Source organism: Arachis hypogaea, chromosome 18 (genome assembly GCF_003086295.3).
Source record: "Arachis hypogaea cultivar Tifrunner chromosome 18, arahy.Tifrunner.gnm2.J5K5, whole genome shotgun sequence".
NCBI classification, from domain to species: Eukaryota; Viridiplantae; Streptophyta; class Magnoliopsida; order Fabales; family Fabaceae; genus Arachis; species Arachis hypogaea.
In genome coordinates, this window is record NC_092053.1 from 69,821,122 (window position 1) to 69,893,210 (window position 72,089).

A 72,089-nucleotide genomic window follows, 5' to 3' on the forward strand; every position below is an offset into this window, starting at 1 on the left:
TGAATGGAGAAGTGAATAGTGCTTTTCTCTCTTCTCTTCTCCTCCTTGCAGCTGTTGTGTGCGTTTTATGGTTGAAGAGTTCATTAATGAACCCTTATATATGTTGGACTTGGGCCCAACTTGGGTCCGGCCCAACTCGTTAGCGTTTTTAGCCCGTTCGGCCCAACTTTGGGCCAAACCTTTAACACTAACGCCCGGTTTTTCATTTCTAATATTTTTCTAAGGTTTTCGACTGCTTTCACTGCTTTTCGCGCAGCACCAAGCAGACTTGAATCGGTTTAACCGGTTCGATAGCCGGTTCATAGTTTTTCACGATTTTTCGCAGAAAATACATTTTCTGACTCGGAAAGACCTACTAAGCCCAAAAATCATATTCAAATCCCCAAATTCTCATCCTAACTTTTCGAAATCTAATTTGGACATTTAAATGATTTTATTCGTAAAAAACCCGATTCTTACAGAGGTGAATGAAGAAGAAGGAAGAACCGTGGTGGTGAAGCAGGGGAGGCTCGCTGGCGGTGATCTCTGGTTCGAGGAGGTCCGAGACAGTGAAGGAGAGAATGAGGGGAGAGGGTCGCGGTTGCTCTGGGGTTAGCACGAAGGGGAGAGGAGCAACGATGGCGGCGAGGAGCAGCGGTAGTGGCCCTTCCCCTTCCCCTTCCCTTCCCCCTTTTCTTCTCTGAACCAACTCCTCCCCCCTCCCTAGCATGATTCCCTTCCCCTTTTCCCCCTTATTCAACGTTTTCTTTTTTTTCCCTTTTTTTCTGTTTATTTTTTTTAGTTAGGAATATTTTTGGAACAAAAATTAAAATTTAGTAAAAAGGACGATTTTAAAACTAAGTTGAACCTCAGGGTCAATTTTGTAAGCAAAAAAAGGTTTGGGACGAAAACAATTTTCAGCCCCTACTTTATTAATTGTATGGTAAAAAATAAATATGCATTTATTTATTTATTTTAAAGGGTAAAATACTATTTTTGTCCCAACGTTTGGATCAAATCCTGAAAAGTTTCAATCAGATTCAATATTGTCCTACCATTAAATTTGATTCGAATTAACGGAAAAACTTTTACATTATTGATCATTGATAGGTTGATTTTACTTATATACTGAAATTGAACGTTATATTGACTTTTAAATATGCTAATTATTCATGTCAAATTTAAATGCGGATAACATTGAATCCATTTGGAACTTTTTCGGAGTGAAATAGGATGTTCGAAATATTAAAGACTTAATTAGAATTTTCCCCAAACATTGTGGACCAAAATAATAATTTATCCTATTTTAAATTATTCAATTTTTTTTAAAAAGTAGTTTTGAAAATAATAGAAAAGTTTTCTATATATAAATAATCAAATTTAAGATAAATAGACCGAAAATTTTAGAAATTAAAATTTATTAATTTAGAATTAATTATATATAAATAATTCAAAGGATTGTTTTAGAGTTTTAAAAATTTTTAGAGGCTATTTTAAAAATTTTTAAACTTTTCAGGGACTATTTTGTACTTTATTCTAGAAATTGATTTGTCTAGCTCACACACCTGGATACTTGACGGTCACGTATACGAGTTAACGTTTTACGTCAGTAATTACCGTTAGTGACTAACAGAGGGATTGTATTATCTAACGGAAATAAGTTTTGAGAATTATTTTGCGTATTTTAAATTCTAGAGGACTAAAATATCTAATTTTAAAAAATTTCAAGGATTAGTTTGGATAATTACTCAATTTTTATTTTTAAATTCCATGTTATTTCATTTTCTTTTTCAACATTGAGAAATACACATGGACTAGTAGAATTCATTGCTTTTGGCCAGTAGTTAGCTATCAATATTTAAAAGAGTATTTATCCAAATTGGTCCCCAAAAAATTTCATAGTGAATGTTTTGGTCCCCAACAAAAATTAATTATTCAATTAGTCCCTAACGTTTTCTAACGTCAAACAAATTGGTTCTTCTGTTAGATTGTTTTGTTAAACCTTAACGACGGAATGCAATGTGACACATCAAACTGATGACAGAGATGTTACGTTACACGTGGAAAAGAAAACAGAGTGGTCCCTGCTTGGATTGCACAAAAACAACAATGAAAAATTACTAATAGTCATGAAATGATGTTGGAAATCAACTTCTTCTTTGACACAACACCAATGACCAAGTCCTCAAAATCTCTTATTTGCTTGACTCTTCCCTGCGAGCATACTTCACTGCCAATGAAATTTACATCATTCCTACCTCTAGTTCAGGCTTTAGTCACATCTCTACTAGCAAATTTTCAAATTTTCAATCGAAAAAAAAATCAAACAAGGCTAGAGGAATACAACAGAGTAGAAAGGAAGCTGGTTGAGTGAAAAAAAAACAAGTAGAAAAGAAAAAAGGAATATAGAACTTAGGAGGATGAAGAAGAAACTCACACGCTTGCGTCTTGAGGACCTAAGAGCTTAATTGGAGTAGCTGATCTGGGAGAAACCAATCAAGTCCGAGATAATTCCGAAGATCCATTATCCAGTCGGGCCACCACGACCCTTTTCGGCGCCAAACCCACACCAACGCCCATTCCGACGCATCGTTTCTATTCGTATTGGTATTGGCCTCCACTTCTGAGCAACATCCTATTCCCACCTCAAAACCAAGTTATAAACTTTCCAATCCCTAATTATAAAGCTCCCAATTATTTTTAATAATTGAAATCAGTTGTGCCACCTTCTAAGCCTACTAAGAACAAAAAAACATAAATAAGAATAAAAATCAAAGGGGTTTGTTTGGAATAAAAAAGAGCTGAAAAAAATCAACCATAGGGAAAGAAGAAGAGAACCAGAACATGCAGAAAGAAAAGTGGTTGAGAAGGGATATACTAACCTCGACTAGTGGCAGTAGCAATCAATAGACTCACAAAATCTTTTTCTACAATAACTTTGTCTCCTACAAAGCCTTACGTCAACAATGTCAGCGGAAATGGTCAGAAGACTAGTGGTTAACATAATGGTAGCTTTCTTCGTAAAACCTAGGAGAAGAGAGGAGGTAGGAAGTAATTTTAATTTGGTGGAAGAAAGGCAAGGAGAGCCTCCGTATTACAAACCCTCCCCTATCACGAAATGATATTGTTCCCTACTCTTGAATGCAGCATTTTACATCAATCAGGCAAGGGATCAATTTGTTCTAATTAACCACGTGGAACTTAACGATTTAGTTATCACTTTCACGTGACACATTAGATCGTTCTATTAGTGATTATTGGAGCTGAATCTAAAAGGATCAATTTGTCTAACATCAGAAAATATTAGAGATTAATTTTTGGAGAAGATCAAAACGTCCACTTTAAAATTTTTTGGAGACTAATTTAGATAAATACTCTATTTAAAATTATAAATTGAAAATATGTTATTAAATTATTAAACTAAAAAAATCAATTAATAACTAAAATAAAAAAAATTAAATTAATAACTAAAAATGATAAAAAATAATTCTTCTCCCAGAGAAATTAAAATATTGAGTTGCCAATAATTTTTTTTAGATTATAAATTATTAAAATATTCATCCCAAAAGTGATACCATTTAGTAAAAAAATCGGACTCTTTAATTTATAAGAAATACAAAAATCAAATAATTTAATTTTAAAATATAAAAATTAAACTTTGTCACTTCTAAAATTGGATTGTCTAATTCTAATTCAAAAAAAAAAAAAACTAAAACTCTGAAATTAGGGCCGTCAAAATGGGCTAAACCCATCGGGGCAGCCCGTTTACCCATTTAAATGGGCGGGTTTTACCTCTAAAGTTAAGCCCGTTTAAATTTCGGGCTAAACGGGTTGAGTCCAATTAACCCAAAAAAATAACGGGTTAAGCGGGTTAAATGGGTGGCCCGTTTATTTTTTTTTACATTTTTTTAAAAAATAGCACTTTTAGCTTCTCTCGACCCGACTCAAAAATTCGACCCATCAACTAAAAAAAAAAAATCTTTTAAGATTTTTGACATAAAAATAATATTTTTTGTCAAAATATTTTTTAAAAAATAAAACAAAAGGATAAACGAGATCACTTGTTTAACTCATCGGATTGACCATAAACGATCCGAACTGAAAAATTATGGCCCACAAGTAAAATAAAACGATCTAACCCATTTAACTCACGAATTTAATGAACCGGATCTAAATAGGTTTAGCCGGGTTGACACCCCATCTAAAATACGTATAAATTAGACTCTCCTGTTTATATTCCTTTCACAATTTTAAAAATACTAAAAATTACAATATCTGAGTATATCCATGTCTCAATGAGACATGGACACGGTGACACATATCTGCTGTTTAGTTTGGTGAGACACAAATTTTTGATGGACACGGGAGGACACGGATGGACACGGAGACACTAAATTTGTGTACCTCCAATTTGATGAGACACTGAGACACAACTTGTGAGACACTAATTTTTTACTCTTTTACCCTTATTCAATTTTTAAATTTTTAAAATTTATCCTCTTATCTCTTCAAATATTTCTTTTTTTACTTTCTCTTTTAGATTTTACAACCAAATTTGTTCTCCCATTTTTTTCAAAAAAAATTATACATTTAACTTTTTATTTATTTAAATTTTAATTAATCTTTGATAAATTTTAGGCTTTGGTTTTCTATTTTTTTAAAAAAAAACTGTATATTTAATATTTGAATGATAATTTGAGATGATATTAGAAGGAAAAAAATACGAAAAGAAATAAAAATTTAATTGTAATGACATATGTAGCATTTGAAGTAATAGGTGTGTAGTGATGTTGATAAAATTGTGGTTAAATGAAGGATAATTCAGTTTTTTTCAAATATTTGTGTCTTGTTTATTATTTTTACCAAACACAATACATAGACACAAATATTTTATGTCTATATCTTTAATATCTGTGTCTTTATGTCTATGTCTCATCCTATACATTAACCAAACGGAGCCTCAATCCTCTCATCTTCGGATACCAAAAAAGATTAGCCGCTTAGACATTGCCCGTTAAATACACTCATTTTAGAGAGGCGAAGGCATGACCGCAACCCTAAACCTTGGCCGCCGCTCTCTCTTGTGTACTTCTCCCATTTTGCTTTCGCTCTTTCAGGTTCGTTCTTCCGTACACGATTACTCCATTTTTCCTTTTTCTTTTCACTCAAACAGATCGGTATATGGTTTTTTCACTTCAGTTTGCTACAGATCTTTGCTTCTTTTCAGCTCAATGTACTGATTCTTTTTTATTTTATTTGCTTTAATTTCTCTTCCGAATGTTTTCATTTGTTTCGCTTGTTTTGATTCGTTTCTTATGGTTAAATTGATTTGTCTCTGTTGATTCAGTTCTTACATGTGTGCTTTTCCGATGTGACTTTCTTAAAAGCTCTCTGTAGTTTCAAACTGGGATAGCTCCTTTATCTGTTTTCTAAGCGTATAACTTGTAAAATGTTTTCTTTTAATTTTTTTTTGTTTCTTTCTGGATAAGTTTATGCATTCTTTTCGATTAGCTAATGATATGGTGCTTTTGGTATTTTAGCTTTGAACGAATTTCTCTGGGAAATAAAGGCTAGTCAAGATGGTAAGTTGGTGAAAACCGTGGTCTTTTACGTTCGAATTATTCATTATTTGGATGAGTTTATTTAAATCGTAACTCGTAACGGTGATTTCTTTTATGTATTTGCAGGTAAAGTTCACAGCTGAAGAGCTCCGTCGTATTATGGACTACAAACACAACATTCGTAACATGTCTGTGATTGCTCACGTCGATCACGGTATGGATTCTTTTGATTGCTTTTGTTTTGTTATGCTTACTTTCTCTGTGCTGCACTTTCAGGGTTTCCAAGATGTACTCCTTGTATTTGTATGTAACATGTATTGATAGCTTGGGTTTTGATTTTATTTAAAAATTTGTTTTCATGACATACGAAATTTGTCGAGGTTTTTTTTGGGTCGAAGTTACATTCTACTTGAGGAAATCTCTAAGACAGTTTATTCTTTTAGCTTTTTTTTTACCAAAAATATTATTTTTTAAAATAAATCAGGATGCCTTGTTTATTTATTTCAGAGTATTAATACTACGTGCGTATGTTTTATGCTCATACAATGTCAAGAACTGCTTTTGTTATCATCTGTTGCTACTGTTTTTCCTGTTTATCAGTGTTGCATTGTGATGTTCTGGTTTACCTAAATTAATTAACAACACTTTTATCTGGCCTTCCAAACTAAATGCAGGAAAATCAACTCTCACTGATTCTCTGGTTGCTGCTGCTGGAATTATTGCCCAAGAAGTGGCAGGGGATGTCCGTATGACTGATACCCGAGCAGATGAAGCTGAGCGTGGTATTACAATAAAGTCTACTGGTATCTCTCTCTACTATGAAATGAGTGATGAGGCCCTCAAGAATTACAAGGGAGAACGCCAAGGAAATGAGTATCTCATCAATCTCATCGATTCACCCGGGCACGTTGATTTCTCATCGGAGGTTACTGCTGCCCTCCGTATTACTGACGGAGCACTAGTGGTGGTGGATTGTATTGAAGGTGTCTGTGTGCAAACTGAAACTGTGCTACGACAGGCTCTTGGAGAAAGGATCAGACCTGTTTTGACTGTAAACAAGATGGACAGATGCTTCCTGGAGCTCCAGGTTGACGGAGAGGAGGCTTACCAAACATTCTCAAGAGTTATTGAGAATGCCAATGTGATCATGGCTACATATGAGGATCCGTTGCTTGGTGATTGCCAGGTGTACCCAGAGAAAGGAACGGTTGCTTTCTCTGCTGGTTTGCACGGTTGGGCTTTTACCTTGACGAACTTCGCAAAAATGTATGCCTCAAAATTCGGTGTTGATGAATCAAAGATGATGGAAAGGCTCTGGGGTGAAAACTTCTTTGATCCTGCGACAAAGAAATGGACCAGCAAGAACACCGGTACTGCCACATGCAAGCGTGGGTTTGTACAGTTCTGTTATGAGCCCATCAAGCAGATCATCAACACTTGTATGAATGATCAGAAGGATAAGCTCTGGCCTATGTTGCAGAAGTTAGCAGTCACCATGAAATCTGATGAAAAGGACTTGATGGGTAAAGCATTGATGAAACGTGTCATGCAAACATGGCTTCCAGCAAGTACTGCACTCTTGGAAATGATGATATTTCATCTTCCATCTCCAGCTAAGGCCCAAAAGTATCGTGTTGAGAATTTGTATGAGGGTCCCCTCGATGATCAATATGCTGCTGCTATTAGAGCCTGTGATCCTGAGGGTCCACTTATGCTTTATGTCTCTAAGATGATTCCTGCTTCTGACAAGGGTCGGTTCTTTGCTTTTGGTCGTGTTTTCTCTGGGAGAGTGTCAACTGGTCTGAAGGTCAGAATTATGGGACCAAATTATGTTCCTGGTGAGAAGAAAGACCTGTATGTTAAAAGTGTGCAAAGGACCGTCATTTGGATGGGAAAGAGGCAAGAAACAGTGGAGGATGTTCCTTGTGGTAACACAGTTGCCATGGTTGGTTTGGATCAATTTATCACCAAGAATGCCACATTGACAAATGAGAAGGAAGTTGATGCCCACCCCATTCGAGCCATGAAGTTTTCTGTCTCACCTGTTGTGCGTGTTGCTGTTCAGTGTAAGGTTGCATCTGATCTTCCTAAGCTTGTTGAGGGTCTCAAGAGGTTGGCCAAATCTGATCCTATGGTTCTCTGTACTATTGAGGAATCTGGAGAGCACATTGTTGCTGGTGCTGGGGAGCTTCACTTGGAAATTTGCTTGAAGGACTTGCAAGATGATTTCATGGGAGGAGCTGAGATTATCAAATCTGACCCTGTTGTGTCTTTCCGTGAGACTGTTCTTGAGAGGTCATGCCGCACTGTGATGAGCAAGTCACCCAACAAGCACAACCGTCTCTACATGGAAGCTAGGCCAATGGAGGATGGTCTTGCAGAGGCCATTGATGATGGCAAGATTGGACCGAGGGATGACCCCAAAGTTCGTTCCAAGATCTTGTCTGAAGAGTACGGTTGGGACAAGGATCTTGCCAAGAAAATCTGGTGTTTTGGCCCTGAGACCACTGGACCCAACATGGTTGTTGATATGTGTAAGGGAGTCCAGTACTTGAATGAAATCAAGGACTCTGTGGTTGCTGGTTTCCAATGGGCATCAAAGGAAGGTGCTCTTGCTGAAGAAAACATGAGAGCTATCTGCTTCGAAGTCTGCGATGTAGTCCTCCACGCTGATGCTATCCACAGAGGTGGTGGTCAGATTATCCCCACTGCCAGGAGAGTCTTCTATGCTTCCCAGTTGACTGCCAAGCCCAGGCTTCTTGAGCCTGTCTATTTGGTTGAAATCCAAGCTCCTGAGCAGGCTCTTGGTGGTATTTACAGTGTTCTGAACCAGAAGCGTGGACACGTGTTTGAGGAAATGCAGAGGCCCGGGACTCCACTCTACAACATCAAGGCTTACCTCCCTGTCATTGAGTCCTTTGGATTCTCCAGCACCTTGAGAGCCGCAACTTCCGGTCAAGCTTTCCCGCAATGTGTATTTGATCACTGGGACATGATGTCTTCAGATCCATTGGAGTCTGGGTCACAGGCTGCACAGCTTGTTATGGATATCCGTAAGAGGAAAGGTTTGAAGGAGCAAATGACGCCTCTCTCCGAGTACGAGGACAAGCTTTAAATTGTTTCCTGCTGTTCTATTTTATGGTGTTAGGTAAGTTTTTGATAATGTAAAATTGTTATCTGAATAGTTTACAAGTTCCATTATCTTGAATTTTGTTAGTCTGGTTTTGCTCCTTGGGTTGGGTTGTTGTACTTGGAATTATTTGGCTCTGCATTGTTGTACTTGGAATTATTTGGCTCTGCATTGTTGTACTTGGAATTATTTGGCTCTGCATTGATGTATATCTGATATATAAGATTGCATCGATGTTTGTCATATTATTTCTTGAGAATTTTGCTTAAAACATTGGCTTCCAATAATCTTGTTATTTTTTTGCTTGTAACTGAATTATAGCTGATAGAGCTCTGGATATTTGAACAGGGAAACAAATATTTGAGACAGTTGATAAGGGATAACAAAGCCTAACGGAACAAATATCGAGTTTTAGAGATAAAATTAAAAAAGTCAATTTCAGATCTCTATAAAGCGCAGAATATATTTAGAGGGGGAAGTGTAAGCATTCTTATCCACTAAGAATCATGGTATATATAAATTATCATGCTTAAATTTATAAACACCAAATTCTTTAAGCAACTTGAGCGGTTGAAACTTGAAACTACTTTTTCTTTTAATAAAAAGAAGATTGCATTTTGGTGAGTGGGACGTGAAGGTTTACACAACTTGGGCGATGCTATTTCTCTTGATTTGATTAATTCCAAGGTGAGTTCTATGGTGTCTTTTACTATGGTGTCTAAATTGTTTAATTTGCTTTTAAAAGTAAAATAAAATGTTTAAAGCAAAAAATAAAATATTTAAAATTTAATAAATATTATTTATTTATCTTTTTTGATAAGTTAGACACAATTTTAAAGGCATCATAGGTGTTGAAAAGAATAATAAATAACCATTTTGACAGAAAATATAGCAGGTTTGACATACCGACTTTCAAAAGTATAACCAACAAATTTCTAAAAGACTTTATAAATACAAAAATGACCCAGGTATTAGTTCAACCTTTAACTTATTTTGTCGAAACATTAACTTCTTAATGAAATAACAAATCTGTAAGTAATGATGGAAAAGTGTAATTGTAAATGTGTTTTTATCTTGATGCAATTTCAAAGTAGAAGATATAACATATACATAATAACGATGACGTCAAAAAAATAAAAGAAAAGAAAAAAAATAAAAAAAGAAAAGATGAGAGCCGCTACTATTGTGACTTGTGAATGTATCTAAAATAGTTATGCATATGTATTTATAAATGTTTTCCAGCAGCAAAATCATACTATTAACTTATGTGGTAATTTATCAGACAAATAGTGTTTATTTTTATCAGTTATACATATAACCAAGCAAATTTTCAACTAAAAAACATACCTCTATTGGAATACATGGGGCGCGTAAATCTGTAGTCCAATTATTTGATGTGGTAGCATTGTTTTTGTTTTCTGAATGTATGAATAAACAATGCTTATTTGATGTTGGAGTTAAGAATGTTGGCTCTTGAAATAATGAGGATAAAAGTAAAGTATTATTGGTGATCTAAAAAATCTAAAAATTGATTCTTGAAGCAAGAAAAAGCAGCAAAAAGCAATTAAAGAAAAAATAATATGAAAAAAAAAGGGCAAGCAGAAAAAGAAATAAAAAGCAGAAAAAACCAATAGCTCTTTAAACTAAAAGGCAAGAGCAAAAAGCCAATAGCTTTTTAAACCAAAAGGCAAGAGCAAGGATCCAAGGCTTTGAGCATCAATGGTTAGGAGGGCCTAAAAGAAAGATCTTAGCCTAAACAGTTCAAATAAGCTGCTTCCCTAACTATATACTTGTGGTGTGAAGGTGTCAAGTGAAAAGCTTGAGACTGAGCAGTTAAAGTCGTGATCTAAAGAAAAGATTGTGCTTAAGAACTCTGGACACCACTGGCTGAGGATTCTAGCAAAGCTGAATCACAATCCTAAGGGGTTCACTCAGTTAAGTGTCTGTGGCGTTTATGTATCCAGTGGTAATACTGGAAAACAAATTGCTTAGGGTCACGGCCAAGACTCTAAAGCAGCTGTGTTCAAGAATAAAAAAGAACTAAACTAGGAAAGTCAATAATATCATCTTGATTCTAAGTTCTTAAAGATGCCAATTATTCAGAGCTTCAATGAAAAGTGAGATGCCAAAACTATTCAGAAGCAAAAAGTTACTAGTCCCGCTCATCTAATTGAAAACTCTGAGATTTATTGTATCATTATCTTCTTTTTATCCTACTGTGTTTTTGATTGCTTGGGGACAAGCGATAGTTTAAGTTTGGTGTTTTGATGAACGGATATTTTATACGCTTTTTGGCATCATTTTCATATAGTTTTCATTATGTTTTGTTTGAGTTTTATTATGTTTTCATAGTTTTTAGTGTAAAATTTACATTTTTGAATTCTACTTTGAGTTTGTGTATTTTATGGTGATTTCAGGTATTTTCTGGCTGAAATTGAGGAGCTTGAACCAAAGTCTGATTCAGAAGCAGAGAAAGGACTGTAGATGCTGTCAGGATCTGACCTCAGTGCACTCGAAGGAGCTTTTCTGGAGCTACAGAACTCCAAATGGCGTGCCCTGAATGGTTATGGAAAGCTAACATCCAGGGATTTTCATAAATATATAATAGTCCATTATTTGCTTTGGAAATGAAGGCCCAAAACTGGCATTCAATGCCAGCCACCAGCCCCATTTCTGGCGTCCAGCGCGCACAGGGGAGCAGCTGGAGTCCAACGCCCAGGATGGAGTCTGATGATAAGACTTTTGTGTGGTCTAGAATTCACAATTGAAATCTCGTTGCAAGTATAGTTTCTAAACCAACAATAGTCCTTTCATACAAAAGATTGTTTGTCACAAGTAACAAACCCCTAAATTTATAAACCGAAGTATTGAAACCTCGGGTCGTTCTCCCTAGGAATTGCAAACAAATGTTCTTGTTATTGGTTATGAGGTATTGTTTGGGGTTTTTGGAATAATAGGCAAGAAATATAAATGGCAAAGGAAATAAACTAACAACTAACAAAGCTATTGGCAATGTATGAGAACTAGAAGTCCTATCCTAGTTATCCTCCTCAATTGTGACCACAAATTATCCATTGCTACCACTTAGTTAACCTCTAACCATGGAGGAAAGTCAAATGGATGAATTAACTTGATTTCACAAGTCCTAGCCAACTCCCAAGGAAAAGACTAGCTTTAGTGGTATCCAAATCAATTAGCGACTTCTAATTATCAATCAACAAGGGAATTAGATAACTCAAGCGTCACTAATTACTCTACCATAGCCAAGAGGAAAAAAATCTACACTAAAATCCAACCAAGCATTTCATCAAACACTTGGAAGGCATAAAAGGAAAGCAAAGTAAATTGATAACAACAATGAAATCTAACAACTACTTATTGCAAGGAATTAATAACAACAATCAAAAGAAACACAATTATTATGAATTACCTCAAATTGAATTGGAAGAAAATAGAAGAAACAAGAGTAGATCTATAATAAAGCATAGAAACAAAATAAAGGAAATTACAACAAAAGAATAGAGGAATCATAAATGCAACAACAAAGAATTGAGAAGAAGAAGAAGAAGAAGAAAACATGAATTGAAACCTAGATCTAGATTATTGAACTAAACCTAATCCTAATCCTAATTCTAGCGAGAAGTTAGAGCTTCTCTCTCTAAAACTAACCTAAACTAAACTAATGATCAAAAGTATGTAAAAGTATGTTAATTCCCCTTCAATCCTTGGCTTAAATAGTATCAGAAATGAGTTGGATTGGGCCCACAAGGCTTCTAAAATCGCTGGCCATGTGTTTGACTAAGTGAATCATATGCACCCACCGGCGCGTACGCGTACCGTGCGCGTTCACGCCACTATGCGAAATACAACCATGGGAAGTCTTATATCATTTCGAAGCCCCAGATGTTAGCTTTCCAATGCAACTGGAACCGCATTATTTGGACCTCTGTAGCTCAAGTTATGGCCAATTAAGTGCGAAGAGGTCGGCTTGACAGCTTTTGCGATTCCTTCATTTCTTCATGAGTTCTCCATTTATACATGCTTTTTCTTCATTCCCTTGATCTAATCTTTGCCTCCTAAATCTGAAATCACTTAACAAACATATCAAGGCATCTAATGGAATTAAGGTGAATTGAATTTAGCTATTTTAGGACCTAAAAGCATGTTTTCACTCTTAAGCACAATTAAAGGAGAAGTTATAAAACCATGCTATTTCATTGGATAAATGTGGGTGAAAGGTTATAAAATCCCCTAAATCAAGCACAAGATAAACCCTACAAATGGGGTTTATCAACCTCCCCACACTTAAACCAAGCATGTCCTCATGCTTAAACCAAGAGAAAGCAAAGGGTATCAACATTTATTCAATGTGAGCTAATCTAAATGCAACCTAAACTATATGCATCTATCTATATGAATGCAACTAAATGCAAAATGATTCTACCTACTTAAAAATAATTCAATCTCCAAGACATACATGCACAAGTAGGGCTAAGGTCCTATGACGACTCATGAATCCTACCAATTCAAGTATAAAAATGAAGTTCAAATAGACTTGCAAGAAGAACGCTCATGAAAGTCAGGAATCACGGGATTGAGCATCGAACCCTTACCGGAAGTGTTTGCACTCTAGTCGCTCAAGTGTATAGGGTCGATTCTCTCAATTCTCCCCTAATAATGCTTTCTAAGATTTGTTTTTCTTCTAACAATCAACATATATTTCATGCATGCATACAAGTATCATGAGGTCTTTTCATAGGTTGTAATGGGGCTATGGTCAAGGTAAGGATGCATATTTAGTCAAGTGAGCTTGAAATTTGAATCTTTGATAAGCTTAAACTTCCCACCTAACCTATGACATCCTATACAATTAAGTTCTAACCTAGCTACCCATCTTTCACCTTTTATTCTCATACTCATGCATTTTTTTTCCTTGATCACAACACATATGCATTGATTTTATTGAGCTTCACTTGAGGCATTTTGTCCCCTTTTTATTACTTTTCTTTTCTTTTTCTTTTCTTTCTATTTTTTTTCTTTTTTTCTTTTGATATCTACATATATATATTTTTTTCTTTCTTTTTATTTTCTCATTTTTTTTCTTTTCACAATAAAGTATATACAAAAGTATCAATGCATATGGTTTTACATTTGATTAACACATGAGCATGTACCCAATTCCCAATATTACCAACAACAATACAATAAACTCTTTTATCCCAACCAATGTTCCCAAATCTCCCCAAACTTGAATAATAAGCACTCTCACTAGCCTAAGCTAATCAAAGATCCAAACAAGGGACTTTTATTATTTTTCGCTTTAGGCTTGTAATGTGCTAAAATAAAGAACAATTGGGTTAAGCGTAGGCTCAAAATTAGTTAACAATGGAGAGTAAAAGGTAGGATATTTGGGAAAGTGAGCTAATAAAATAATGGCCTCAATCATATAAATGCATGAATACACAAAATAATGGACATAAAGAATCAAACAAATCAAAGATTACATTCATAGAAGGAGAATAATGCACACAAGAAGGAAAAATAAGTGGTTATAAGATGTAACCACACCATTAGGCTCAAATCTCACAAGCTTGTGTTCTTAGCTCAAAAACCATGTTCCAAAATAAATTCTTTCAAGCAAGTTCAACCAAAAATTTTTTTCAAATTGGTAGGGTGCCCTTAAAACAATTTTCTTGGAAAAGAAATCATCACCCTAACCAAGTAGTCCTAGCATAAAAAGAAGTGATAAAATATATAAAAATTCTAACTAACATGAAACCTATCATGCAATGCAACATCTAGCTAACTTTGGTGTTGAAAAAAGAAAAGAGCATAGTGAGCATCAAGTTCAAATAAGAAAAAGTGGGTAATGAAAGACATGTAAGCTCACATCAATGCACAAAGGATACAAGGATCATCAAAGGTTAAGCATTGAATTAGAAATTTCATTACCCATCAATATCAAACAAGTCTAGAGGCACCAAGATTAACCAAGAAATCCTCAACAATTGAGTAAGAAAATGCAACGCCATTATTGAAAGAAGAGACTTAGAAAAAAATGAAAACAGGCTATAGAAACAAAATTGAAACGCAAAGAATAGAAGTATACGAATGCGATATACAAAAGAAAATGGAAGAGGAAAAAAAATTCTTTTTTTACCGGCGCGGACGCGTGGGTGAGGTTGGGCCAAACGCTTAATGCTGGCCCAGAGCTGGCACAACTCTCGGGTCATTGGCCTGGGAACCACTTTAGCGAATCGGCGCGCACGAGGCATGTGCGCGGGCGCGCGCATATGCAAAATAAGGACATCGATGCGTAAGCGCGCAGTGCGCGCACGCGTACACGCAGTTGTGCAATTGGCTCAGCTTTTGCACGAGATTGGCCCAACTCTCTGGAAAAAGTATGGGCTTGAATATGCGTATGGATGCGCACGCGCACAACATGCGTATGCTTCCTTGATTTATTTTTCAAAAATACTATAAACAGCTAAAAATCTCCCTAACACTACCTACAACTCAAGATCAACTAAATTGCAAAATTAACAAAAAAATTTCAAGTGCAAACAAACATAAGTTGTACTTTAAGCAACTAACAATCAAGATATTAAGATAAAACTACATGAAGGGGAAAAACTACTTACAATGGTAACTCAAATCACTTATTAATCAAATCTACAAGAGAATGGAAAGAGTTTACCATGGTGGGTGTCTCCCACCTAACACTTTTATTTATTGTCCTTAAGTTGGCCTTATGGGGAGCTCCTCTCAAGGTGGCTTGTGCTTGAATTCATCTTGGAACTCCCACCAATGCTTGGTTCTCCATTGTGCCCCAAGATTTCTCATGGATTGAGCCAAGTATTGGTGGAGTTCTTCATAAGCTTGGGGCTCCCAAAGTTGATCCTTTTTATGCGATCCGGGATCCCACACTTTGTTTTCACACCCGTCTTGAAGTTGATCGTCATTATTAGTCCATCCGGGTGGTGAACAAGATGAATTCTCTATGAAGTGCCCAATAATCCTCCTAGACCCATCTAATTGAGCACTATTCCAACCTTTGTATTCTACTCTTGAAGTATCAACCATAATGAGCCTTGATTTGCAATGCCAATCACGAAACATCTTTCTTTTACGCTTCATCCCACAAAGCATCCTAAGTTGACCATCCGTTTCAAGTAAGCCATACTCAAGTGGGACAATAAAGCTAATAGAAATGAATTTTACCCACTCAAGTGAAGGAGTAGATGGCAACCTAGGTAAAGAAGCTTCTAAGGGTCTTGACAAAGCATAACCAACCCCATTCTTCTCTTTCTAAGGACTTCCACCTCTTCACAAGATCTCTTAATTTCAATTCTTTGTTCAACAATTCTATCTGAGCCTTTTCCCTTACTCAAATCATAAATGGGAAGGTGAGAGAATTTTACCTCCACATTGCCTTCAAATTCACCGGGAGAAGGTTCTTCAAGCTCAAAGGATTCTTCACCACTAAGACTTGGTGCTTGATCTTCATCACCAAGGGAACTCAATTCTTGCTCTATCCCATCCAAGTCTTCATATGGAATATGCCTTGGAAGGTGTGCACTTTCCTCCCTAGCATCAAATTCAATCATCTTGGAGGGGTTTTCTTCAACCCTATGTTCCCATGCAGGCTCCGCATCTCCCAAGTCTTCAACAAATTCTTCCTCTTCTTCAACAATTATAGCTTCCTCCAATTATTCTAATACAAATCAACTTCCCTCATTCTCCACCAATCTCTCCTTCATGTTATGCTCTTCATTTGTTTCTCCACATGTAGCCATGGAAGTTCCTTGAGTGTTCAAGCATTGGGATGCTAACCGGTTTACCACCTCGTCCAAGGCGGCCGTGAATTGTTGCACATCCCTTTTCATCTCCTCTTGTCCTTGAACAAGAACATCAATGATGTCATCCATTATAGGGGGAAGGATTCATAGTGGGAAGGTGGTTCTTCTAGGTAGACTTGTGGTGGTTCAATAGTTTCCACTCTTTCCACTTGTTGCACAACACGTTCCATGGTTGCTTGAAATTGATCCAATGCTTCCTTGAGATGATCCCTTGACTCTTGTTCCTCTTGGATATCATGAGTAAGATCATATGACTCTTGGATCGATGGACATGAGTATTCTTCCATGGGAGGTTGTGGTGGAAAGGAATATTCATCTTGTGGTTGAAAATTTTTGTACATTGGAGGTGGTTCATCTTGAGAATGTTGATGTTAGAGTGGTGGTGGCTCTATATGTGGCTCATATGGATCAAAAAGTGGTTGGTATGGTGGATATGGATTAGGGTCATATGAAGGTGGTTGGTGAAAAGAGGCTTGTGAGTATGGTTGAGGGTTATGTTGAGGATATGGCTCATAGGCATATGGTGGTGGTTCTTGAAAGTCACAAGGAGATTCACCATAACCATTGGATTGATATGCATCATAGAATGGCTCTTGTTCATAGTACATTGGTGGAGGTTGTTGCCAAGAGGATTGATCATATGCATATGGCTCCTCCCACTTTTGATTATCCCATCCTTGATACACATCCTCATTGTAGCCCTCATTTCCTATAACATAGTTAGAACCAAACTCATAGCCAAAGTGAAAATTCATAATGAAAAGAGAAAATAAGAGACAAAAGCTAAGAAGAAAGAATGAACAAAGTCCTAAAACTAGCAAAAACTAACAAGCAATCCAAAAATAAAGCTATTCACAATATTCACATATATACAATAACCAATAACACAACACCATTGCAATTCTCCGACAATGGCGCCATTTTGAGGATAAGACTTTTGTGTGGTCTAGAATTCACAATTGAAATCTCGTTGCAAGTATAGTTTCTAAACCAACAATAATCCTTTCATACAAAAGATTGTTTGTCACAAGTAACAAACCCCTAAATTTATAAACCGAAGTATTGAAACCTCGGGTTGTTCTCCCTAGGAATTGCAAACAAATGTTCTTGTTATTGGTTATGAGGTAATGTTTGGGGTTTTTGGAATAATAGGCAAGAAATATAAATGGCAAAGGAAATAAACTAACAACTAACAAAGCTCTTGGCAAGGTATGAGAACTAGAAGTCCTATCCTAGTTATCCTCCTCAATTGTGACCACAAATTATCCATTGCTACCACTTAGTTAACCTCTAACCATGGAGGAAAGTCAAATGGATGAATTAACTTGATTCCACAAGTCCTAGCCAACTCCCAAGGGAAAGACTAGCTTTAGTGGTATCCAAATCAATTAGCAACTTCTAATTATCAATCAACAAGGGAATTAGATAACTCAAGCGTCACTAATTACTCTACCATAGCCAAGAGAAACAAAATATACACTAAAATCCAACCAAGCATTTCATCAAACACTTGGAAGACATAAAAGGAAAGCAAAGTAAATTGATAACAACAATGAAATCTAACAACTACTTATTGGAAGGAATTAATAACAAAAATCAAAAGAAACACAATTATTATGAATTACCTCAAATTGAATTGGAAGAAAATAGAAGGAACAAGAGTAGATCTATAATAAAGCATAGAAACAACATAAAGGAAATTACAACAAAAGAATAGAGGAATCATAAATGCAACAACAAAGAATTGAGAAGAAGAAGAAGAAAACATGAATTGAAACTAGATCTAGATTATTGAACTAAACCTAATCCTAATCCTAATTCTAGAGAGAAGTTAGAGCTTCTCCCTCTAAAACTAACCTAAACTAAACTAATGATCAAAAGTATATTAATTCCCCTTCAATCCTTGGCTTAAATAGCACCAGAAATGAGTTGGATTGGGCCCACAAGGCTTCTAAAATCGCTGGCCACGTGTTTGACTAAGTGAATCATATGCACCCACCGGCGCGTACGCGTATCGTGCACGTGCGCGCCACTATGCAAAATGCAACCATAGAAAATCTTATATTATTTTGAAGCCCCGGATGTTAGCTTTCTAACGTAACTAGAACCGTATCATTTGGACCTCTGTAGCTCAAGTTATGGCTGATTAAGTGCGAAGAGGTCAGCTTGACAGCTTTTGCGATTCCTTCATTTCTTCATGAGTTCTCCATTTATACATGCTTTTTCTTCATTCCCTTGATCCAATCTTTGCCTCCTAAATCTGAAATCACTTAACAAACATATCAAGGCATCTAATGGAATCAAGGTGAATTGAATTTAGCTATTTTAGGACCTAAAAGCATGTTTTCACTCTTAAGCACAATTAAAGGAGAAGTTATAAAACCATGCTATTTCATTGGATAAATGTAGGTGAAAGGTTATAAAATCCTCTAAATCAAGCACAAGATAAACCCTACAAATAGGGTTTATTAGAGTCCCTAGCCAGCGTTCAATGCCCCTAAGGGGTACTAGCTTGTGGGAGACACTCAAACTCAGCCCAAGCACTCACCAAGTGAATCCCAAAGGTGGATTTTCACACTACAAGACTAGTTTATCTTATTTTCTCTAATCCTTAGTTACTAGACTAGTATATATAGAACAAAGATCACTCTTGTTAGAGATCTTTTGCCCATTCGAACCTTTCATTATTATTTTATGTACAGTATGAGTCACTAACCTCCTAAGGCTAAGGTTAGGAGCTCTGCTGAGTTTCATGGATCAATAATATTACTGTTTTCATTCAATATGTCTAATTCTATTCTCTTATGTAACCTCGTTCTTCATCTTATGAATTGAGGGTGACCCATGACAATCACCCTTGTTCTACATGGGTTCCGTACAATTCCTGACCCGGATAGTTTTGAACTAAAGCTAGAGATTGCATTGCAGATTCCAATAGAGTATCTGAGCAACTTTAGATATGTGACATATAGTCCCGTTGACTATGGGTGAGTGATGTCTTTGTGGCGTTAAGGCTAGAGTCAGAGAAGCAGCACTTTCTGATTCGGAAGATCTACCTTGTCTGTAGTGCCTTGAGTAGGATCGTGAAGGGGAGTGGATTGCTTAGAGCTTCATCTTCTGCTATAGTGAGAAACCTAGAGCTGGCTTGATGAGAGGACATGAGTCATTTCAACGTGGTTGATTGCTGAAGTGGAGGAGGTTAACTTGATGAGAGGACATGAGTTAATCACTTACGGCTACCATTGAAGAAATCAGAAGGTTATTGAAGAAGACAGTAAGAAAAGTTAATCCGGAAAGACAAAGCATATCTTAAGCCTCAACCATTATATCAATATTGAATTATCATCTATCTAATAACGTTTTATTTATTTATCTGTTTTATGCGTTTTTCCCGTGATAAACTATATTTTCTATCCACCTAACTAAGAGCTGTAAGGTGTCCACTGCTTGCTCAAACCAACAATATCCGTGGGATCGACCTTCACTTACCTGAGGTATTACTTGGACGACCCGATATACTTGCCGGTCTATCTGTGCGAATTCTGCGAAGCCAGTTTCGTACACCAATCCCTCAGATTGCTGGAGGTGACACTTAGGGTTGTTCCAGACTGGTGATTGGGAGGTTTGTAGAGAGTTGAAATTGAGGAGAGAGATTAGAATCTCTGGGTAGAATTACCATATTTCTTGTTAGTAAGAACTTTAGGCCTTGATTTGGGTTGTAGAGGTTTAGGATTGTGATAAACCACTATTTTATGGTTTATTTTGTGTTTAATTGAATGGCTTCATCAAGTCTTCACCCACTTATTCATACTAATTGCATGATTTTATAACTCCTTCCTAATATTGTTTTATGATTGAAAACTTGCTTCCTAAAGATCTTTAATTAGTATATTTTAATTCTCCTTTATACCATTCGATGCCGTGATATGTGTGTTAAGTGTTTCAGGCTTCATAGGGCAGGAATGGCTTAGAAAATGGAGAGGAAGCTTGCAAAAATAGAAGGAACACAAGAAACTAAGGAGATGACCAGCGAACACTGACGCGAGCGCGTGCCTCACGTGAACGCGTGGATTGGAGTCTGCACAAATGACGCGAACATGTGGACGACGCGTATGCGTGACAAGGAAAATCTCTGAATGACGCAAACACGTGGACGACGCGTATGCGTGACCTGCACGATCTGCAGAAATAACAGAAAATGCTGGGGGCGATTTCGGGCCGCGTTTTAACCCAGTTTTCAGCCCAGAAACACAGAACAAAGACAGGGAACATACAGAGACTCAACACACATCTTAGACAACACACATATTCACATTAGGATAGTTTTTAGGTTTCTAGATCTGAATTTAGAGAGGATTACTTTCCCTCTAGGTTCACTTTACATTCATTGTTGCTTTTGGATATTGAAGGGTCATTACCTCCGTTGAAGACATTATTCTAGTTTGTTTACTTTGTCCCTTACTCTTCCATATCCTCATTTATTTTATTTAGAATTCTAATTGGATTATTTTCATGAATTGTTAGTGAAGAGGATTACTTTTACTTTTAATTAATTTTTAATCTCTATTTTATTTTAATTAATTTGTTATCTCTTCTTATATTTTTCTGAGTATTATATTAATGTCAATGGAGTAGATTCCCAAACTTGACATGGGGGTTGATTAAGAGGAGACACTTGAGTTGGAAGGCTTAAGTGTTGGTTAAATTGAAAATTGTTGGCTAGTTTTGTATTTACTAACACTAGACCTTCCCAAGGGAGAGGACTAGGATTTGCGAATAAAGATTAGCTTAATCACTTGACTTTCCTTTATTTAGTAAGGGTTAACTAAGTGAAAACAACAACTTTTTTGTTACTACACTTAAGAGATCCCAACAAGGATAGAACTTCCAATTAATTATTCTCCCAGTCAAGGCCTTTTTATATTAATAATAATTCTTAGTTTTATTGCTTTCATTTATAATTATTACTCATTATCCAAACTCAAACTCTTTCGGAAAATTCCTAATTAATAAATTAGTACCCTTTCCTGCAACTCATTGGGAGACGACCTAGGACTCATGCTCCCAATATTTTTATTTCTAAATTTCGTGACAACTTTTCTAAATTGACAAGGTGGATCTTAGCTGGTTAAGAACTATACTCTCAACGCATTCTCTATATTGATTTCTTAATTAGCCGACCTCTGCCTTCACGTCAATTTTTGGCGCCATTGCCGGGGAGTTGCAATTGTGTGCTGAATTATTAATTAGTGTACATATTTTATTTTATTTGCATATTTTATTTTTATTTTTACCATGAGCTACATGTTTCTTTCATTGAATGACGCGTTCACTGCCTAATTCGAGCTTAGCCGCGTTTGATCCTGAAATTGAAATAACTCTTTCACGTATTAGGCGAGCTCGACGCAGGATAGCCTCTGAGGGTGGCGAAGTGATTGTTATCGATTCACCAGTCTCATCTGAGGGCGAATCTGAACCGCCATCGGAGAGTGAAACAAGCTCCTTTACTACTGATTCAGTTGATTCTCGTGTAGATAGAATGGAAGCACCTAGGAGGATTACTCTCTAGGAGGCTAGAGCCCCAGATTTTACACTGCAGCCGTATCAAGTGCATCATCCAACTCTGGCTGCAGATTTCGAACTAAAGACTGCACTAATCAACTTGATGCCCAAGTTTCATGGCTTACCTGCTCAAGAGCCTATCAAGCACCTAAGGAATTTCCAAACAGCCTGTTCTACTGTCAGGTATAATGGTGCAGATGAAACTTCTATTTTGTTAATTGCCTTCCCGTTTTCTCTTGAGGGAAAGGCGAGGGAGTGGTACTACTCCCAACCTGAAGCGACTGTTACCAACTGGGATACGCTCAGGAGAGAATTTTTGGAAAAATACTTTCCAGCTGAAGTCACTGATAGACTGAGGAAAGAGATATCCTGTATTGTTCAAGGAGAATCAGAGACTCTTTATGAGTACTGGGAGTGTTTTAAGAACCTTCTAGACGCATGCCCCCATCACATGATTGACAGACTGGTGTTAATCAGCTACTTCACACAAGGCATGAAGCCTCAGGATAAAACTACACTGGATGGTGCTAGTAATGGTTCTATGAAAAAGTATAAAATTGCAGATGAAGCATGGCAACTGATCAGCGACTTAGCTGAGTCTACTAGGAATTATAGGCACAGGCATGGCCACTCAAAAGCTGTTGTAGAGGTTTTCTCTAGCATTGAAACTACTGCTCTTACACAGAGTACATGTGAAATGACCAACCTACTAAAGCAAATACAGTTGAACCAACAACAACAAGCTCAGCCTCACCCACCACAACAGATCCAACAGTTAGTCCCACAAAGAGTATACGAAATCTGTGCTGATTATAGTCATTATACTGATGAATGTCTGCAGCTCCAACAAGAAGACAACACTGTGGCAGCTACTCATAACTTCTATGACCGCCCGAATCAAGGATACAATCAACAAGGCGGCAATTACAACCGAGGTGAAAACTATAACCAAGGATGGCAGGACAACTCCAACCAGGGATGGAGAGATAATTCCAACCATGGCTGGAGGGACAACTATAATAGAGGAGGAAGAGATAACAATGGAAACCAGAGGTAGAATAACAACAACAGACAGCAGAGTCAGAACCAGCCTTACAAAGCACCTCACCTAAGCCAAACTCAAGGATCCCAGCATAACCAACAACAAGTTCCTCAGATCACCTATCCAAATTCCTCATCAAATGACGAGATGCTTCGTTCTCTTGCACAAGGACAACAAGACATGCAGACATAGCTGAACTCTTTTTTAAATGGTCTGAATGCCACTTTACAAGCTCTCACCTCCAGGATAGATTCATTACCTAATTCCACTAACCAACCTTTAAGCTTTAGTGGAATTCCTTCTCAACCCTTACCTAATCCCAAAGGTGGCATCAATGCCATCACTTTAAGGTCCGGAGCCACACTGCCAGAGAAGAATTAGGAGGAGCCAAGCCCAATAATACACGCCCCAGCTGAGGATGTGATAGAAGTAGAAGATGCTGAAATGGAAGATGCTGAAGAAGAAGATAAGGTACAAGACATAGTTGAAGAAGAAGCAGTTCAACCAAGGAACGGAGAACCAAAGGAAGCTAAAGCTGTACAAGACGCCACCCCTATCACATTTCCACACCTTGCAAAGAAATCTAGAAAGCAGATGGAACTTGATCCAAAAATGGTAGAAATATTCAAAAAGGTTGAGGTAACTGTTCCCCTTTTTGATATCATTCAGCAGGTACCTAAATACGCAAAGTTTCTAAAGGATTTATGCATTCATAAAGATAAAGTTAATGAGTTAGAAACTATTCTTTTAGGTAGTTCTATATCTGCTTTAATGGGAGCTATACCTGAAAAATGTAGTGATCCATGTCCATGCATGGTTAACTGCACCATTGGAGGTGTAATATTTTTTGATTACATGTGTGACTTAGGAGCGTGTGTTAGTATAATGCAATTGTCTATATATGATACTTTGAGGCTCCCTCCCTTAAAAAGGTCGGCAGCTCATTTTGTGTTAGCAGATAAAAGCATTATTACAGTAGTTGAAATTGCTGAAGATGTATTAGTGAGCATTAAGGGGCTCACATTTCCTATTGACTTCTATATCCTGGAAATGCCCCCTAATGACTCAGGCAGACCATCATCAATCCTACTTGGAAGACCATTCCTGAAGACTTCAAAGTTCAAGCTGGATGCATTCTCAGGAACTTACTCCTTTGAGATAGATGGCAGAACAGTGAGTTTCAGTTTAAATAAAGCTATGAAGCACCCTCCAGAAGATCATTCTATCTTCCAGTGCGACATCATTGATGAAACTGTAGCTGAAGTTCACCAAGAAGAAATAGAAGAGGAGCACATGGAGCAAGGTCCAAGTGTGGGGACACCCTCTGAACATAATGAAGACTCTTTGCCATTATCACTAGTTGCGAATGATCCAGAGCCTAGTCAACAGCCTAAATCAGAATTGAAGCCCCTCCCTCCATACCTAAAGTATGCTTACCTTGAGGATAATCAGAAGTTCCCAGTTATCATTGTAAGGGAACTCACTCTCAACAAGAAGAGCAACTGCTCAGTGTGCTGAGAAAACATAAGAAAGCAATTGGATGGAGCTTGGCGGATATAGTAGGCATCAGTCCTCAAGTTTGTGAGCACAGAATATTCTTAGAAGAGGGGGCAAAGCCTGTCTGCCAGCCTCAAAGAAGATTGAATCCAACCATCTTAGAAGTTGTCAAGAAAGAAGTGCCCAGGTTACTTGAAGCAGATATCATTTACCCCATCTCAGACAGTGAATGGGTTAGTCCAGTACAAGTGGTGCCCAAAAAGTTTAGAGTCACAACAATAAAGAATGAGCATGGAGAGCTCCTGACAACTAGAGTGCGGAATTCATGGAGAGTTTGCATTGACTATAGGCGTCTCAACCAAGCCACTCCCAAGGATCACTACCCCTTGCCATTCATTGATCAGATGCTTGATCGCCTGTCAGGTAAATTCCATTATTGCTTTTTAGATGGTTATACAGGCTACTTTCAAATTCATATAGCTCCCGAGGATCTGGAGAAGACTACTTTTACATGTCCCTTTGGAACGTATGCTTATAAAAGAATGCCTTTTGGCTTGTGTAATGCACCTGCTACTTTCCAAAGATGCATGATGAGTATCTTTTCAGATCTTATTGAGAACTGTATGGAAGTTTTTATGGATGATTTTAGCGTATATGGTGATTCATTTAGCCTTTGCTTGGATAGTTTGTCTAGAGTATTAGACAGGTGTGTTAGTATAAACCTTGTATTAATTTTTGAAAAATGTCACTTTATGGTAAAACAAGGAATTGTACTAGGACATGTTGTGTCTAATATTGGTATTTCTTTGGATCCAGCAAAGGTAGATGTCATTTCTAGTTTACCTTACCCCTCCTCTGTGAGGGAAGTCCGTTCGTTCCTTGGCCACACAGGTTTTTACAGGAGATTCATTAAGGACTTCAGTAAGGTAGCATTGCCTTTATCTAGATTGCTACAGAAGGATATTGAGTTCGAATTCAGTGAAGATTGCATGCAAGCATTTGATAAGCTGAAGATCGCCTTGACTCAAGCTCCAATTGTGAGAGGACCAGACTGGAGCCAGCCATTTGAAATTATGTGTGACACCTCCAACCATGTAGTAGGAGCGGCGCTTATGCATCTAAGACTTTAGATGCTGCTCAGTCTAATTACACTACTACTGAAAAAGAGCTTCTTGCTATTATTTTTGCTCTGGATAAAGTCTGAGCCTATTTACTTGGTACTAAGGTAGTAGTATACTCAGACCATGTAGCTCTAAAATATTTACTAGCTAAAAAAGAGTCCAAACCAAGGCTAATACGTTGGATACTGTTGCTGCAAGAATTTGATTTAGAAATTAAGGATAGGAGTGGTAACCAGAATTTAGTGGCAGACCACTTGAGTCGCCTTGAGCACATTAAGGATGACTCCACCCCTATCAATGATACTTTTCCATTTGGTAGTTTGCAAGCAGTATCTGAAGTAGTTCCTTGGTATGTTGTAGCTAATTATCTAGTTAGCCATACTTTCCCTCCAAATTTTACTAAGCATCAAAGGGACAAGCTGAAAAGCGAGTCTAAATATTTTATATGGGATGATCCATATTTGTGGAGGTGTGGTGCTGACCAGGTAATTAGAAGATGTGTACCACAATCAGAATTCCCGTCCATTTTAGAGGCATGCCACTCTTTTGAGAGTGGAGGGCATTTTGGCCCTCAAAGAACAGCTAGAAAAATCTTAGACTGTGGATTCTGGTGGCCTACTCTTTTTAAAGATGCTGCTGAATTTTGTAAATCTTGTTCTCCATGCCAAAGGTTTGGTAATATATCCAAGAGGGATGAGATGCCTCAACAGATTATGCTTTTCTTTGAAATTTTTGATGTTTGGGGCATTGACTTCATGGGTCCATTTCCAAACTCTAATGGTAACCTTTATATATTGTTAGCTGTAGATTATGTTTCTAAATGGGTGAAAGCAATTCCTACCTGTACTGATGATGCTAACACTGTTGTTTCCTTTGTTAGAAACCATATTATTTGTCGCTTTGGGTCACCACGAGCAATCGTGAGTGATCAAGGCACTCACTTTTGTAACAGGAGACTGACAAGATTACTGAAAAAGCATGGGATTGTTCATAAAGTAGCAACAGCTTATCATTCCCAAACCAATGGACAAACAGAAGTATCTAACAGAGAGATTAAACGTATTTTGGAGAAGATAGTAAAACCTCATAGGAAGGACTGGAGTGCTAGGCTACAAGATGCACTCTGGGCATATAGAACAGCATACAAGACACCCATTGGGATGAGCCCCTTCCGCTTGGTATACGGAAAGGCTTGCCACCTTCCAGTGGAGGTGGAACACAAGGCCATCTGGGCTGTAAGGGAATGCAACATGAATTTTGAAGAAGCTGGTGCTGAAAGGAAATTGCAACTAGCAGAATTGGAGAATCTTCACCTAGAAGCATATGACAACTCCAGGCGATACAAGGAAAAGATGAAGGCTGTCCATGACAAGCACATAAAAAGGAGAGAATTCAGACTAGGAGAGTTAGTTCTTCTATATAACTCCAGGCTGAGGCTCATGCCAGGAAAACTGAGATCAAGATGAGAAGGTCCCTACAGAGTAGAAAAGGCAGAGCCATACGAAATTTTTCACCTGCGTCATCCTTCTAGCTCTAAATTTCTCAAAGTCAATGGACATCGCCTGAAGCTTTACCATGGAGAAAAGATTAAGGATCACAAAGAATTAGAGGTTTTCCTCTTGGAAGACCCACCAACAGAAGTAGAATGAGCCTGAAGAATGTCCAACTTAAGGACAATAACTAAAAGTGCTAGGTGGGAGACAACCCACCATGGTATGATCGTTCCGTTTTAGTCTTGGTTTTATTTTACTTTATTCTATTTTTGTTTTTGTTAATGACTCTTCTCATCATCTCTGCATATAGCTGCATATAGCCTGCATTTGTATTCTGCATAAAAAAAAAAAAAAACGCACGCGACGCGTAAGCGTCGCTGAAGCATCCCCGTCATAGGTGCGTTCTGAAGAAAAGAGAATTGAACAGAAAGTCACGCGAAAGCGTGGCTGGAGGCATGCCTTAGGCACAAATATGCCCATGCGACTGCAACAAATGACGTGTCCACGTCATTCTGAAAAAGAGCTCCCACACGAACGCGTGGCTCTATAAAATCGACGTAAAGAGGTGTATGGCAGAGAATTATGATGGAGCTGGGCTGAACTCGTGCTAGAAGCACAAGCCCTAGACCTTAGAAAGACCTCTTGATATGTGTATTTGTGCATCAATTCTTTGTTGATTGTTAGATGAAGAGCAAGCCTTAGAAAGCAAGTTTAGTAGAGAATTGAGAGAATCGAACCTTAAACACCTGAGCGATTAGAGTGCATACACTTCCGGTGAGGGTTCGATGCTTGATTCTTTGTTCCCGGCTTTCATAAGCTATTTTCTTCTGCAAGTTTACTTGTACTTTATTTTGTGATTTGAATTAGGGAAATCCAGTTTATATTTGTTCTTAAAAGGTTTATTTACTTTTAACCAAAGTAGGTAGAAATATTTTGCATGTAGTTGCATTCATATAGATAGGTTGCATTACATACTTTCTACCATTCCCCTTCACTCTCTTATAGCTTCTCTTGAGCTTAGCATGAGGATATGCTAATGTTTAAGTGTGGGGAGGTTGATAAACCACTATTTTATGGATTATTTTGTGTTTAATTGAATGGTTTCATCAAGTCTTCACCCACTTATTCATACTAATTGCATGATTTTATAACTCCTTCCTAATATTATTTTATGATTGAAAACTTGCTTCCTAAAGATCTTTAATTAGTATATTTTAATTCTCATTTATACCATTCGATGCCGTGATCCGTGTGTTAAGTGTTTCAGGCTTCATAGGGTAGGAATGGCTTAGAAAATGGAGAGGAAGCTTGCAAAAATGGAAGGAACACAAGAAACTAAGGAGATGACCAGTGAACACTGACGCGAGCGCGTGCCTCACGCGAACGCGTGGATTGGAGTCTGCACAAATGACGCGAACGCGTGGACGACGCATACGCGTGACAAGGAAAATCGCTGAATGACGCGAACGCGTGGACGACGTGTACGCGTGACCTGCGCGATCTGCAAAAATAACAGAAATCGCTGGGGGCAATTTTTAGGCTGTTTTGACCCAGTTTTCGGCCTAGAAAACACAAATTAGAGGCTATAAAGTGGGGGAATCAATCCATACAATTCATACAACTTTCATATTCACAATTTTAGGTTTTAGATGTAGTTTCTAGAGAGGGAGAGGCTCTCTTCTCTCTCTTAGGTTTTAGAATTAGGATTTCTCTTAGTTTATGGTTACTTCTTCATTCCAGGTTCAATGTTCCCAACTTTAATTTATGTTTCTTTTCTACTTTTAGTTACTTTAATGCTTTTATTTGTTAATTACTTATGTTACCAAATTGGCTTATGAATCTTTCCTTGTTAGATTTGAATATTCTATTTAATATAATTTGAGGTATTTCAGATTTATGATTGTTTTATTCTATTTATGATGCTTTCAATTTAATTTAGATTTTTCCCCTTTTGGTTTTGGTTAAGTAATTGGTAACACTTGAGTTATCAAACTCAGCAGTTGATTGAAAATTGGAATTCTCGCTGATTGATTTGGATCGCTCTAAAGCTAGTCTTTCCACAGGAGTTGACTAGGACTTGAGGATCAAATTGATTGGTCCACTTGACTTTCCTTTATTTAGTAAGGGTTAACTAAGTGGGAGCAATAAACAATTCTCATCACACCTGATAAGGATAACTAGGATGGGATTTCCAATTCTTATACCTTTCCAAGAGCTTCATAATTATTAATTTATTTCTCTTGTCATTTAATTTGCTTGTTCTTTAATTCAAAAAACCCAAAAACACACCTTTTTCCATAACCAATAATAATTCATACTTCCCTGCAATTCCTTGAGATACAACCCGAGGTTTCAATACTTCGGTTATAAATTTTATTGGGTTTTGTTACTTGTGACAACCAAACTTTTGTACGAAAGGATTCTCTGTTAGTTTAGAAACTATACTTACAACGCAATTATTTTTACAAAATTCTGAATTAGCAGAAATCCAATTGTCAGATTGCCTTTGGCTTCACGGAGCCTTATATCTTATCTTTTGGACATTGTTACCATATTGAGAACCTCCAATTCTTATTCCATGTATTTTATTATTTTTCAGATGTAGGACGTAAGGCACCTCGCTGAGTGAAGGTTGTAGAAGGCTTAGAGAAGGGGAGTTGAATCTATGACCTTCTTTTCAGTTACTGTAATAACCCTTTTAAAATAAACTTACAATCTGAATCTGTTTGAACTCAGCAGCAGAAAATTTATAGGATAATTTCATTTTGTCTCATGAATATCAGAAAACAGAACAGAGCAGGGAAGAGAGAAGCTGACACCATCATGTATCCTGGTTCGTTGCCTTGTGCAATGCAACCTACGTCCAGTCTCCACCATAACAGTGGTGAAATTTCCACTATAGTTAAAGTATTACATACACCAATTCCACAAGATTGACACAATCCTTTCACACTCAAGTTCTAACCTAACTTGACTTGGTTATGCTAATACCTAACTCTTCACTCTTAGTGCTAACCCAACTAAGAAAGGGGTACCTCATAGGTATAGGATACAAGACACAGACTCACCTAAAGAAATCTGAAATAACTCTAGGCTTTTCACTCATGTGTATCTCTCTGCCTTTTTCTCTTTTAGGCTCTTTCAATGACTCTCTCATTCAGCCTTTTACCTCAAGAAATTACAGAAATATAAACATTGAAAAGTAAATTACAATCTGTAAAACATGAAGGAGATTGACTCTTCAACAACCTCTTTGTTATGTGATAAACTATATTTGCTAGCCTCTGATTCAGTTCTTCATTCTGGCAGAATGCTCCTTTGACTAGGAAGCACTGTCCAAGTAGATGAACTTCTTCAGAGAGCTCTTTTCAGAACATACACCTTAAGAACACTGGTTATCTCTCCTTGGCTTCTGAATGGTAAACCAACTTCTTTTTGTATCTCATTGCATGTTGCTGAGTTGCTCTCCCTAGGTCAACTCTCGAGCTTTGTGCTTCACCAACTTACCTCATCACCTTTTTCTCATTAATCCTCAAAATAGGAACTTTGCTTCTGACCTTCTCTTGTTGACCAAAAGCCACAGGATAGCAGAAACAAATATTTTCAATGGTAAACCCAGATCTTGGCCATTGAAAAATAACTTGGTCCCCAAGACACACTTATGACCGTAGATGTACAGCAGTGAAGAGCAGAGATCATCTTTCCCATGTAACCAAGAATGGATAGGCAGAACGTTGAAGATGAAGAGAAGAAGATATGATGCATGTATAAGGAAATGAAATCACCTTTTAGCTTCTAACTTCTTGATACAGTTTGATGTGGGTGATTAGACTTCAACATTTTGCTTAATCTTCTCTTTCTTGCTTCTTTGGTGAACAACTTAGGGACTAAGCTTTCTCTTTCTCTTTCTGAGTTCTGACTGAATAGGAAAAAGTATATGTTGCTTTTGGTGAAGGCAAATTGGAAGGGTTTGAATGAGAAAAGTGATCGGGTTTAGATCGGGTTTGATTTGCTTGACCCATTGATTCCTTTCTTTGTTTTTCTTTGGGCTTCTATTTATTTGTAGCCCACCAGCCTTGTTTTTATTTTCATCCAATTTGGGTTGCTGTTGTGTATTGGTTTTGGCATGCATCACTCAACCAAAAAGATTAACAACTAATTGGGTAATTAGCCCAATAATCTAATATTTGTCATCATCAATTATGTTAGTTAATTTCTTAACTCAACACTGAGCGTGCTGGAGACTCTTTTAGAAGCGAAGATCTACTTTTGGGATTTTTATATTATGTACTTAGCATTTATATATATGTATATTCTCCACTGTTGTATTAAAACTTGTATTGTCCCTCTTAGAGGTTGACTCGGAGAATCAGGATTTGTATTTTTATCTTTTGGTTTGTTTTTGGGTTATATATATGTATATATTCTAGCTGGCCTTTACTTCGCAGGTAGAGTCTAGAGCTTGATTATGTATCTTTGTATTGGAATTCTCTATATATATACCTGTCTCTTTGGTTTTCTATATAAGGCTTCTATCTTAACGCTTTTCCAGCGTGAGGCGTTGTTGGTTTAACTTTGTTCAACTTTTCTTTCAAAGCACCTGGTGGACGAAATTGTGATTACACTTTTCACAACTACGTACAACTAACCAACAAGTGTACTGGGTCGTCCAAGTAACACCTTACGTGAGTAAGGGTCGATCCCACGGAGATTGTCGGCTTGAAGCAAGCTATGGTTATCTTGTAAATCTTAGTCAGCAGATTAATGATAAAGATGGTTTTGTTTATGAAAAATAAATAATATGAAATAAATGGTACTTGTGATTTAGTAATGAGAAACAGGTTGAGGTTCCGGAGATACTCTATCATCTGAATCTCTACTTTCCTACTGTCTTCTTCTCCAAACACGCATGGTTTCCTTCAATGGCAAGCTGTATGATCCTCTCGGATGAAAACTACCAGGTACAATCTCTGCACGGCTAATCAACTGTCAGATTTCTCGTCTCGGATGAAAAATACCATGTACAGCTACCGCACAACTAATCATCTGTCGGTTCTCACTAGCGTCGGAATAGGACCCTTATCCTTTTGCACACTGTCACTGCGCCCAACATTCGTGAGTTTGAAGCTCATCACAGTCATCCCTTCCCAGATCCTACTTGGAATACTGCAGATAAGATTTAGACTTTTCGGATCCTAGGAATGCTGCCAATTGGTTCTAGCCTCTACCACGAAGGTTCACAGACTCGGTCCGTGGATCAGAGACCCAAGAGATACGCACTCAAGTTGTCGCCCAATGACTACGTTGAGCTCAGATAGAACGGGAGTGATTGTCAGGCACGTGTTCATAGAATTGAGAATAATGATGAGTGTCACGGATCATCAGATTCTCTATATTGAAGTACGAATGAATATCTTAGAATAGAATCAAGCGTGATTGAATAGAAAACAGTAGTAATTGCATTAATCCATCGAAACACAGCAGAGCTCCTCACCCCCACCTATGGGGTTTAGACACTCATGCCATAGAAGATACAATATGAAGTGTAAAATGTCATAAGGTGTAAACTGAATCTCTAAAAGTAGTTTTTATACTAGACTAATAGCTTAGATTTGCAGAAATGAGTAACTAAGTGCAGATAGTGCAGAAATCCACTTCTGGGATCCACTTGGTGAGTGTTTGGGCTGAGATTTTAAGCTTTCACGTGCATATGCCTAAAGTTGGAGTTAAACGCCACCCTGGGTGCCAAAATGGGCGTTTAACTCCAAGAAATGTGCCAGTTCCGGCGTTTTACGCTAGAAAGTTTTTGGCTGTCTTTCAACGCCAGTTTGGGCCATCAAATCTCGAGCAAAGTATGGACTATTATATATTTCTGGAAAGCCCAAGATGTCTACTTTACAACGCAATTGAGAGCACGCCAATTGGTCTTCTGTAGCTCCAAAAAATCCACTTCGAGTGCAGGAGGATCAGAATCCAACAGCATCTGCAGTCCTTTCTCAGCCTCTGAATCAGATTTTTGCTCAGGTCCCTCAATTTCAGCCAGAAAATACCTGAAATTACAAAAAAATATAGAAACTCATAGTAAAGTCCAAAAATGTGATTTTTGAATAAAAACTAATAAAAATATAATAAAAAGTAACTAAATCATACTAAAAACTATGTAAAAACAATACCAAAAAGGGTATAAATTATCCGCTCATCACAACACCAAACTTAAATTGTTGCTTGTCCCCAGGCAACCAAAAACAAAATAGGATAAAAAGAAGAGAATATACAATAAGTTTCAAAAATATCAATGAAGATTAGTTTCAATTAGATGAGCGGGACTAGTAACTCCTTGCTTCTGAATAGTTTTGGCATCTCACTTTATCCTTTGAAGTTCAGAATGATTGGCGTCCATAGGAACTCAGAATTCAGATAGTGTTGTTGATTCTCCTAGTTCAGTATGTTGATTCTTGAATACAGCTACTTTATGAGTCTTGGCCGTGACCCTAAGCATTTTGTTTTCCAGTATTACCACCGGATATATAAATGCCACAGACACATGACTGGGTGAACCTTTTCAGATTGTGACTCAGCTTTGCTAGAGTCCCCAGTTAGAGGTGCCCAGAGCTCTTAAGCACACTCTTTTTGCTTTGGACCATGACTTTAACCACTCAATCTCAAGCTTTTCACTTGGACCTTCATGACACAAGCACATGGTTAGGGACATCTTGATTTAGCCGCTTAGGCCAAGATTTTATTCCTTTGGGCCCTCCTATCCATTAATGCTCAAAGCCTTGGATCTTTTTTACCTTTGCCTTTTAGTTTAAAGGGTTACTGGCTTTTTCTGCTTGCTTTTTCTCTCTCTTTTTTTTTTCGCAAGCTTTGTGTTTTTCACTGCTTTTTCTTGCTTCAAGAATCAATTTTATGATTTTTCAGATTATCAATAACATTTCTCTTTTTCATTATTCTTTCAAGAGCCAACAATTTTAACATTCATGAACAACAATATAAAAAATATGCACTGTTCAAGCATTCATTCAGAAAACAAAAAGTATTGCCAATACATCAACATAATTAAGCTAACTTCAAGATAAATTTCGAAATTATGCACTTCTTGTTCTTTTGCAGTTATAAGACAATTTTTTATTTGAGAAAGGTGAGGGATTCATGGAATCATTCATAGGTTTAAGACATAGACTCTAAACTTTATTGATCATGGAATAAAAATAAGATATAAAATAAACATAAAAGCAGACAAATAATAATAAAAGAAAGGAAATTAAAAACATAAAAATAAATGACTCTAATACTAATGCTTATGTAACTCTTAAAATAGGTTTCTAATAATAAAAGTTATCACAGAGTTAGGACTCAACAACCTTGATTTTGGGGGGTAGGTGCTCCTTCAATCTGTGGGACGTCCAACTCTTCAAGGGACAGCTTTTGACGCTTTAGCTCCTGTATTTCACGCCCTTGTTTCTCTTGTTCTATGAGCATTTTTCAGAGCATGCTATTTTGATTCTGCTGCTCTTCTTTGAGTTGATTCACAGCTTCTTGCAGCTTGGTGACAGATGCTTCTAAGCGGGCTGAATAGACAAATTGAGAAATTTCTGGGAGGAGCTCATACGCCCCCCTCTTGATGAGGTTATCTTGAATTTGAGGTCCATCCATCACTTTTTTGGTGATTGGGCGTTCAACTGTGATATATTCATCCATACCCATATGTACCCCCACATCTTTGCATAACAGACTAATCAAGCTTGGGTAGGCCAATTTGGCCTCAGTGGATTCCTTGTTTGCAAACATGTAAATTTCAACAGGGATCAGCTGATGAATCTCTACCTCCTTCCCCAGCATAATACAGTGAATCATCACTGCCCTCTTGACAGTGACTTCAGATCGGTTGCTGGTTGGGAGTATAGAACGCCCAATAAAATCTAGCCAACCTCTAGCAACTGATTTGAGATCACCTCTCTTTAGTTGGTTTGGGACACCTTTTGAATTGGTAATCCACTTGGTTCCAGGGAGGCATATGTCCTCGAGAACTTGATCTAGCCTTTTATCCTTGGCCATTCTCCTATTAAAGGACTCTGGATCATCTTGTAATTGAGGAAGTTTAAGAACTTCTCTCACTTTGTCAAAGTGGAAGTAAATAATCTTCCCTCTGACCATATTTCGAAAGGAGTAGAAAGCAGTTCCCTCTAATCTTTGCTTTTCTGTCATCCACAGATTTGTATAAAATTCATGGACCGTGTTTCTTCCAACATGTATCTCAGGATTAGCCAGGACTTCCCAGCCCCTGTTTTGAATCTGCTCTTAGATCTCTGGGTATTCATCTTCTTTCAGATTGAACCTAACTTCTGGGATCACTGATCTTTTGCACACAATTTTGAAATAATGGTCTGCATGTTCTTTGGTGCAGAAGTTCTCATGCATCCAACGTGGTTTTGGATTGCTTTCTTTCTTGTCTCTTGAAGCGGTTTGTCTTCCTTTGGATGCCATGAGATTGGTTTGTTTTAACTCAGGGATCACGAAAATCACACCAAACTTAGAGATTTGCTTGCCCTCAAGCAAGATAAAAAGAAAGAAGATGAATAGATGGAGAGAAGGATTCGAATGATGGAGTAGAGGGGATGGCCAAATGTATAAATAAAGGGGAGGGAGGGAATGGGTTCGAATTTTTAGAAAAAGATATGATTTCAAAGATATGATTGATAAAAGATAAACATAATGTGAAAAAGAGAAGATTGTTTTCAAAATTTAAGAGATATGAAAAAGATATGAGGAAGTTAAATCTGTATTTTTGTTTATGTATTTAAGAAATAAAAGATAATATGAATGAATTAAAAAGATTTGAAAAGAAAATTTGGAAAGATGAATGAGTTTTTGAAAAAGAATTGAAAAGAATTGAAAGAGAATTAAAAAAAGAATTTATAAGATTATGAATTTTTGTTAATGGAAATTAGAAAATGAATGTTTGTAATGTTTGGATGCAGAAAATTTTGAATTAAAATATGAAAATTCGAAAAAAAATTGAATTGAAACGAAATTACCTCTCCCCTAGCTGTTTTGGCGTTAAACGCCCAGAATGATACCCATTCTGGCGTTTATCGCCCATCTGGTGGCTATTTTGGGCATTTAACGCCCAGCCAGGTACCCTGGATGGCGTTAAACGCCAGAAATCCTTCTTTACTGGGCATTTTCTGAACACCCAGAATGCTGCCATTTATGGCGTTAAACGCCCAGAATACTGCCTATTCTGGCGTTTAACTCCCAGAATGATACCTTTACTGGCGTTAAACGCCCAGAATGGTAGCCATTCTGGCGTTTAACGCCCAAATTGCCTCTTTACTGGCGTTTTGAAGCCAGTGAGCTCCTTTTCTCTGTGATTTCTCTGTTTTATGTCTTGAACCTCCATTTTCCTAACTTATTCACTGAAATGCATTAGCTAAAATTATGAACAAAATTAAATACTTATATAATTGTTATAAACATCTAATTTTTTATAATGGCTGGGTTGCCTCCCAACAAGCGCTTCTTTATTGTCTTTAGCTTGACTTTACTGAGCTTTTTAATTTAGTCTCAGTTTTGGGCAGTCTTGCTCAATATTGCCTTCAAGATAATGTTTGATTCTTTGTCCATTAACAATGAATTTTTTGTCAGAATTAACATCTTGAAGCTCTACATAACCATATGGTGACACACTTGTAATCACATATGGTCCCCTCCACCGGGATTTCAATTTCCCAGGGAACAATCTGAGCCTAGAGTTAAACAGTAGGACCTTCTATCCTGGTTCAAAGACTCTAGATGACAGTCTTTTGTCATGCCATCTTTTTGCTTTCTCTTTATAAATTTTAGTATTTTCGAAAGTATTGAGTCTAAACTCTTCCAGCTCATTCAACTAGAGTAATCTTTTCTCTCCGGCTACCTTAGCATCAAGGTTTAGGAACCTGGTTGCCCAATAGGTCTTGTGTTCCAGTTCCACTGGCAGATGACAGGCTTTTCCATACACAAGCTGGTATGGAGAGGTCCCTATAGGAGTCTTGAATGCGGTTCTGTATGCCCACAGAGCATCATCCAGACTTCTTGCCCAATCTTTTCTACGGGTACTTACTGTCCGTTTTAGGATCCGTTTTAGTTCTCTATTTGAGACTTTAGCCTGCCCATTTGTCTGTGGATGATATGGAGTTGCCACTTTATGGTTAATTCCATATCGGGCCAGAGCAGAGTCAAGCTGTTTATTGCAGAAATGAGTAACTCCATCACTGATCAGTATCCTAGGGACACCGAACCTACTGAAGATATGCTTCTGGAGAAATTTTATCACTGTCTTAGTATCATTAGTGGGTGTTACAATTGCATCTACCTATTTAGATACATAGTCTACTACCACCAGAATATAAGTGTTTGAATATGATAGTGGAAAAGGCCCCATGAAGTCAATACCCCATACATCAAACAACTTAATCTCTAAGATCACTTGCTGAGGCATGGCATAACCGTGAGGCAGATTACCAGCTCTCTGGTAACTGTCATAGTTACGCACAAACTCTCGGGCGTCTCTATAGAGAGTAGGCCAGTAGAAGCCACATTGGAGAACCTTTGTGGCTGTTCGCTCACCTCCAAAATGTCCTACATATTGTGATCCATGGCAATGCCATAGGATCTTCTGTGCCTCTTCTCTAGGCACACATCTACAGATCATTCCGTCTACACACCTCTTAAAGAGATATGGTTCATCCCACAAGTAGTACTTTGCATCAGTAACCAATTTTTTCGTTTGCTGCTTGCTGTACTCCTTGGGTACGAATCTCACAGCTTTATAGTTTGCAATGTCTGCAAACCATGGTACTTCTTGAATGGCAAAGAGTTGCTCATCCGAAAAGGTTTCAGAGATCTCAGTAGAAGGGAGGGACGCTCCTGCTACTGGTTCTATCTGGGACAGGTGATCAGCTACTTAGTTCTCTGTCCCTTTTCTGTCTCTTATTTCTATATCAAACTCTTGCAGAAGCAACACCCATCTTATGACTCTGGGTTTTGAATTTTGCTTTGTGAGGAGATATTTTAGAGCAGCATGGTCAGTGTACACAATCACTTTTGATCCCACTAAGTAAGATCTGAACTTGTCAATGGCATAAACCACTGCAAGCAGCTTCTTTTCCGTGGTTGTGTAATTCTTCTGTGCGTCATTCAAAACACGGCTAGCATAGTAAATGACGTGCAGAAGCTTGTTATGCCTCTGTCCCAATACTGTACCAATGGCATGGTCACTGGCATCACACATTAGTTCGAATGGTAATGTCCAGTCTGGTGCAGAAATGACTGGTGCTGTGACCAGCTTAGCTTTCAGAGTTTCAAACGCCTGCAGACACTCTGTATCAAATACAAATGGCATGTTAGCAGCTAGCAGATTTCTCAGAGGTTTTGCAATTTTTGAAAAATCCTTTATAAACCTCCTATAGAATTCTGCATACCCCAGAAAGCTTCTGATTGCCTTAACATTGGCAGGTGGTGGTAATTTTTCAATTACCTCTACCTTAGCTTGATCCACCTCTATCCCCTTGTTTGAAATTTTGTGCCCAAGGACAATTCCTTCAGTCACCATAAAGTGATATTTTTTCCAGTTTAAAACCAGGTTAGTCTCTTGGCACCTTCTCAGAACAAGTGCTAGATGGTCAAGACAGGAGCTGAATGAGTCTCCAAATACTGAGAAGTCATCTATGAAGACTTCTAGAAATTTCTCTATAATATCAGAGAAGATAGAGAGTATGCACCTCTGAAAGGTTGCAGGTGCATTGCACAGACCAAATGGCATCCTTCTGTAGGAAAATACTCCAGAAGGACATGTGAATGCTGTTTTCTCTTGGTCCTGAGGATCTACTGCAATTTGGTTGTAACCTGAATAGCCATCTAAAAAGTAGTAGTATTCATGACCTGCTAGTCTCTCTAGCATCTGGTCTATGAATGGTAAAGGAAAATGATCCTGTCTGGTGGCTGTATTGAGTCTTCTATAGTCAATACACATACGCCACCCTGTAACTGTTCTTATAGGAACCAGTTCATTTTTTTTCATTATGAACCACTGTCATGCCTCCCTTCTTGGGGACAACTTGGACACGGCTCACCCAGGGGCTATCAGAAATAGGATAAATAATCCCAGCCTCTAGTAGCTTAGTGAGCTCTTTCTGCAGCACCTCCTTCATGGCTGGATTCAGCCGCCTCTGTGGTTGAACCACTGGCTTAGCATCATCCTCCAATAGGATATTGTGCATGCATCTGGCTAGGCTAATGCCCTTAAGATCACTTATGGACCACCCAAGAGCTGTCTTATGTGTCCTTAGCACCTGAATTAATGCTTTCTCTTCCTGTGGTTCTAAAGTAGAGCTGATGATCACAGGAAAAGTGTCATCTTCTTCCAGAAATGCATATTTTAAGGATGGTGGTAGTGGTTTGAGCTCGGGTTTAGGAGGCTACTCCTCTTCCTGAGGAGTTTTCAGAGGTTCTTCTGTTTTCTCTGGTTCCTCTATATCAGGCTGAACATCTTTAAAAATGTCCTCTAACTCTGATTCGAGACTCTCAGTCATATTGACCTCTTCCACCAGGGAGTTAATAATATCAGCGCTCATGCAGTCTTTTAATGTGTCTGGATGCTGCATAGCTTTGACAGCATTCAACTTGAACTCATCCTCATTGACTCTCAGGGTTATCTCCCCTTTTTGGACATCAATGAAGGTTCGTCCAGTTGCTAGGAAAGGTCTTCCTAGAATAAGAGTTGCACTCTTGTGCTCCTCCATTTCCAGCACTACAAAGTCAGTAGAAAAGGCAAATGGCTCAACCTTGACAGTCATGTCCTCAATTACGCCTGATGGAATCTTAATGGAGCCATCAGCAAGTTGGAGGCATATCCGGGTTGGTTTAACTTCATCAGTAAAACCAAGCTTTTTGATAGTGGATGCAGGTATTAGGTTGATACTTGCCCCAAGATCACATAGAGCTGTCTTGGTACAAGCACCCTCTAATGTGCATGGTATCATAAAGCTTCTGGGATCTTTAAGCTTCTCTGGTAAGCTTTTAAGGATGACTGCACTGCATTCTTCAATGAGAAAAACTTTTTCAGTTTTTCTCTGATGCCGGGGCATTTTGGCCAGTTTCACTGACCTTTTCTTTACTATTTTAGGGTAGTTTCATGCATTTTCTTAGGAAATAAGCAAGTTTTGGGTAGAATTTCACTTACATCTTGATTTGAGCAAACATGGTGCACTTTACATGGTTTCATGAGAATTATGCATGAATTATATGACAAATTAGATGATGCATGTTTCATGATGTGGATTAGAACTTTGATGCACTTTATTGCTTGATTTCAGGACAAAGGAAGCAAGAAAGAACCACGTTAGCAGCCACGTTAGTCTAACTAACGTGACCACTAACGTAGAATGGGAGCTAGCTTGCAACGTTAATGAGAAAAGTAATCACCAATAATGTCTTTGAAGCCATCATAGCCCACGTTAAGAGTCACGTTAACTAAGTTAACGTGAACTCTAACGTGGAAGAAAGAAAGTGGAGCCAACGTTAGTGACACTCACCTTTGTCACTAACGTTGGACCAAGCTCATATTGGCCACGTTAGCCTCCACGTTAACTTAGTTAACGTGGACTTTAACGTTGGGAAGCAAAAGAGTGGCCAACGTTAGTGACACTCATCATTGTCACTAACGTTGGGCTAAGCCACCTTGAGCTACGTTAACTCCCACGTTAACTTAGTTAACGTGGAAGCTAACGTTGAGGATAGGATGATGAGCCAACGTTAGTGACAGTCACCTTTGTCACTAACGTTGGAGATGGCTATCATTACCACGTTAGAAGCCACGTTAACTTAGTTAACGTGGACTCTAACGTGGGAAGAAGGGGCACCTTGGAACGTTAGTGACAAAGGTAAGTGTCACTAACGTTCTCGAAGGATTGGCAAGCCTACGTTAAGAGCCACGTTAACTAAGCTAACGTGGACTCTAACGTAAGGGGAAGGGAGGACTCTCAACGTTATTGGAAAAGGTGAGCCCCAATAACATGTGCGAAGGACCAAGAGGCAATGTTAGTGGTCACGTTGGTGCCACTAACGTTGAAGTTAACGTGGATCATCCCTGGGTGAAGAACATTAGTGAAAAAGGTGATTGCCACTAACGTTCTCAAACCCACACTCTCACTTAACGTTAACGCCACTAACGTCCTGAGCTAAACACACTGCCTACTTCACACTTTCTCTCTGCAAGTAAAGCTAAGCCCACTGAAGAGTATAACTGCTTCAAACTCAAGATCCAAAGGCCCATATCCAAGACTTGAAGAACCAACTAGAAGATCAGAAGAGTAGTATATATAGGGGTAGTTTTGAATTAGAAAGCAGCTTTTGGGGGATGGGAAATTAAGAACTACTCTCCGTATAATTTACTTTCTCTGCACTTCTAGTTCTAGTTTTCATGATGTATTCTCCATCTTTGTTTTCCATTTCCAGAGCTATGAACAACTAAACCACTTTCATTGGGTTAGGGAGTTCTGTTGTAATTTGATGGATCAATACTAGTTTTCATTACTCTTCTTCTATCTTTTCTCTTGATTTTACTAGAAAGCTTTCAATATTCATCCAATTGGGTAGTTATCTTGGAAAAGAAGCTATTCATACTTGGATCTCTTCTGAACTTTGGAAGAGGAATGAAGAGATCATGCTAGAAATGCTTTCTCATGTTGGACCAAATTGGGTTTGGTTGGGTATGGTGACTATAATCCTACCAACACTTGATTTGGGAATGCATGTGGTATAATTAGTGACCATACTTCATCTCTTCTCATGAGCAATTGACCAAGGAATTGGCAAGGAATTGGAATTCGATCACTTAAGATTACCAAGATTTGAGAGATTGAATTTCCAAGGAATTGGAATTCGATCACTTAAGATTACCAAGGAGATCAATGAATGCATTGATTGAGGAAGAGATGAAAATGAACTTGATCCGGAGAATGCAACATCTCCTAAGCCCAATGAACCCCCATTTCTGATCTTACCCATTCTCTTTAATTTCTGCAATTTACTTTTATGAGCATCTTCCCCATTCCCATTTACGATTCTACAATTTACCTTCCGTCATTTACTTTCAGCTCTTTACTTCCAGCATTTATAATTTCTGCTATTTACTTTCCCGCCATTTAATTTCCTGCAACTCTCAAACCAAATTCTGCTTTGCTCAACTAGAACATTCCTCTAATTAAAGTTGCTTGACCAATCAATCCATGTGGGATTCGACCTCACTCTATTGTGAGTTTTTACTTGACGACAATTCGGTATACTTGCCGAAGGAAAATTGTTGAGAGACAAGTTTCCGTGCTATCAAGTTTATGGCGCCGTTGCCGGGGATTGATTTTGTATCAACAATGACTAAATTGGAGGATAACTAGATTGAGCATTTTTCTTTTGTTTGATTTAAATTTCTATTTGAGTTGATTACTTTCAGTTTTAGTTATTTTCCTCTCTTCCCCCCTACTCCTTTTTCTTAGTTATTTACCATTCAGTTCACTAACCCACTAATTGTTTGATATATTGCATCACTCACACTAACAGCAATTTTAACAAGAGTACTTTCTGCATCTATTTCCTTGCTTGTGCCTTGTTGGTTGTATGATAGGGAGAAGAAGCGGGGCTTCAACTTCCTTTGATTCTGAATCTGAGAGGACCTTCCTTAGATTAAGGAGGGAAGCAAGAGGAAAGAGAGTAGTTGGTGCTGAGGAAGAGGAGGAGTACTTTGAACCAGACATAGATGAAAACATGGAGAACCATCATGAAGAAGAGGCTCACAACCATGGCAAAGAAGGTCCAGCGCATCAGGCTGGACAAGAGAGAAGAGTTCTGGGTTCTTACATCAACCCAAACCCAGGAAACTGTGGAAGCAGCATCCAAAGGCCAACCATACATGCCAACAACTTTGAACTAAAGCCACAACTCATCATCCTTGTTCAGAACAATTGTTCATTCGGAGAAAGTGTCCAAGAAGACCCCAATCAACATCTAACCACCTTCCTGAGGATATGTGATACTGTGAAGTCTAATGGTGTTCATCCTGACACCTATAGACTACTTCTGTTCCCTTTCTCACTTAAGGACAAGGCATCTAAATGGCTGGAATCCTTCCCAAAGGAGAGTTTAGCAACCTAGAAAGATGTGGTGAACAAATTCTTGGCAAGATTCTATCCTCCTCAACGGATCAACAGGCTGAGAGCTGAGGTGCAAATATTCAAGCAGCAGGATGGTGAGACTCTATATGAAGCATGGAAGAGGTTTAAGGACCTGACAAGAAGGTGTCCACCAGATATGTTCAATGAATGGGTGCAACTACACATTTTCTATGAAGGCCTCTCTTATGAATCAAAGAAGGCAGTAGACCATTCATCCGGGGGATCTCTGAACAAGAAGAAGACCATTGAAGAAGCCATAGATGTCATTGAGACTGTAGCGGAGAATGACTACTTCTATGCTTCTGAAAGAGGCAACACTAGAGGAGTGATGGAGCTAAACAATGTGGATGCACTGCTGGCCCAAAACAAGCTTATTACCAAGCAGCTGGCTGACCTCACCAAGAAGATGGAGAGGAACCAAGTGGTAGTGATAAACCAGTATTTTATAGTTTATATTGTGTTTAATTGTGTGGTTTTGTCATGATCCTTATCCACTTATTCATCAATTTAGCATGCATTTAGATTTCCTTCCTAAATTTAGTACATGTTTGAAAATTGCTTCCTAGAGACTCTAATTATTTAATTTTAATTCTCCTTTATTCCATTCGATGCCGTGATCTGTGTGTCAAGTGTTTCAGGCTTTATAGGGAATGAATAAGATGGAGATTGGAGAGGAAGCTAGCAAAAATGGAAGGAACACAAGAATTTGAGGAGATAACCAGCGAGAAGTGACGCGGTCGCATGGCTCATGCGACCGCGCGAAGGAGCGCAAATCGCAGTGACGCAGCCACATGGCTTGCGCGGCCGTGCGGATTGGAAAGCGCAAGCGACGCGGTAGCGTGGACGACGCGAACGCGTGGAGAGAAAAAAGCGCAAGTGACGCGTCCGCATGGATGACACGATCGCGTGACATGTGCGATATGCATAATCTGTAGAATTTACTGGGGGCGATTTTGGACCTTATTTCGGCCCAGTTTTTGGCCCGGAACAGCAGACTAGAGTCAGAGAATATGCAGAAACAACACACACATTCATTCAGTAGTTTTAGATCTAGTTTTTCACTCTCTTAGGTTTTTTTCTCTCTAGTTTTTAGAATTTTAATTTTCAATTGGCCTTAGCATTGGAACATTGAGAAGAGTTATTTCCTCATCAAGACTTCATCATTCTAGTTTGTTCTCTCAACTTGGTTTTATTCTTCCATGTTCTTTGTTATGTTCAATTTTGTCATTCAGATACTTTTATGATTAATTAATGCAAGGATTATTTCTTTTTAATTCAATTTCAATTCCAATAATCATGTCTTCTTTTAATTCCCTTTTATGTGTTATGGATTTATTATTTACAATGCGTGAGTAGTTTCATTACTTGATGGGGAATTGATTGAAAAGGAACTCTTGAGTTGGAAGGATTGAAAGAAAATTTGTAATTGGGTTAATTGTTGAATTGCTATCCTATCACCAACGTCAATCCCTTTGAACTAAGTGGGTTGTAACTCGTGAACGGATCTAGTAATCCAACTTGTTTGACTTTCGCTTACCTAGTAAAGGATAACTAAACAGAGTAACTGTTAATTATAAATCAATCTTAAAAATCACTCCATCAATGATAGAGATTCTAACTAATCAATTCTCAGTCAAGGCTTTTATTCATATCATTTAATTTCCCTCAGTTTACATTCCAATTTACTTACCTCAATTTCTTCAAACCTCTGATTAATAAGATAGCACCCTTCTCTGCAACTCGTTGGGAGACGACCTGGGACTTAAAACTCCCAGTAATTTTGATTTAAACTCTTTGTGACACATTTCTAAATTGATAGGCAGATTTTCGGTGAATTAAGAACTATACTTGCAACGTATCAATTTTAATAATTTTTTAATTCATCAGCTTCTGCTTCCCATCAGGCAGCAATCACCACCTCATCAGCAACCCAAGAGGGAGTGAATGCTGAGGCAGAGGAGGAGCAAGAACAAGCCAACTACATTGGAAACTCACCCAGGCAGACCCATGGTCCATACTCCAAAACCTACAACCCTGGATAGAGGAATCACCCAAACTTTGGGTGGGGAAATTAACAAGATCAAAGCCAAGATCAGAGACGTCACAACCACAACAACAATGTAGCTCACCAACATTCCACACAGAGATCATATCAACACCACCCTAACAACACCTCTCCACATCCATACCAAAACCAAAATGACCCAACTCACCCATCCACTCTTAACTCACCATCATCTGAAGATAGACTCTCCAGAATTGAGACTCTACTTGAGGGCATATGCAAAGAGATTCAAGATAATAAGGTATTCAAGGAGGAGGTGCGAGCCAATATCAAGAATCAGGGAGACACCATCAAGAGGCTGGAATTTCAAGTGGGATACCTCTCCGAGCAGATTCCCAAACCTACTGATAGCTTCCTAAGTGACACAGAGAAAAATCCGAGAGGTGAAGCAAAGAAAGTCAGATGGGAAGATTGCAAGATGGTTACTATAAGTGATAAGGAGACTGAGGAAGAGCTGAACAACCCATTAGAACAACCTGAAGACACTTCAGCAGGAAAGCAGGGGGAGAATCATCAAGAAACCACAATTATACGGAAGGAGCTGACACAGAAGGAGCTGCTGAGACTCTATGCACCCTTTCCCCAATTACTAAATGGCTGTGTAGAGAAGAGAATATACTCAAGGTTTCTTGACATGTTTGCATCCCTCCATGTGAACATACCATTCATCAAAGCTCTCCAACAAATACCCTCATACATCAAGTATATAAAGGAGCTGCTGACCAAGAAAAGCTCACTCAAGGGAGGACAAATAATAGTGATGAATAAGGAGTGCAGTGCTCTTATTCAACCAGAGTTGCCTACAAAAAGGAAGGACCCAAGGAGTTTCTACATCCCCTGTGCTATAGGAGAAATAATGTTTGATAAAGGACTCTGCGATTTGGGAGCAAGCATCAACTTAATGCCTTTATCCCTTGTGAAGAGGCTGCAGATCAATGAGATAATACCCACAGATGTAGTTATCAGGCTGGCTGACAAAACTTAAAAACAAGCAGTAGGAGTGGTTGAAAATGTACTGGTGAAGGTTGGAAAATACTTCCTTCCCACAGACTTTGTCATATTGGACATGGAAGAGAGTCACCTCCACCCAATCATATTGAGAAGACCATTCCTAGCTACAGCCAGAGCACTTATAGATGTGGAGCGAGGGGAGCTAATTTTGAGGATCTATGATGAACAACTCACTTTTAATGTTTTCAAGCCCTCACAAGAAACAGATCAAGAGAACAAAGAACCAAGCAAAGATCACAGTGAGATACTGAAGGAAGAAACAGGCATTGAAGCACAACCAGCACATTTGGAAATCCCCTTAGTTGATGAACAAGGCGTTCAGAAGCTAACACAGCTCAAGGAAAATCAGGAGGAACCTAAACCACCAGAGTTATATGAGACCAGCAACAAAATCTCTTTGGAAGAGGAGGGCACAAAGACCAAGGCAACATCAAAAGGAACAAAGAAGAAGGTACCAAGGAGGTGGAGGAACAAGAAGATCCCCACAGAGGACTTCTCTCCAGGGGATAAAGTAATCTCAGCTTACTTCCCAGCCATTCCCCCCGATCTCCCCACCATCCCATCTCAGCTACCTAAAGTTTTTACCATCAACAGAGTTCTCTCCTTAGAACATGTGGAGATCCTTGATGAAGGCAATGGAGATAGATTTACTGCAAGGGGGGAGGACTTGAAGCACTACCAACCACCCTGATGGAGGCAGATCGTCGAGCTAGCGACGCTAAAAGAGCGCTTTGTTGGGAGGCAACCCAACCTAAGGTAGTTTATTTTTCATCGTCATTTGAATAAAGACCACAAGTTGTTTTCCCTGTATTACAAGGAGCTAAGTTTGGTGTTTCACACCAAAACAATCCAAGAGTGAAAGTGTAATTCTAAGTTTGGTGTTCCACCGAAGATATTAGTTAGAATCACACCACACTCCAATGGCAAAATCCTAGCTCCAACTAATCAGGGGAACCACTTAGCAGTAGTTTAGTCTTTAGTTAATAGTTGCTTAGTTAATAACAACGTATGAGGCTCTCTGCAAGTATGCAATCTGTTGTACTAGGCAAGGAACTAAGTTTGGTATTCACACACCAAATTAAGTTCAGAAATTCACAAGCATACATGCAAGCTAACTATTTCTCAAGTGCTTTGGGAACAAGCAACTTCCAATAACTTTGCAGGAGCCTTCTGAGGAAATGGTGCACCATCATCCAAGGAAGTGAAGGAGCAAAAACTATGGATGATAACAACAAGGGGACAGTTAGAAACCATCACCCGAAGGTCATATTGTTACTTAATTCCATATACTTGAAATGCTAAAAAAAAAATTGGAAGTCCCAAGGTGCCCTTGATTAATAGTTACTCATTAGTTTAAATCCTTAGAATTTAATGTTTGTTTTTATTGCTTAAGTCATATGTGTGCTGTCCACGATACCTGCTGCATCTTCACCTTGCTTATTGGTATGCTTGTCCCCTTTTTAATCAAATAAAAAGAGAATGTGTGTTATCAAAGACCAGAGTGAAATTCATATTGTGGAGTAAGTTCCTAGATTTGTGGTGTGGTAATAGATTAGCTAAGTTGGTTCACCAATAAGGTGGGAAGGCAACTATCTGTCCTGAATCATATGCTTGAAACGCACCCCATGAGACTAGCTGAATAACAAGATCCCAATAAGAAAAAGGGAAAGAAAAATGAAAGTTAAAGAATAAAAGAAAAAGAGTAAGAAATAAGGCTAGGCACCAAGGGTTTGAATCTTGGGGCAAGTGTCTGTGGTGTTCCTGTGTATGGGATTTACTTGGATGAATAAGCTCTTAGGGGTGCCTTATCACTTGGTAACTTGGGTTAACTAACTCGGGATTATCAGCTGAAAGTCCACTATCAAGAGTAACCTTTGCTACAGAACGCTTAGTAACCCAAAGAGGTGCTGGACACCAAGGTCTCAAGAAAGAAAATAACAAACCATGTGCTTGTGGTGTGTATGTATGGGGGAAAGAGACTTGAGGGAGTAAGCCCTTAGGGGTGTCTCAACACCTAGCACCTTGAACTAACTGCTTCGGGAGTGCTGGCTGAAAGCTTATCTTAAAGAGTCGCCCCCTCACAGAGCACCTAGTCTAAGAACACAAATAAGTCCTGAAATGACAAAAAGGATCAATGAATAAAAGTTTCATAAGGTGCAGTCAAGTGAGTATTCCAGGACATGATAAAGGTCTGAAAGCCAGTGAAGGAATGAACCTAAGTTGCTATGCTTGAAACCACCATAAAACCAAGGACATAACTTCCACAATAATGACTCATTTCTCTTGGCATTTCATTCATCATTCTCTTGTTCCAGTACTTGCTTAGGGACAAGCAAGCTTTAAGTTTGGTGTTGTGATGCCGGGACATTTTGGCCAGTTTCACTGACCTTTTCTTTACTGTTTTAGAGTAGTTTCATGCATTTTCTTAGGAAATAAGCAAGTTTTGGGTAGAATTTCACTTACATCTTGATTCGAGCAAACATGGTGCACTTTACATGGTTTCATGAGAATTATGTATGAATTATATGACAAATTAGATGATGCATGTTTCATGATGTGGATTAGAACTTTGATGCACTTTATTGCTTGATTTCAGGACAAAGGAAGCAAGAAAGAACCACGTTAGCAGCCACGTTAGTCTAACAAACGTGACCACTAACGTGGAATGGGAGCTAGCTTGCAACGTTAATGAGAAAAGTAATCGCCAATAACGTCCTCGAACCCATCATAGCCCACGTTAAGAGTCACGTTAACTAATTTAACGTGAACTCTAACGTGGAAGAAAGAAAGTGGAGCCAACATTAGTGACACTCACCTTTGTCACTAACGTTGGACCAAGCTCATATTGGCCACGTTAGCCTCCACGTTAACTTAGTTAACGTAGACTCTAACGTTGGGAAGCAAAAGAGTGGCCAACGTTAGTGACACTCATCATTTTCACTAACGTTGGGCTAAGCCACCTTGAGCTACGTTAACTCCCACATTAACTTAGTTAACGTGGAAGCTAACGTAGAGAAAGCAAACAATCGCCAACGTTAGTGACACTCACCTTTGTCACTAACGTTGGACTGAGCCACAATGAGCCACCATGAGCCACGTTAACTTCCACGTTAACTTAGTTAACGTGGAAGCTAACGTTGAGGATTGGATGATGAGCCAACGTTAGTGACACTCACCTTTGTCACTAACGTTGGAGATGGCTATCATTACCACGTTAGAAGCCACGTTAACTTAGTTAACGTAGACTCTAACGTGGGAAGAAGGGGCACCTTGGAACGTTAGTGACAAAGGTAAGTGTCACTAACGTTCTCGAAGGATTGGCAAGCCTACGTTAAGAGCCACGTTAACTAAGCTAACGTGGACTCTAACGTAAGGGGAAGGGAGGACTCTCAACATTATTGGAAAAGGTGAGCCCCAATAATGTGTGCGAAGGACCAAGAGGCAACGTTAGTGGTCACGTTGGTGCCACTAACATTGAAGTTAACGTGGATCATCCCTGGGTGAGGAACGTTAGTGAAAAAGGTGATTGCCACTAACGTTCTCAAACCCACACTCTCACTTAACGTTAACGCCACTAACGTCCTGAGCTAAACACCCTGCCTACTTCACACTTTCTCTCTGCAAGTAAAGCTAATCCCACTGAAGAGTATAACTGCTTCAAACTCAAGATCCAAAGGCCCATATCCAAGACTTGAAGAACCAACTAGAAGATCAGAAGAGTAGTATATATAGGGGTAGTTTTGAATTAGAAAGCAGCTTTTGGGGGATGGGAAATTGAGAACTACTCTCCGTATAATTTACTTTCTCTGCACTTCTAGTTCTAGTTTTCATGATGTATTTTCCATCTTTGTTTTCTATTTCCAAAGCTATGAACAACTAAACCCCTTTCATTGGGTTAGTGATACGTAAAAAATTAATTTCACGTAATTACCGGCAAGTATACCAGGTCGTATCAAGTAATAAAACTCACTAAGAGTGAGGTCGATCCCACGGAGATTGGTAGATTAAGCAACTTCAGTTAAATGGTAGATTTAGTCAAGCAAACATGGTTGTGAATTCATGAGATTTGATTTTTGAACGTAATTGCAAGAATTTAAATGGCAAGGAATTTAAAGAGCTAGAATAGAGAAAGAAAATGAAAGTGAATAACTAAAACTTAAAGTGCAAGAAACTTAAATGACATGGAAAATAAATTGCAAGAAAGTAAAGGTTGCAGAAATTCAAAGAACATAAGAGTAAATAGCAAGAAATAGAGAAACAGAATCTAAATGACAAGAATAATAAATTGCAAGAATGTAGAAGGGAATTGGGTAATGGGTATTCAAACAACTAAAGAGCAAAAGAAATAAGAATTAATGATGGAAAGGATCATTAGGGATCAGAGATGCAAATTCTCATGAATTGATGGTGATCAATTCCTTCTCAATCATGGGTATAGATCCATGGCAATTTGTGGGTAATTGAGTCCCAATCTCTTGGTAACTCAATTTCTCTCAACACAACTAATTGCCACTCTCGTGATCTAATTGTTCATGAGAAGAGATGAAGTTCAATTTCTAATCCAAGCCACATAACTTCCAGAATCTCAACTAAGGGAGGTTACATCTCACATACCAACCAAAGTGTATTGATTAAGGAAATCATGAAAGGATGAACTCTAAACTGAATTATGTGACTCCTTTCTCAAATTCACCACATAATTCATATAGATTAATCCCTCTCTCGATGGTGATTGAATCTTTGAAGAACAAGAGTTTCCTCTTGGATTAACCACTTGAATTAAGAAGGAGGAGAAGAATTATCAATTCATTCAAACAAGCAGAGCTCTTCTCCCTAATGAAAGTGGGGTTTAGTGAATCATAGCTCCAATTTCAACAACAATTGCAATAGATGAAAATTAAACTAAGTGTAGAGAAGAATGAAGAAGAAGAAGAAGAAGTTCTTAAAACTGAAATTCAAAATTGCAAGAAAAATAAAATAGAAGACCGGTGAGAAAAAGTGAAGAATAGAAATTGCTAATGTAATAGAAAATGTCTAAGTGTCAAAAAGTCTAAAAACAAGTTCAAAAACAAAAGTTCCCCAAGTTGGCAACGTGGGTTATGCCTCCCATGGAGCCAAATTTTAGCAAGGGCGTTGCCAACTTGGATTCCAAGTTGCCAACGTGTTTAGTTTCTGAGGTTCCAAATGAGGCCCGATTTTGAAGCTTCAAACTAATGTCAAACCCATACCATGATATATCGTTGGAAAGCTCTGGTGTCTACTTTCAAATGTCGTTGGAATCACCTCATTTGGAGCTTTGTAGCTCAAGATATACTCCATTGAAGGAGGTAAGGTTAGGCTGTCCAGCTCACCAGTGTTTTTGGCAAAGACTCCTTTGTATCCCAACGTTGGCAACTTGCTTGAGTGAGTGATCCTTGCTTGTTTGCTTCCTGGCACGTTTTCATCAAACACGCATGTGCACCCAACGTTGGCAACGTGCTTGATGTCTTGAGATTGCCCTCCAGGGTTGCCTTCTAGCTTGGCGTTGCCTTGGAACACGTCCATGCTCTTCCAAGCCAACAACGAGCTCGAGCCTTCCTTATGGCACCAAGCTTTGCTTGCTACGTTGCCTTGGAACACGCCTATAGGAGCTGGCATTGGCAACGTGGATCTCCCTTTCCTGGGCCAAGTTTTCTAGCTCAGCGTTGCCTTGGAACACGCCAATGTATCTCTGGGTTAGCAACGTAGCAACCTTCATTTCCTAGCCAAACCTTGCTCAGTTTGCTTCTTGGCGTTGTTGCCAAGCACTCCAATGTAGCTCCAAGTTAGCAATGTGCATAGTGCTCATAGGAGACCACTTTCTTGCAAGGTTGTTTGTGCTCTTCCTGAAGTAAAGCTTCAATGGCGTTGCCAACTTGAATTCCAAGTTAGCAACGTGCACATTGCTCTTCTTGAAGGAGTTGTTAGCCACTTGCTTGCTTCATTCTTGCTTCAATGCCTTCTTGTTTCATCACCTATCATTAACAAGGGAAATTGCTTCAAAGTCTTACCAATCCATGCAATCAATTTCATGAGATTCATTCATACTCATTCATTTATGCATTCCTTGAATCATTTGCATGAATTTGGCTATAATTAACCTGGTTCTTGGTATTTGAGTGCATGGAGATGGAACTCATTAAAATGCTTGTTTATTTCAAAGAAAATGAATGAAATTAAGCTAAAACTACTTCAACTAACTAGCTAATATAGCAAAGATGCAAATGCATCAGTTAGGGAGCTCTGTTGTAATTTGATGGATCAATACTAGTTTTCATTACTCTTCTTCTATCTTTTCTCTTGATTTTACTAGAAAGCTTTCAATCTTCATCCAATTGGGTAGTTATCTTGGAAAAGAAGCTATTCATACTTGGATCTCTTCTGAACCTTGGAAGAGGAATGAAGAGATCATGCTAGAAATGCTTTCTCATGTTGGACCAAATTGGGTTTGGTTGGGTATGGTGACTATAATCCTACCAACACTTGATTTGGGAATGCATGTGGTATAATCAGTGACCATACTTCATCTCTTCTCATGAGCAATTGACCAAGGAATTGGCTATTGATCAAGATTTGAGAGATTGAATTGCCAAGGAATTGGAATTCGATCACTTAAGATTGCCAAGGAGATCAATGAATGCATTGATTGAGGAAGAGATGAAAATGAACTTGATCCGGAGAATGCAACATCTCCTAAGCCCAATGAACCCCCATTTCTGATCTTACCCATTCTCTTTAATTTCTGCAATTTACTTTTATGAGCATCTTCCCCATTCCCATTTACAATTCTACAATTTACTTTCCGTCATTTACTTTCAGCTCTTTACTTCTAGCATTTACAATTTCTGCTATTTACTTTCCCGCCATTTAATTTCCTGCAACTCTCAAACCAAATTCTGCTTCGCTCAACTAGAACATTCCTCTAATTAAAGTTGCTTGACCAATCAATCCCTGTGGGATTCGACCTCACTCTATTGTGAGTTTTTACTTGACGACAATTCGGTATACTTGCCGAAGGAAAATTGTTGAGAGACAAGTTTCCGTGCTATCACTCTCCAATCCTTCTTATGACTTAAGATCTCTTTCATGAACTTAGCATAAGAGGGTATTTGCTCAAAGTGCCTCTGCAAACAGAATCTTTATTTCAAGAGTCCTGAGATAGTCTGCAAAGTGGGCAAATTGCTTATCCTGTTCCGCTTGGCGGAGTTTCTGAGGATAAGGCATCTTGGCTTTATATTCTTCAACCTTAGTTGCTGCAGGTTTATTTCCTACAGAAGGGGTTGGAGAAGCCTGCTTAAGGGGGTTGTTATCAGCACTTCCAGGTGTCTGATCCCTTATTGGCGTTTGAACACCAGAATTGGGTGCTTTTTGGGCGTTTAACGCTAGATTGCCACCCTTTTCTGGCATTTGAACGCCAGATTTGGCTACCCATTGGGCATTTAACGCCAATTTTCCCCCCTTTTCTGGCGTTTGAACGCCAGAATCATTCCTCTCTGGGCTCTTACTGTCCTCAGAAGGAATTTGGGCAATGGCTTGGTCGTCCTCTTTCAGTTGTTCCTTTTTTGGCTTTCTGCTGCCTTGAGTTGAGACATTCAATGTCTTCCCACTCCTTAATTGAATAGCTTGACATTCTTCTGTTATCTGTTTAGATAACTGCTATCTTGTCTGATTTAATTGTTTTTCCATATTCTGGTTAGCATCTTTGGTTTCTTGCAGCATCTCTTTAAATTCTGCTAACTGTTTTGTTATAGAAAATAGTTGCTGATTGAGTTCAACAATTTATTCTGGAGGACTAAGTTCAGTGGATATTGCCTCAGCCTCTTCTTTCATGGAGGACTCACTACTTAAGTACATGTGCTGATTTCTAGCAACTGTATCAATGATCTCTTGAGCCTCTTCAATTGTCTTTTTCATGTGTATAGATCCACCAGCTGAGTGGTCTAGAGACATCTGGGCCTTTTCTGTAAGCGCATAGTAAAAGATGTCTAACTGCACCCATTCTGAAAATATTTCAGAAGGGTATTTCCTTAGCATCTCTCTGTACCTCTCCCAGGCATTATAAAGATATTCATTATCCTCTTGTTTAAAGCCTTGGATGTCCAGCCTTAGCTGTGTCATCCTTTTTGGTGGGAAATATTGACTCAGGAATTTGTCTGATAATTATTTCCATGTTCTTATGCTTGTTGTGGGTTGGTTATTTAACCACCTCTTAGCTTGATTTTTTACAGCAAATGGAAACAGTAATAATCTGTAGACATCCTAATCTACTTTCTTATCACGTACTGTGTCAGCAATTTGTAAGAACTGTGCCAGAAACTCAGTAGGTTCTTCTTGTAGAAGACCAGAATACTGGCAATTTTGCTGCACCATGATAATGAGATGAGGGTTTAGCTCAAAATTGCTGGCTCTTATGGGGGGGTATACAGATACTACTCCCATATGCAGCAGTAGTAGGGTTAGCATATGACCTTAGAGTCCTTCTGGACTGTTCATTTCCACTTAAGTCCATGATGGAGAAAGGGAGATGATGTGGATTGCAAATAAAGTATATTTTTGTTTTTATTTAATTTAATTAAGGATAAACCGAATAAAAAGAAAATAAGATAAAATAAAATAATTGAAAAATGGAATATAGGTTTCGAAAGCTAAAAGAAAAAAAATTAAAATAAAATAAATAAAAAAATTCGAATACTAAAATGGCTAATTAATTAAAAGGATTTGAAAAATTTTGGATATGATTTTCGAAAATTGAAGAGAGAGAAAATGGTTAAGGAGTTTTGAAAAGATATGTCTTAAAATTAAAGATACTTGTAAAAATAAATAAATAAAAGAAAAGATTTGAAAAATATGTGATTGTAAACTTCGAAGATTGAAACTTTCTCAACAAGGAAACACCAAACTTAAAATTTTTCAATCAAAATAATAAAATAGTACAAATAATTCGAAAATTATGAATAAGAAAAGAAAAAAATTTTGAAAAATTTTATAAAATATTTTCGAAAAAAAAATTGAAAAAGATTTAAAAAGATAGATTTTAAAATTGAAATTTTAACTTAACTAACAAGAAACTACGAAATTTTAAAAATTTTGACTAAGTCAACCTAAGGAGTTCGAAATTGATGAGTAAATAAAGGAAAAGATATTTTTATTTAATTTTTTTGAATTTAATGAGGAAAGAGAAAAATAATAAAATGACACCAAACTTAGAATTTTTTTAGATCAAAACAAAGAAAACAAAGAAGAAAACTTTGAATGTCAAGATGAACATCAAGAACACTTTGAAAATCAAGATGAACACCAATAACAAATTTTGGAAATTTTTAAGAAAATAAAAACACAAAGGACACCAAACTTAAAAATTTTTATACTCTGGACACTAATAATTCGAAAATGTATAAGATAAATAGCAATAAACACCAAAAAGAAATTTTAAAGATTAAATAAGGAAAATTATCAAGAACAATTTGAAGATCAAGAAAAAAACTAAGAACATGTAATTAAAAATATGAGTAAAATTAAAAACAGGCAATTAACACTAAACTTAAAACATGAAACTAAACTTAAACGGAAGACTCAATTATTAGTTTATTGGTTTTATCTATTTATTAAAGGTTTTCGAAAAAAAAATCTAGAAAAAGAAAACAAGGATTTTAAAATTTCAACAAAAACAATAATAGAAGACGCAATTTTAGTGACACTAAACCAAAAAGATAAATTTTTCCTAATCTAAGCAACAAAATAAACCGTCAGTTGTCTAAAATCGAACAATCTCCGACAACGGCGCCAAAAACTTGGTGGACGAAATTGTGATTACACTTTTCACAACTCCGTACAACTAACCAGCAAGTGCACTGGGTCGTCCAAGTAATACCTTACGTGAGTAAGGGTCGATCCCACGGAGATTGTCGGCTTGAAGCAAGCTATTGTTATCTTGTAAATCTTAGTCAGGAGATTAATGATAAAGATGATTTTGTTTATAAAAAATAAATAACATGAAATAAATGGTACTTCTGATTCAGTAATGAGAAACAGGTTGAGGTTTCGGAGATGCTCTGTCATCTGAATCTCTGCTTTCCTACTGTCTTCTTCTCCAAACACGCATGGTTTCCTTCAATGGTAAGCTGTATGATCCTCTCGGATGAAAACTACCAGGTACGATCTCTGCACGGCTAATCAACTGTCGAATTTCTCGTCTCAGATGAAAAATACCATGTACAGCTACTGCACGGCTAATCATCTGTCGGTTCTCACTAGCGTCGGAATAGGACCCTTATCCTTTTGCACACTGTCACTGCGCCCAACATTCGTGAGTGTGAAGTTCATCACAATCATCCCTTCCCAGATCATACTCGGAATACCACAGACAAGGTTTAGACTTTCCGGATCCCAGGAATGCTGCCAATTGGTTCTAGCCTCTACCACGAAGGTTCTAATCTCACAGACTCGGTCCGTGGATCAGAGACCCAAGAGATACGCACTCAAGCTGTCGCCCAATGACTACGTTGAGCTCAGATAGAACAGGAGTGGTTGTCAGGCACGCGTTCATAGAATTGAGAATAATGATGAGTGTCACGGATCATCAGATTCTCTATATTGACGTACGACTGAATATCTTAGAATAGAATCAAGCTTGATTGAATAGAAAACAGTAGTAATTGCATTAGTCCATTGAAACAAAGCAGAGCTCCTCACCCCCACCTATGGGGTTTAGAGACTCATGCTGTAGAAGATACAATATGAAGTGTAAAATGTCATACGGTGTAAACTGAATCTCTAAAAGTAGTTTTTATACTAGACTAGTAGCTTAGGTTTACAGAAAGTGAGTAACTAAGTGCAGATAGTGCAGAAATCCACTTTCGGGACCCACTTGGTGAGTGTTTGGGCTGAGCTTTTAAGCTTTCACATGCATATGCCTAAAGTTGGAGTTAAACGTCACCCTGGGTGCCAAAATGGGCGTTTAACACCAAGACATGTGCCAGTTCTGGCGTTTTACGTCAGAAAGTTTTTGGCTGTCTTTCAACGCCAGTTTGTGCCATCAAATCTCGAGCAAAGTATGGACTATTATATATTGCTAGAAAGCCCAAGATGTCTACTTTTCAACGCAATAGAGAGAAGGCCAATTGGGCTTTCTGTAGCTCTAAAAAATCCACTTCGAGTGTAGGAGGGTCAGAATCCAACAGCATCTGCAGTTCTTTCTCAGCCTCTGAATCAGATTTTTGCTCAGGTCCCTCAATTTCAGCCAGAAAATACCTGAAATTACAAAAAAATACACAAACTCATAGTGAAGTCCAGAAATGTGATTTTTGAATAAAAACTAATAAAAATATAATAAAAAGTAACTAAATCATACTAAAAACTATGTAAAAACAATGCCAAAAAGGGTATAAATTATCCACTCATCAGCACCTAGTTAAACTGTTCTTCATATAAAGGTTGTCAAACTCGCGAGTCTAAGTAAACTCGTGGAACTGACCTAGACTCGACTCGCGAGTTAATATATATATATATATATATATATATATATATATATATATATAATGTATATTTACTCAATTCTAACCCTTCAAAATTGATAATATCAATCTTAAAGCACATAATAAATTAAAATAATAGCATACATTATAACAAATACTTTAAAATACACATTCAAATCCTCTATAATTATTCTTATATAAATACAACATAGAACACACAAAATTAAAAATTCTAAATCTGTAATACTAAATCTTTAATTGAACATTGAACATTATCAAATAATCAAATTAACTCTAATCAAAATAATTAATTACTAATCAGCCGTGAATGGATGAACCATCTGGCCATCTAACATAAACGATAAGCAGCAGTATACTAAAATTAAAAGCAATAAAATTTAAAAAGAAAAAAAAATTAAATCAAGAAGGAAAAGCTCAAAGAAATGGCAAAAGGCATTCAAAAAATAGATGATATAGAAGAAAAGAAGGGGCAAAGTCCCAGCAACAACAAATCGAAGACAAGGGTACAGCAAGTAGTGGTGGTGAGGGTGCAGCAGCAGCACGAAACGATGGCGACAAATAGTCATGGATTTCACAACGATGCAAACCAAAGCAGCGATAGGACTGTAGGAGAAGTAGTCGAACTCGTGAACGGTGATAGCACGATGGAGTTGCGGATAGTGGAGATGTGAAGAAATGCAAAGCAGAGGGCAACATAGGTAAAATTCACAAAGACAATGGCGCAAATCATAGCAGAGATAGCAGATGCAGGTGAACAACGGCAGCTCGACGAGGAACGGCAACTGCAGTAGAACATGGAGAAAGTGAGACTTGAGAGAAACGACGCAGATGAGTGAGTTGTGAGTGAGTTTTCTTTCATTCTTTGGGAGTGTTATCGTAACCCTGATAAAAAAAAAAGTGTTTTTTTGGTTTCAAAATGACGCTTTTTTGAGCAAAAATGATGAAAAACACAAACTCGCTAACTCGGTCCTAGAGTCACGAGTTTGTCCGAGTTTGACCGAGTCTAGTCGAGTTTACTCAGGATAGAGTTTATACCCGAGTCAACTCGATTCCATATCTAAACTCGTACGAGTTTACGAGTTAACTCGAGAGTTTGACAACAATATACGTACATATTTTTGTTTTTAGAAGTCGTAGCGTCTCACCACATTTGATTTATGACCTAAACGTAAAATTTTGTGTGGTAGAATATTACACAAAATGAATACAAAAGATTATTGCATAAAAACAAACTTGAATCCAGCCCAAAATACTTCAAATTGGAATAGCAATGTCTTTGGACCGAAAAAGTCATAGCCACCATAACTATCCGTGCAAAAGTCATCTAAACTTTTTTCTTTGTCTTGTCTGGCTCCAGTCTTGTATTTCATTTCTTTTTAATAATAATAAGATAAAGATTTAATTAACTGTAAAAAAGAAAACTAAAAATTTAAGTTTATTTATACAGAATACAGCTAATATAAAACAATTTTAGACAAATTGACAAAATATTCAATATATCCGTAAAAATTACTAATTTTTACAACTACTTAAATAATCATCGTCCAAATATCAATATAATTGAATATATTTTCACAGTATTAATATATTAAAATTAAATTTATAATTAAATACCATAATTTTTCTTTTTTATATGTATATCTTTATCAAGCGCCTTAATTTTCCTTAGATTGCTCCATCTAGCCAGCTAGTTGACAAATGTTATGGCCGAAAAATCTCAGAATAAAATAGCCATATCTTTATAATAAGAGGGGGAAACAAAAAGAAGGAGCATTTTGTTGCATAGCTAAAAGAGATTAGGACATAGTCACATAGACAGCCTATAAAAGTGACATAGTCACATAGTGAGCCTATAAAAGTCATACCATACCATATGGTCCCTACATTACACAATTGACGATAGTGATTTTGTTATAAATGAAATCTGAAGAATAGTAAGCCTTTCGTAAATAGAAGGTTCATGGGAGACTATTTTAAACCTTCCAACTTGACTGAGGACTTTGACTTCTTCATATTCCTTACCATCATCAACTATATATATATAATTATATATATCAACCATTTTTTATTTTTTATATTTAGCAGATTCTTAAAGTCATCTAAAGGATTATTTTGACCTTAATTAGCTTTCTTTTAGACTTTGTATAGCCAAATAAACCATCAAAATTTTGAACAGAATAGATTTATTTCTTGACATAATAATTTTTTATTTTTTCACTATATCCTCCAATTCAATATCAATCCGTCATAAAATTGACTTCCATTTAAGGGTCTAATATTGATTAATAGATTGTTGCATACACAAGACAGATTTTTTAACACAGTATTAATAATTATGATAATATTAAAGAGTTTGATTCTTTGGGGCATACTTTGTTGAGATCGATGAAATCAACACACATGTGCCATTTACCGTTATGTTTTTTAACCATGACGAATTTCGCCAGCCATGTTGTGAATCTGATTTCTCGGATGAAACCCGCGTTGATGAGCTTCTTGGTTTCTTTTAGGGAAGCTTGCTTTCAGTCGTGCCCGAGATTTCTCTTTTTCTGTGCTACAGGTCGGATAGATGGATCTAGTGCTAACTTGTGTGATATGATGGATGGATCGATGCCTGGCATATCAGATGGGGTCCACGCGAATAGGTCGGCGTTTTGTTGTAAGAATACTCGGAATGAAGATTTTTCGTCTGAAGATAATGTTGAGCCGACGTATGTGAACTTATCCGTGCTTTCTGTGAAGTAGATTTTGTCTAGGTCTTCTGTTGGAGTCGGTCTTTCCAGTGTTCCTGCTCTAGGATCAAGGTCGGCCAGCATGTGTTGGTTGTTCGTGTTGCCGATATTGTGGACCTGAGCTTTTGTGTTACGGTGAGGTCTTTTGAGACTATTGTTGTAGCACTCCCTGGCCTCTCGGGTATCATTATGAATGGTTGCAATTGTATTGTCCTGCAAAGGGAACTTAACGCAAAGATGAATTGTAGATACTATAGCGCCGAACCTATTTAAGAAAGGTCGGCCAAGTATAATATTATAGGGACTGAAGCAATCAACAACTAAGTATTGAATGTCTGAAGTTTTTGACGAAGGAAACTTACCGAGTGTGGTTTGTAACCACACAGAGCCCATAACCGGGACTCGCTCACCTGAGAATCCTACCAAGTCACCAGTGGAAGGTCGGATGATGTTATCGCTCAGTTTCATTTTCTGGAAAGTCGAGTAAAAGAGAACATAGGCGCTGCTGCCTGGGTCGAGCAACACCTTTTTAATTAGGAGATCTCCGAGCTGTAGGGAGATTACGACTGGATCATCCAGATTTGCTACGCTGTTATCATGATCGGCTGTATGGAATGTTATCTGTGGAGATGTAGGCGGCGACTGTTGTAGACTTTGATCGGCGTTGATGGAAAGGATAGCTCGGTAAGATCTTTTCCTTGCTGAACTTGTGGCTCCTCCACCTGCAAAACCTCCGGAAATACAGTTAATTGTATATGTTGTAGTTCAGGATGGTTATTGTTTGGTCTCCTGGAGGAGGTGCTCGCCGCTGCATGTGGCCGCTGATGAATTTGTCCAGATGACCTTGCCGAGCTAATCGCTCCAACAGGTCTTTGGCGATGACGCAGTCATCGGTATTGTGTCCGTGCTTCTGGTGGAAAGAGCAGTACTTTGATCGGTCAGTGCCTTTTGAATCTGGGTAATTGCCAGCTTTTCGTGGTGGCTTGATTAACTTCGAATTCAAGATCTCCTTGATGATGTCATCGCGCTTGGTGTTGAGTTTGGTGTAGGTTTCATATCGTGGGATTAGTTTGAAATTCTTCTTGCTGTCCCGTGGCTTGTCGTCATCTTTATAATGAGGCTTTTCTATTTTCCGAGCTTGTCGGAGCTCTTCGATGTCAATTTGTCCTTTAGCTTTTTCATGGAATTCGGCCATAGTTTTTAGTTTGGCCACAGCAATAGTTTCCTGGAACTTTCTTGGTCTTAATCCACTTTTTTATGGCGTGTAGTTCTACCTCGGGGTGGAGATCGGGTATGTTTATGGCTATCTTTGTGAAGCGCGTCATGTAGTCCTTGAGGCTTTCGTGCTGGCCTTGCTTGACTGTGTTCAGGTAGTCGGAGTCATGAAGGTAGATGGCAGATCCAGCGAAGTGCTCCTCAAAGGGTTTTGATATGTCTCAGAATCGAGAAATGGAACCTGCAGGCAAAGAACAAAACCAATCAAGTGCAGGACCGTCTAAATAAGATGGAAAACAACGACATAAAACTTTATCAGATGCACCGTTTACTATCATTATGGAGGTGAACTTTTTGATGTATTTCTTCGGGTCACCTAACCCTTCATAGGGAGTTAGGGTGGTTGGTAGAGTAAACCTTCGGGGTAGCACTAATTTCATTACTTCCGCCGTGAATGGTCCGGGGGAGCTTTCCTGATCGTCATTTTTTGTGTTTTTCTGAGCTTCCTCATTGTGTTGGGGCTGTTCCTCTTCTTGTCGAGCAGTGTCTGAGACATGTGTTGGCCCTGACTGCTGCTCGGCTTCTTCCGTCCGTTCTTGTCGGTCGTTGTTTTCGGTTCGAGTGTTATTCAAGTTGGCAATTTGATTTTCCATTCTTTGGTTCTCCTCAGCCATGGCTTGTCGCAACTCAGTCATCATCCGGAGCAGTTCGGATGGCGAGGGTGGAGGTTGTTCCGCCATGACTTTCAAAACGGGAACCTCGAGGCCGATGATATAGAGAGAGAGGTTTGTATTTTCGGCCCCACGGTGGGCGTCAATTGTTCTTGTATGGATACCTGGAGGGAGAGCTCAGTCTCTGGGAGTCGACGCCGAGCTATGGCTTTCGGTGCCGACCTTCAAGCCTTATGATATTCCGAGCTTTACTCCAAGAGGGTGTCCAATCGCGTAGAGCTTTGAGCAAGAGACAGGGGGAGTGTACCTGCAAAGGCACTCCGAAGATTAAGTTAGTATTGAGAATTCAATGTGTCTTCAGGATAGAAGATCATACCTTTTATAGGTGATAGTGTGTAAATCGGTCATGTTCCTGCTTTATTGCCTGTATTAAAGAGCAATAATAAGGGTTTGGACGTTTCACTTTTGTGAAGCAGTCCGTTAAGCTGATTTGTAACGTTACTTTTTAATAAATGATATTGATTGTTGATTAGTAACTGTAACGCCGATTAATGACGTAAATTGCCGAGTAATGACTAAAATGCCGACTTATAACGCCAAATATCTAGATAATAGATGTGAATAATGGCGAGTTATGAGTGATAAAGCCGATTTATGACAGGATTTGTAATGGCCGGACCAAGTACTATAATATCTATTTGATTATGGAGGATGTTACTCTCTGGTTTATTGAAATAAATTAGATATTTGTCCTACTGAAAATTAAAAACAGGATTCTGAACTTCCAAAATATGAAATTTTATTTATGAAATGAAGTTATCAAATATGAATATATTTGATTAAGCAACAGGAAAATTAATATAATAATTAAGACATATTTCTTGCAAGGGATTTTTTGGTAAAATATAATAATAACGTTTCCGGGATTATGTAAATATTTTTCTTGTTTACTTATCCTTTCGAAAGAAAGATATATAATTCATAATATATCATTTTAGAATTGTATTTCCATGTATTGGACTCCGAAAACAAAAAACGGAGAGATCGACGTGGGTGTAGTGGCATCCTTTCTAGTATCTAAGGATGGCCATAAAAATGTCCATCAAAATAAATATTTTCGAAAATTATATGTTATAGACCATAAATGAATATTTTACGAAAATAAAAATTTTGTAACATCTTTATTATCAGGATGTCACACTTTCGACTGTGCCATTCTGATAGCGAAGATATTACGATCAATTTTTTTTCATTTTACAAACATTCATATACATATATACAAAACTTCTTACACAAGCAACTTACAGATATTATATACATACATATCATTGCAAGTCCTATCCCTCTTACAAATCCTAATGACAAAAGCGAAGGAAAAACTATGACTAATATATCCAAACAAAACATCACAATTAAGAACTGAGCAAAAATTTCACACAGCTTCCTCATCCGTCCTAAAAAGAGAAGCCTGTAGGGGGGTGAGAACATCATCCTCGTAAGTTCTCAAAAGAGGGTTTAAGAATTGTCATAAGAGAATACATATAAAAAGAAGAATAAATTTAAAAAGTAATGATTATCGTTCGTTTTATGAATCTTTTTAAACCACAACAATAAACTATCCGACAATTCAAATTCATTTCCCTTATAAGAATTCCAATCTCAGTAACAGGAACAATACATACGTCACTTACCAATTGCGGTCTCGGGCCCAAACACAACCAACCATGGCCTACGGCCCAACATATAAACAAATCAACATTCGGTCCCAAAACAGAATCAATCACAAGCACAAACAATACAAGGCAAACACAATTAGAGAGCAGTTACAGCACGTATCACAATTAACAGTTAGACAGAATTCATCAGATAGGCAAACCAAATACTTAAACATACCCAAACAATAGCAAACAAGTGCAGTATGATGCATGACTGTCATACTGACCGTGAACTCATGCGTCTGTTATTCTACCATAACCCAAAATATCCAGTAGCTAAATCGGGTATAGAACACCACAACATGGAGTAAGTGGGACTAAACCGCAACTCTTGTATCTTACCTGCTTAACCTAGAGTAAGTAGGAGAAACCTCAACCCTTGTATTTTACCCAGGCAAGTGTTTAAAAATCTCAACCCGAAACAAGTGGGACAAAACCATAATCCTTACATCTTACCTAGGTGTTTCAAGTCTAAATCTGGAGAAAGTGGGATAAACCTCAACCCTTGCATCTTACCCAAGTGTTTCAAAACTCAACCCGGAGCAAGCGGGACATGTAACATCCTTACTATCAGAATGTCACGCTTCCGGCTGCGCCACTCTGATAGCAAAAAGATTACAATGACTTCATATACATAATAATTAACTAGGATCCCTTAACTCGAAAACGTATTGTTGTTTTCATTGAAGAATCGGAAAAATACTTTAATTTAAAATCAAACAAAAATGCTCATATATACAAAACTTATTACATAAGTAGCTTATGAATATAATATACGTATAAAACATACAACCCATATCCCTCTTGCAACATTATAAGAATAAGGGCGAGGGAAAAATCTATAACATGTGTAAACAAACAGAAATAGCAAATCTAAGTACTTAACTAAAACTCCGCAAGCTTTTTTGTCCGTTCTAAAAAGATAAAGCTGTAAGGGATGAGAACATCGTCCTCGCTGGTTGTCAGTAGAGGGTTTTGAAGAATTATTATAAGAAGATATTTTAAAGAAAACTGTTTTCAGTCGCAGTGAACGTCAACGTCAGTTCATTATCCAAATTTAAAAACTTATATCTTCTAATAAAATTTGCACAAAATAGCACTTTATACATTTCACCGCTTACTAAGAAACCATTTTAAACAAACTTACCACTGAACTATCCAATCCTGGCCTCTAGCCCAAATAAAATAAAATCACCACTATCATCAATCCACCACCAATACTTCAAAATAAAAATCAATCACAAGCACACACAATTATAAGACAAACACATTTTAAGAACAGTTAGAACAAGTATCACAGTTACCCGTTAAATAGAATTCATCAGATAGGCAAACCTACCCAAACAAAGCAAACAAATGCAATATGATGCATGACTGTCCTACGGCTAATGAGCTCATTCGTCAGTTATATAACCAAACCCGACATGTCCCGTAGCTAACCCGAACACTCTCTCTCTGTTGCGCATTAATACCATTAGAGGGAATACGTGCCCTGTCACCATTAGAGGGATTATGTGCCCCGTCACAATTAGAGGGATTATATGCCCTGTCACCCTTACAATCAGAGAGAAAACACATATATACTTGTCATCTATCAACCTCAACCATGTCTCATTTATCATATTCATTCAATTTCATAATCAAATTTAGTTTTCATCATTCTTCTTCCTTATCTCTTTTTCGGAGCAAGTGGACAACGCCACTGCCTCTTAGCCGGGTCTCAACTCTTAATCAAATCCAATTTCATTTTTAAATCCATTTCTCAGTATCATTCTCATATTCCTCGAGCTAATTTCAAAACTGTTTTCGAATTTAAAATCTTTTCAAAAGACAAAGAAAATCCATTTATTAGTAAAATTCCTTGATAAAGCCTCTAGACTTTAAGGAAGCGACAACCAATCTCGTTTCAAAACCAAATCATTTAAGCTAAAACATAATTCATTTATTTCTTAAATAAATCAAAATCAAATAAAACAATTCTCCAATCCAAATTAACCGAAGTAAAACTTCTCAAAATTCTTCTAAAAATTTTGACAGCACCTCCCCTAAAACTCAGGTTTGCCACCCTTCTCGGGTCCTATCAAAATCATTTCTCAAACTCGTTTCAAATCGCTTCCAATAAATCCGACCAATTAAAAATCAAACCGCTTACAAAATCAAATCATTTTCATATCTCAAATCATATCCAATTCTCATAATCATTTTCGATAGATCAACTAAAATCAACTCCAATCTTCTCAAATCATTCTAACATAACTCAGAAACCAAAATCAAGAAACCAGTCCAACAATAACCAACTAAACAAAAATAAATCAATAAATCAGAATAATCAGCATCCTCAAAAAATCAATAATTCAATAAGATAAATAATCACATTCATCCAAAACAGTTTAGTTTAACCATAAAACTCATGTAATCACAAAATCCATTTTTCATATTATTGTTGACTTATAACAATTTTTAAGAGTCAAATAAGTTTAAGAAAATGCTCCTACCTCATTCGCGACTCAATTACAGGACAACACCCTTAAAACTCTAATTTTGCAGCGGCGGTGCCAAATCTGGCCATTTTCCGTAACAGTGACAGACATAGAAGCACCATACACGACATTAACTCAACCCTGGGACATTATCATCGCAAAATACTCAATAAACTATAACAAAATGCTAACGGCGAGAGGTTCAAGGTAAGAACAACTTACGGTACTAAGAAAGGACCAAGAACTGAGCAGCCGCAGGTCCAACGTTTGACTCCAGCGGCAGCGTCAACCACCGCAACCAAAATAGCGACGACAAAGACTTCTAGCAGCGACGGTGATAGAATTGCGAATCCAGTGACGGCGTGCTACTCACCAACGACTATGGAAGCAGCGGTGAAGGCAGTGGAGTAAGTAATGGTAACCTACTCAGCTTCGGACCCCTCTCTTTCATCTTCGTGTGCTTTCTCTCTCTCTTCGAAGCTTGATGGCGACACGTATCGAGCCATGACGCTGAACCCAGCTCGACAGTGGTTGGACAGTGGCGGAGCGCAATGGCTCTTCTTCTTCCTCGCAGCGTCTGTGGCTCATGACGCTCTTTCATGACGCTGGAAACGGTTTTGCTCGATGGCCACGCATGTGACAGAAAAAAGCCTTCGACGGTGGCTTGGCAGCAGTGGTGGCAGCAAGTTGGATGTGGTCTGGGCAGCGGTGGCGTGGCGCAAGATGCGAGTCCTCCTTCTTCTCTTCTCCCTCACTCCCTCGGCACTCCCTCTCTTCTGTCCTTCCCTTAATTTCATTTCCCTTTTTTTTCTCTCTTAATCCATCTCTGCGTATGTGTGGGTTTGTTTATGTGTGTGTATTGGGTGAGGGGTGGGATAAGAGAGGTGAGTGGTAGTAAGGCGATTAGGTTAGGGTTAGATTTAGGGCAAAATTAGGGTTTTGATTTGGGAATTAGGGTTTGGGTAGGGTATTAATTAAAAACAAAATTTAATTCAATATAATTAAATTTAAGAATACTATTTATTTTACAAATTATATTTAATTAAGTATTCTAATTTAAAATTAGAGATAATAAATAAATTTTCTTTAAATAAAATTATCAACAAATATAATAAATTATAATTTAATTTACAAAAGTTTGGGATCTTACAGGACAAACCTCAACGCTTGCGTTTTACCTAGGTGTCTTAAACATTTACCCAGAGCAAGTGAGACTAAACACAACTCTTACGTCTTACTCACGCAGGTATTTAACCACTTAACCCAGAGCAAGTGGGATAAAGCCACTACCCTTGCATCTTATCCAGGTGCCTCAAATATAAAATCTCTTTCTCCTTTATAACCAATACCACCTCTTTTTGACATTTGGTGCACGGAATTGTGATCACACTTTTCACAACTCTGGTACAACTAACCAGCAAGTGCACTGGGTCGTCCAAGTAATAAAACCTTACGCGAGTAAGGGTCGATCCCACGGAGATTGCCGGCTTGAAGTAAGCTATGGTCATCCTGTAAATCTTAGTCAGGCAGATCCAATTAGTTATGAGTTTTGATAATTGAAAGATAAATAAATCATTAATTAAAATAAAGATACTTATGTAATTCATTGGTAAAAATTTTAGATAAGCGTTTGGAGATGCTTTGTTGCTTCTGAACCTCTGCTTTCCTATTATCTTCATCAAATCATGCGTGCTCCCTTCCATGGCAAGTTGTATGTTGGTGGATCACCGTTGTCAATGGCTACCATCCATCCTCTCAATGAAAATGGTCCAGGCACGGCTTCTGTACGGCTAATCATCTGTCGGATCTCTCGTCTCGGATGAAAAATACCAGGCACAGCTACCGCAAGGCTAATCATCTATCGGTTCTCACTTGTGTCGGAATAGGATCTCTCTATCCTTTTGCACACTGTCACTACGTCCAACATTCATGAGTTTGAAGCTCGTTTGTTCTAGCCTTTACCACGAAGGTTCTGATCTTTGTGAGTTCGACTGCTCTGTTGTTAGGAGATGCAAGTCAAATTCATGAACCAGAGGCCTAAGAGATTATACTCCAGCTCTCATCCAATGACTATGTTGAACATCATGTAGACCGCTTGTGGTTGTCAGGCACGCGGATCTTGGCTAAGCGAGTAATGAATATAGTGGGTGATTGTCACGGGTCACCTCTTCATTTTGACTTAACTGAATTAAGAACGAGAGTATATCTTGGAGAAGAGACATGCGTGAATTGAAAGAGAAACAATAGTACTTTTATTAATTCATGAAGAACAGCAGAGCTCCGCACCTTAATCTATGAGGTGTAGAAACTCCACCGTAGAAAATACATAAGAGAAAAATGTCTTGGCATGGCCGTGTGGCCAGCCTCCAAATGTGAAAAATGGCATAATCCTCGAATACAATAGTAAAAGGTGCTATTTATACTAAACTAGTTACTAAGGATTACAGAAAATAAGTAACTAAGTGCAGATAGTGCAGAAATCCACTTCTAGGGCTTACTTGGTGTGTGCTTGGGCTGAGAATTGAGCTTTACACGTGCATAGGCCTTTTCTAGAGTTAAACGCCAGCTTGTATGCCAGTTTAGGCGTTTAGCTCCAGTTCTGGTGCCAATTCCGGCGTTTTACGCCAGAAAAGGGTCTCTGACTGGTGTTGAACGCCAGTTTGGGCCATCAAATCTCGTCCAAAGTATGGACTATTATACATCGTTGGAAAGCCCAAGATGTCTACTTTCTAACGCAATTGAGAGGACGCCAATTGGGCTTTTTTAGATCCAGAAAATCTACTTCGAGTGCAGGAGGGTCAGAATCCAACAGCATCTGCAGTCCTTTCTCAGCCTCTGAATCAGACATTTGCTCAGATCCCTCAATTTCAGCCAGAAAATAACTAAAATTGCAGAAAAACACACAAACTCATAGTAGAATCCAGAAATGTGAATTTTTTCATAAAACTATAAAAATATACTAAAAAGTAACTAAAACATATTAAAAACTATGTAAAAACAATGCCAAAAAGGGTATAAATTATCTGCTCATCACAACACCAAACTTAAATTGTTGCTTGTCCCCAAGCAACCAAAAACAAAATAGGATAAAAAAAAGAGAATATACAATAAGTTTCAAAAATATCAATGAAGATTAGTTTCAATTAGATGAGCGGGACTAGTAACTCCTTGCTTCTGAACAGTTTTGGCATCTCACTTTATCCTTTGAAGCTCAGAATGATTGGCATCCATAGGAACTCAGAATTCAGATAGTGTTATTGATTTTCTTAGTTCAGTATGTTGATTCTTGAACACAGCTACTTTAAGAGTCTTGGCCGTGACCCTAAGCATTTTGTTTTCCAGTATTACCACCGGATAGATAAATGCCACAGACACATAACTGGGTGAACCTTTTCAGATTGTGACTCAGCTTTGCTAGAGTCCCCAGTTAGAGGTGTCCAGAGCTCTTAAGCACACTCTTTTTGCTTTGGACCACGACTTTAACTGCTCAGTCTCAAGCTTTTCACTTGACACCTTCACGCCACAAGCACATGGTTAGGGACAGCTTGATTTAGCCGCTTAGGCCAGGATTTTATTCCTTTGGGCCCTCCTATCCATTAATGCTCAAAGCCTTGGATCCTTTTTACCCTTTCCTTTTAGTTTAAAGGGTTACTGGCTTTTTCTGCTTACTTTTTTTTCTTTTTACCCTTACCTTTTAGCCAAAAATGCGTGTTTGGCTCACAATGCCAACCTCACATTTTCTGGGCTGAAATCTAAGTAATTCTCCCAAACCATTGTGAGCCAATTCTTTGGGTTCGGGTTCACACTTTGATCATGGTTCTTAGTGATCCATGGATTAGCATAGAACTCTTGAACCATTAAGATTCTGACTTGTTGGATGGGGTTGGTGAGAGCTTCCCAACCTCTTCTTCAAACCTCACCTTGGATCTCCGGATATTCACTCTTTTTGAGCATAAAGGGGACCTCGGGGATCACCTTTTTCTTGGCCATAACTTCATAGAAGTGGTCTTGATGGGCCTTTGAGATGAATCTCTCTATCTCCCATGACTCGGAGGTGGAAGCAATTGCCTTCCCTTTCCTCTTTCTAGAAGTTTCTCCGACCTTAGGTGCCATTAATGGTTATGGAAAAATGAAAAGCAGAGCTTTATCCCACACTAAAATTAAAAGGTTTGCTCGTCCTCGAGCAAAAGAAGAAAGAAAGGAGGAGAAGAAGAAGAAATGGAGGAGATAGAGGGGAGTGTTTGTTTCGGCCAAGGAGGGTTTAAGTGTGTATGATGTGTGAAATTGAAGGTGGTAAGGAAGGGTATTTATAGGGTAAGAGAGAGATGGAATTCGTGTAAGAGGGGGTTGGGCTTAGGATGGAAATATTTTGAATTTGAATGGTGAGGTAGGTGGGGTTTTATGATAGGTTTTTCGGGAAGAATGGATGGATGTGAGTGGTGAAGAGATTATGGGAAAGAGTGTATTTGGGGAATAGGTTTTGATGTGATTGGTCAGGGGTATTTGGGGGAAGAGTGTTATGGAGAGGTGTGAAGAGGAGATAGAGTGAGTTGGGGTAGGTGGGGATCCTGTGGGGTCCACAGATCCTGAGGTGTCAAGAAATTCTGGTTCCTACACCATTCTAGCATTTAAACGCCCTCTGTGTGCCATTTCTGGCGTTTAACGCCATCTCTGCTACCTTTTCTGGCGTTAAACGCCAGGCTGATGCCCCTTTCTGGTGTTTAACGCCAACTAGACACCCTTTTCTGGCGTTAAACGCCAGTCTGTCTGCCAATTCTGGCGTTTAACGCCAGCCAGACACCAGACACCCTTTTCTGGCATTAAACGCCAGTTTGTCTGCCATTTCTGGCGTTTAATACCTAGAATGCTGCTAGACTGGGCGTTAAACGCCCATTCTGCTATCCTTACTGGCGTTTAAACACTAGTAAGCCTGTCCTCCAGGGTGTGCTGTTTTTTATTCCACTTTAATTCTGCAGCTGTTTTTGTGAATTTACATGATCATCTACCTAAAGAAAACATAACATAGCAATGGAAAACAAATGTCTATAAATATAATTAAATAACATTGGGTTGCCTCCCAATAAGCGCTTCTTTAATGTCAATAGCTTGACAGTGAGCTCTTAGAGAGCTTCACAGAGACTCAGAGCTTAATGGTGGCCTCCCAACACCAAACTTAGAAGTTGAGTGTGGGGCTCTGTTTGACTCTGAATTGAGAGAAGCTTTTCATGTTTCCTC

General features: G+C 38.1%; 1 protein-coding gene and 1 long non-coding RNA gene across 3 annotated transcripts; both read left to right on the forward strand.

Moving 5' to 3' along the window:
• Nucleotides 1–4,805: 4,805 nt before the first annotated feature.
• Nucleotides 4,806–8,941, forward strand: LOC112770969 (elongation factor 2). Of its 2 annotated transcripts, XM_025815489.3 has the most exons (4): nt 4,806–5,096; nt 5,520–5,561; nt 5,667–5,754; nt 6,215–8,941. In XM_025815489.3, the coding sequence occupies exons 2-4, from the start codon at nt 5,559–5,561 to the stop codon at nt 8,653–8,655; spliced, it is 2,532 nt and encodes an 843-aa protein (XP_025671274.1). In that variant the 5' UTR covers nt 4,806–5,096; nt 5,520–5,558; the 3' UTR covers nt 8,656–8,941. The 2 variants fall into 2 exon arrangements, with proteins under 2 accessions (XP_025671274.1, XP_025671273.1); XM_025815488.3 differs by lacking the exons at nt 4,806–5,096; nt 5,520–5,561 and having other exon boundaries at nt 5,640–5,754.
• A 306-nt stretch (nt 8,942–9,247) lies between these two features.
• LOC140181562 (uncharacterized) lies at nt 9,248–12,170 on the forward strand. Its single transcript, XR_011876352.1, has 2 exons — nt 9,248–9,357; nt 11,088–12,170. It is a non-coding gene; the product is annotated as an uncharacterized lncRNA (long non-coding RNA).
• The last annotated feature ends 59,919 nt before the right edge of the window (nt 12,171–72,089 follow it).

Coding starts and splice junctions, on each gene's coding strand:
- LOC112770969 (XM_025815488.3), top strand. CDS start 5,655: ATGTATTTGCAGGTAAAGTTCACAGCTGAAGAGCTCCGTCGTATTATG. Junction 5,755..6,214: donor GATTGCTCACGTCGATCACG/GTATGGATTCTT, acceptor AACTAAATGCAG/GAAAATCAACTCTCACTGAT.